General features: G+C 37.1%; 7 protein-coding genes across 13 annotated transcripts; 3 read left to right on the top strand and 4 right to left on the bottom strand.

Moving 5' to 3' along the window:
- Positions 1-4,047: 4,047 nt before the first annotated feature.
- dtr (defective transmitter release) lies at positions 4,048-14,548 on the bottom strand. Its single transcript, XM_017616218.1, has 7 exons — positions 14,288-14,548; positions 13,849-14,219; positions 13,670-13,768; positions 13,532-13,596; positions 13,385-13,470; positions 6,473-8,767; positions 4,048-6,385 (listed from the first exon to the last, which is right to left on the bottom strand). Exons 1-7 carry the CDS (start codon positions 14,475-14,477, stop codon positions 4,134-4,136), a joined length of 5,358 nt encoding a protein of 1,785 aa, XP_017471707.1. The 5' UTR covers positions 14,478-14,548; the 3' UTR covers positions 4,048-4,133.
- Positions 14,549-27,699: 13,151 nt separating this feature from the next.
- Positions 27,700-36,696, top strand: LOC108363016 (uncharacterized). Of its 5 annotated transcripts, none has more exons than XM_017616210.1 (13): positions 27,700-27,972; positions 28,102-28,201; positions 28,274-28,560; positions 29,774-31,129; positions 31,184-31,681; positions 32,030-32,147; positions 32,211-32,346; positions 32,569-32,698; positions 32,759-32,974; positions 33,410-33,478; positions 34,484-35,251; positions 35,324-35,788; positions 35,881-36,696. In XM_017616210.1, exons 3-13 carry the CDS (start codon positions 28,470-28,472, stop codon positions 36,336-36,338), a joined length of 4,305 nt encoding a protein of 1,434 aa, XP_017471699.1. In that variant the 5' UTR covers positions 27,700-27,972; positions 28,102-28,201; positions 28,274-28,469; the 3' UTR covers positions 36,339-36,696. The 5 variants fall into 5 exon arrangements, with proteins under 5 accessions (XP_017471699.1, XP_017471698.1, XP_017471700.1 ...); XM_017616209.1 differs by having other exon boundaries at positions 28,041-28,201; XM_017616211.1 differs by having other exon boundaries at positions 27,700-28,201; positions 28,274-28,354; positions 28,436-28,560.
- Positions 36,697-36,938: 242 nt separating this feature from the next.
- On the bottom strand, positions 36,939-58,746 carry thoc5 (THO complex subunit 5). Its single transcript, XM_017616213.1, has 3 exons — positions 58,742-58,746; positions 54,884-54,889; positions 36,939-39,460 (listed from the first exon to the last, which is right to left on the bottom strand). The coding sequence occupies exon 3, from the start codon at positions 39,458-39,460 to the stop codon at positions 37,526-37,528; it is 1,935 nt and encodes a 644-aa protein (XP_017471702.1). The 5' UTR covers positions 54,884-54,889; positions 58,742-58,746; the 3' UTR covers positions 36,939-37,525.
- On the bottom strand, positions 45,277-46,212 carry LOC108363019 (transmembrane protein 138). The gene is made up of 4 exons (XM_017616215.1): positions 45,929-46,212; positions 45,783-45,855; positions 45,545-45,716; positions 45,277-45,474 (listed from the first exon to the last, which is right to left on the bottom strand). Exons 1-4 carry the CDS (start codon positions 46,060-46,062, stop codon positions 45,365-45,367), a joined length of 489 nt encoding a protein of 162 aa, XP_017471704.1. The 5' UTR covers positions 46,063-46,212; the 3' UTR covers positions 45,277-45,364.
- Positions 46,296-47,456, top strand: RpL24 (ribosomal protein L24). Its single transcript, XM_017616217.1, has 3 exons — positions 46,296-46,610; positions 46,770-46,845; positions 46,914-47,456. The coding sequence occupies exons 1-3, from the start codon at positions 46,606-46,608 to the stop codon at positions 47,301-47,303; spliced, it is 471 nt and encodes a 156-aa protein (XP_017471706.1). The 5' UTR covers positions 46,296-46,605; the 3' UTR covers positions 47,304-47,456.
- Positions 47,332-50,176, bottom strand: LOC108363018 (protein disulfide-isomerase A5). Its single transcript, XM_017616214.1, has 4 exons — positions 49,926-50,176; positions 49,225-49,870; positions 48,557-49,165; positions 47,332-48,500 (listed from the first exon to the last, which is right to left on the bottom strand). The coding sequence occupies exons 1-4, from the start codon at positions 49,959-49,961 to the stop codon at positions 48,214-48,216; spliced, it is 1,578 nt and encodes a 525-aa protein (XP_017471703.1). The 5' UTR covers positions 49,962-50,176; the 3' UTR covers positions 47,332-48,213.
- Positions 58,747-61,668: 2,922 nt separating the features above from the next.
- Positions 61,669-66,591, top strand: barr (non-SMC condensin I complex subunit H). Of its 3 annotated transcripts, none has more exons than XM_017616205.1 (5): positions 61,669-61,900; positions 62,194-62,757; positions 62,829-63,648; positions 63,735-64,495; positions 64,617-66,591. In XM_017616205.1, exons 1-5 carry the CDS (start codon positions 61,871-61,873, stop codon positions 64,959-64,961), a joined length of 2,520 nt encoding a protein of 839 aa, XP_017471694.1. In that variant the 5' UTR covers positions 61,669-61,870; the 3' UTR covers positions 64,962-66,591. The 3 variants fall into 3 exon arrangements, with proteins under 3 accessions (XP_017471694.1, XP_017471695.1, XP_017471693.1); XM_017616206.1 differs by lacking the exon at positions 61,669-61,900 and adding an exon at positions 61,940-61,985; XM_017616204.1 differs by lacking the exon at positions 61,669-61,900 and having other exon boundaries at positions 62,161-62,757.
- Positions 66,592-70,594: the final 4,003 nt, after the last annotated feature.

The raw sequence follows: 70,594 nt of genomic DNA, 5'->3' as shown, positions 1-70,594 counted from the left end.
TCGAGTGGCTTATCTAAGGTATCTTACGTGTGAGGAGTATATATATATTTTTTTTTTTGTTTTATATTTAAGTAAAAAATCTCTTTTAATTAGTTATGAGAGAAAAAAACATTCGCGAATGTCTAAACAAATTTAAACGCTTTCTGAAAACAAATTTCAAACGAAAGGGGACTTAAACAATCGAAGTACGTATTAAAAACATCTCGAAATTTCTTATCATTAAAATCACTACGGAAACAGTGTGTATGTACGTATATTAGGGTGCATCACCACAAAACGTTGACATTTTTTCCACCAGAATTATTAAATTTATAATACGTATTTTTTCGTATTCGCCAAAATATTTCACTGGAAAAGTCTACAGTAGGTGTCCAAATTTTCCAAAAAAAATCCGGGCAGCCATTCTTGAAGTTTGCGAACAAAAAACAAATACTTTCAAAATATATGTATGTATATTAGTATAGATCATTCTCCTAGCAACGAAATATTTGAATATGTACCAAAATATTCATAAGTAAGTATATAGATTTTAATAATTATTTAGTCATCTTTCAGCCAAATCAAATATTTCGTTGTTTACTTCCATTTTTTACCAAATGTAAGATTCTTTGCTTTCGCCGCGTTCTGTTTTTGTTTACAAATGCAACCTTGCACATTGTTTGATACTTTTCATGAATTTGCAGGAAGAAAAACTCCGGACTAAATCCTTCAACTTCAGATTTTGAAGAATTGCTTACTTACTCTCTCAGAAGTGTTCAGAGTTCAGGTTTTTTGTCTATAGGAACGACTTCCTGTAAGTTCTGACTAAATCCTGTAAACCGAACTCGTATTGCAACAGACTAATAGCTCAGTTATGCATACTTGGCGTTGAATGAGAGTTGTCACATCAAGGAATCTGTTGAATGAGTTTTGCATGTAAGCGGTTACCCAACGCGTAGCATTTCACATGTAGAATCCTGTTGGGTATTGATTTTTACGTAAAAATGGTATAGCAGTGCAAAGTATGTATAACTGGGCTGTAATACAGAAAACTCTATTGTAAAATCGTGACGTCTCAGCTTTCTTCAGCAACAACAAAAAGTATAGAATTTGTTTAGCGAAAAACTTTTCACACAGAAATTTCAAAAAAGGACTTGTCAAAGAATCGAAATCGGTTCAGCTGTTTAGTCAGGCATGGCGGTCATACGAAAGACACTAATTTCTATTTTTACCTATACATATTCATGACAGATGAGAGAACCAAGATTTCAACAAAACTTTTTTAAATTTTTCATTATGTTTTTATTAGGAAATGATGAAAAGTAATAACAATCAACCAAAATACAAATGTAAAGTGCATGTTAAAATAATATCACCATTGATTTGTGTCCATTTAATTAGACTGTGCATAAGTACTAAATTAATTTTGTGTTTTTTGTAAAAGAATAGGACAGTCTCTAGCGAAACTCATAAAAACCAAAATTCTAAACTTTGTGGAAAATTTAAAAAAAACTTCTCAAAATTTGCATTACATTTTGAAACCTTTAGAACGAACAAATAATAATAACAATTTTCAATGCATTTAGATATCTAGAAGAAAATGGTTCCCAATCGAATGATGATTACCCCCTTTAAAATAACTACCAATTTTCGCTTTAAGTACGTTATTGACAAAATATGTAGATGTCGAAAAATTTAAGACTTTATTATAAGCGGTTCCAGAGATAAGCGATGAGAAGTTGAGTTTGTAACGGAGGTCCTACACGCCCTTTTCCAATACCTGGCACTTTTTTTACCACAAGTACGCTCCTGATGACATATTCAGCTGTTTCAGATTTCAAGCTGTTAGCATAAGCGGTTCCAGAGATAGGCGATATGAGAAGTTCAGTCTGTATGGGAGGTGCCACGTACCCTTTTCAAATGCCTACGTACCAATTTTCGCCATAAGTAGGGTATTTACAATTTATGCAGCCGTGCCAAGTTTCAGTTCCCAGCGTAGTTGGTTTAGAAGATACATTGATGCACTTAAAAAAAGCGTTTCAACTTTTTATTGTGACGTATGTATACGTAAAGAGTAATGTGGCTACTCTGAACTTTTCACAAAAGCTCTGGCAACCTTTCAAGCTAGCAAACTCCTTGTCATCTATTTTCATCTATCTCCATTTTTGACATTCTTAATTGCTCTGCGTTTTTCCCTTCTTTTCTGGAGGGCATCCTAAGCGATAACACGTAATTTTTGTAAAAGTGTAAAATATAGCTGATTTTAAATCAGTAAATATTCAAACAATCAGCTAAGATTAGTACTATTTATTTCTGTGAAATAAATATGCTAAATACATACCTATGTGTAGTTATCCACCATTCTCCCACTGTATAAGAATGTTAGGAATAACTTCGGCTACAATGCCACCTATCTAGTAAGCTTTAACGCCCAAATATTTATTTTTAATTGGTTAACATATGTTCTAAATATGAGCCAAATCGGTAACTAAAATGCAGTTTTTTGGAATATCCAGACCCCAGCGCCACCTAGCGATTAAGTTTTTAATCAGAATATTTCTCATTTGATACCAAATTTTTTTTAAATTTTATTTGGAAAGGACTTTTATTTCGGCCTTGAAAAAATATTTGGCCAAATTTAACTGTTAAAAAAATTACTGTTATTTTCGGTCCCTGATTTTGTATGGTTACAGGATGTTTAAAACTTTGTGCAATATTTAAAAAAATTCAACAAACTCTCGTAAAAATTTCGAACTTTTTAATTAGATTTTCTAGAACCATTTTGAGTATGCAGCTTTGTAGCCCACTCAATTGTAGTATGAAAAAGTGCAAGTTTTAAGTGCCTAAAAATTTTCATTTTAGATTTTCTTTTTGCCGAAGGTGTTGCAATTTTCTTCCGTATAAAATAAATGTTGTACATTCGTTATATAAAAGCAAATGCGACAAAAAAAAATTCTAAAAAATCAAAGGTAATTTTTAGCCATTTGAAACTTTATTATATTAGAATTGACAGAGCTACAAAACTGCATACAGCGCATTCCACGGTGACGGGTGTGACACTTTCACTTACAATTTTTTTACACCGAATTCCTCACAAAAACCAGTTGATACCCCGCTTCCTTATGTAAAATGTAAAAAATGTAAAAAAACGGTCCATTCCCCGATTCCCCACACAAGCTGAAATTCCCCGCAAATCGGGGAATTCCCCACGAGTTGGCTTCCCTGCGTGGGATCAACCTTGCAAGCAACGGCTATAAAGACTTATTGAGCCATATTATGTGAAAGGCTAAATCACACAGCCAAAAAACTGATTAGGCCTTATTAGTACAACTTTTGGCCTGGCATTCTCTTACAGTAGTTATTAGTAGCATTACATTTCATCAGCCGTTAGCTGACGTGCTTTTCATTTAAGTCTGTAGTACGGACTCTGTACTCACTGAATACTAAGGAGCTGGTTTAGACGACGCCGTTTTTGTGCTTAGCTCAGTTCGAATATGCATTGCATCTGCCATTTAAATTACAGATAACCTCAAGACCCTTTGTTTAGTGCACTAAACGACACGATTCGCTTGTAAAGAGTGCACAAGTGTTTCAACTCAACTGGTTTGCGCCGGTTTCGCGTTGATCGTATACGACAATTGGTTATTTTCATTTATTAACTGATAAGAAACACTCAATTATATTGACTTACATGAGCTGTTTGCTAGCTTTCTATTATTCAATTTATTGATAATTGCATTAATCCAGAGTATACTTTGTCATATTTGACTGGCACTGATACGAGTGTGACAAACTGGTTTGAGCCGGTGTGCTTATAATTTCAAACCGGTTTTCTTGAAGATTGTCGTTATTGGAACAAAAGTTCAAAGGATTAAATTAAGCAATTGATAATTTATTTTATTTTCCTAAGTAGGTAGGATTTAGTTTTAAATTTTTGATGCCAAGTAGTCAAAACAACAGCGATTAAAAAATGTTGTGAAACTAACTGAAAAAATAATAATAATCTGAGATTCTGCAAAGTCATTCAATATTTTTCATTTATTTTTATTTATTTGTCGGTGCTTTCAACACACGATGAAAAAGATAAGATTAACATGCGCGATTATAAAAGATATAATAAATACACAAATTTTGTGCGGAATACGCAAATTGTTTTATGGATTATAGGTAATCTCCGCGCTGACGGAAATCTCATTGACCACTTCATCGTCATCGCCAATAACTTCCAGACTACACTCAATCAAATCAAAATCATCTTCCTTGGCCGCTTGAATGTGTGCATTCAAACTCGCGCTAGTATCCTCATTGAACTGCTTTAAGATTGGAGACTTGAGTAAGCTTTCAAATGTGCTTGCCTTGCCTGCGTGGGTGTGCGAATTTTTAAAGCTGGAATTCGAATTTGGAGATTCATTTTGGCGGGATGAAAGTTTTGAAAAGGTCTCGCGCAAGCTTGCAGCTTCAGTCACCTTCAGCACTTCAGCTTTGTATGAACTGTGAGCAGCACTGGCTGCTGGGAAATCTGTATACTCGTCTGAAGGATTTGTCAACGCTGGCGTAGCATTATGAGAACCATCAACTTCTACCCCAACCTTATCGCTATCAGCAACTTCTAAAGCTGCAACAGCTTTACTGCCTACTGCTGGAAAATCCTTATACTCCTCTGACACATCTTGAAATTTCACGTCATCCATTGTTTCCTTCTCATCGGCGTTAGTTTGTATTTGTAGATCGAATTGATCTAAATAATTCGTGATTTCCTTTTCAAGGTTTTCGAGTTGCTTAACGTTTTCTTTGCTCATATCCGCGAAATCTGGCTCGTCAATGTTATCTTGCTCCGTCTCGGCGATATCCTCCCATTTGTTTTCCAATTCCGGTGCTTTAGCTTTTGTGTACTCACTGTGCTTGCGTTCAGGCTTAAACTCCTTAGCAACCGTCTTGCCTGCTGCTTCGCACTCTTTTTCTTCGACCGCTTGCAATCTCTTCTTTTGAAATACGTCACCCACCTGTAGCCGAAACTTGTCACAACTACTTTCGACGTCTCCAACACCGCCAACCCCAACCCCTTTTTTCTCCTTCAATTCATCCTTTTTTAGCGCTTCCGTTACAATTTTTACCAGCTCTTCTTCTCGCATTGGCGCATCGACAAACTCCTCCTCGTCTTCTTTGCCAAAGTTTAGCATCTTTTCATATTCCACAACTCCACGCGCTGTTTCCTCAGTAATGCCATATTCCTCGTAATTACTACCATCGAATTTGAGCACACTTACTGCCACATCTCTGAGACTCTCACACTTCTGAAGTAGCTTTTCAGCAGTATCTTTCTTGTGCTTTTCCTTTTCTTGTTCTTGTACCAGTTTATCATCACCTAACTCATTATACTCTTCGCTGTGCTCCTGCCACAACTCTTCGCTCTCATCTTCTGTCACCTGTGCAACTAGTTCATCAGTTGCCGGCAATACATCATCGTAGCTGGTATCTATTTCTTTGAATTCATCCTCGTCGCCTTCCTGTGTGTATGCTATACCTCCTCTGCCCAATTCGAGTGGATCCCTAAAAAGTCCACATTCATGCGGTTCATCCGCCTTCAGCTCCATGCGTTCTTTCGTTTGCTTGGTAAACAAAACAGTCAACTCAGGTTCAGCGTCGTCGACGCGCATTTTCGGTGTCTTTGCTCCAAGATCGTAATCGTCTAGCATATCCCTGAAAATGCCTGGTATTGGGTACTCTGCATCCAGCTGCTTGATATTCATGAAATTGCCGCGGTTTTCCCCATCAACTCCACTGCTCTGACTGTTTTCATCACTGGTCAGCTCGATAATTTTAATTTTCTGCTTCGAAAGCGTCGGCTTCGCATTCTGCTCACATGTCTTTGCATCCGCATGTCTACCTCCCGGTTTTTCCTTTTCCTTCTCCTTTGTGCGCTGCACCATCTTTTGCAGTAGCTCATTCTCTTCAACGGTCAATGGATCCTTCGTTTGTTTAGCCTCCGTCTCTTTTTGCTCAGCAAGTCCCAACATTTTCTGCAGCAGAAAATTTTCATCATCTGTCAAATTCAGCTCCTCCTTATTCCCCTTCATAATCTGTTTCAGTTCCGTATAGCTGCGCGCACATTCAACCAACTCGCTCTCATTTGCTTGCTGAAGTTCCGCCTTCTCAAAGTCCATTTTGTCAATAAAATCCTCATCTAAATCACGAAAAACTGTCGGTTTCGCTGCCTCCAGTGAATAGAATTGTTCGTTTTCCTCTTCATCCGCCGCATCACATGCGGCATCCTCTTTCTCCTTCCACTCGTTTGCTTTCTGTATCAATTGCATAGCTGGTATGCGTTCTGTTGGCCTGTAAGGCAACCTGAATGTACCAGCACTCTCCGCTTGGCGCACTCTCGCATCCCACAATTGCATCATTTTTGTACCCAATTCACCATCTGCAACGATTTCTCTTGGTTTGTAATGCAACTTGGCTGCAACGCCGATCTCTACGCGGCCCGCTTTTCCAGTGTCTTGCTCATCATCCGACTGTGCCGACTCGTATTGGTCTGTGTCCTCACTATCGCTGTAATTAAATTTGCTTGCCGGTAAATCCTCTATCTTGCCGGTATCCTTCTTCACCACCACCAACTTGCCATCCACTACCTCCAGAGTATCGTTGTACTTATCTTTTTGCGCATACACGCGATCCACAAGCTTCCTAACACGCTTACTTTCACGCTTCTTCTCCTCTGCGATTTTCTGATCTAACAACTCACTGGTGTCGCCATTAAAATTGCGCAAGTTTGGTGATTTCAAAAGATTTTCTAGACTCTCAGCCTTTTGTGCGTCGGTGGATGCGTATTTTTGGTGAATCGCCTCTTTATACTCGTGCTCTTTACGTTCTTCCTCGGCCTTGTTCTTGCGTGATATTTCCTGGAGTAATTCATTGAATGAGCTCAGTACATCACGTATGCTGCGCACTGGAGGCTCTGGCGGTTTGGGTGGATCTGAGTAACAGTATTCTTCATCAGATTCAATTTCACCAAACTGGTAGCTTTTAGGCTTCGCCCATTGGTCATCGGCTCTTTGATCCACTAAAATCAACTCATCCAGCAGGTCCGTAATTATTTCCTCACAAACTTTGTGCACTTGCTCGCTTTTCTCATTTTCACGATATTTAATTTCCTCGTTTATGTCTTCTGCAAGCGCGCATCGGTAGGCGCTATTGATATTATACAGCTGCTCATTTTCATTCTCAAGCCTTTGTAATAGCTGACGCAATTCTCGTTCCTCACTTTCGAAAGTAGCCAAAGCCTTCTCCTGGGGTTTGCTGAAATTTAGGGTATCTGCGGGTACAATCTTCTCAATTTTCATATCGACTCCATTACCACAATCATCGAATAACGTCTCAATTACCGGAGCTGACAAATCAGCGTGATCACCAGGCACGTCGTTGCGCAATGCATCTGCATTAGGGCCGATACTTGTCAGCACATTCACTTTCTCAAGACTGCTGGCCGCGGTTGGCACATCGGCGCCACTGCTATTACCTTCTTCTTGCTGCTTTTCACATTTTTCCATATCCGATATCGTTGTCATCTTGGTTGCCACATCGCTATCCACTCGTGCCACATGTTCCAATACGGCAGCCACATATAACTCCGGTGTGGGTTCTCCGTGTAGCACATCCAGCCTTGCACCATATTCTTCCAATTCTGTATAAGTAGTTTCAGTACTCTCAGTTTCAAATGTGTTATCCAAAATGCTTTCGTTTTTCTCTCTTTGAACACCCAGCGCTTCCTGGTCTTTCTGCATTTCTTCAATAAAGTTGTCCATTTGCGAAGAGAGTTCTTCAAAATCAGCCACCACTTTCTCGTTCACCTCCGCGCATTCTAGCTCGTATTTCATTTGCTCAACGGTTTTTGGTTTAAACAACACAATATCATCAGATTCCTCACAAGTTTCTTCAACAACCTTTTCACGCGTTTCCGTTTCTATAATGTCGTAGTTACGCGCCAATCGGTCCTGCTCCGTTTCCATTACGTCCAAACTCTCTTCGTCTACCTCAATTTGTAACTTGATGCGTTTCTTAGGCGAGGGTTTGGAAAGATCATGCATAGTGATCTGACCAATCGCATCGACGGTTGCATTATACTCATCTTTCGCAGCGTCATCTGAATCGGAAAGATTGGTTACGGACAAACGCTTATCAAGTTCGGTCGATTTTTGAGCAAAAGTCGGTAAAGTCGCTTTGTCTAGCAGACGCTCGATTACGCCACTTGTGATTTCAGCAGCATTCTCTTCATTCGCCACCTCAATCTCTGGCCACTCTTCAATAAGTACCCTCTTCTGCCCAACAGTGACATCACTTCGCTTTCTCTCGGCTACCTTGTTAGCGTTTGTCTCAAACCCTTCCTTTGCACTCACATCAACCAGCTTCAAAATGCTTCCAAAATTACCATCTGTTGCTATAGCTAAGGCTTGAGACTTTGTAACTGGCGAATCGTTCACAACTTTCGCTTCATTGTCCAAATTGTGTTGCAACCCAATGGATTTCGAGTCAGCGGAAATATTTGCATTCGAATCGGTGGTACTGAGCCCCGATGTTGATGAGCTAACGTTCATGTCTAAAGAGGTCTGCGATTTGCTGTCCTCATTCACGACCTCCTCCCAGATGCCCAGTTCCATATTTATGCCAGCGTCTACTTCCGCTTGACGTGCGCGTTTCACTTCGGCGCAATCTTCCTCTGAATCGGAGGAGTTGAATAGTGGATCTTGCTGATCTGCTGGCCGATGCTTGTTTCGCATGCGAATTGTGGCTGAGAAAGAGAGAAGATATATAATACTTTTAAAGCTTCGCTGTTTTGAGCAAAAAATTATTTTATGTATCTCATAAAAAACACAAATGGATAAGTCTGTGTGCAGAGATGAATCTTGAGCGAAAACATTGCAGCTTAAGGACACGGCGAAAAGCCCTTAGCTTCAATAAAATATAGGACTCATTAGTTTCCGAGTGCATAGAGAAAATAACCGCCTCGAAAAGACAAGGAAGTAAATGAGGCTCGGCAGCCGTCCTGCAGCAACTACATACACCGACAGAACCGACGGCCTTTTTTCAATCAAAGAAAAAAGAACAGAAAAGAACAGAGCTACTGGGCCGTATGAATAAAAAAAGGCAATTGCTTTTCCTTAAAATTTCAAACCTTTTACTCGATTTATTCAAACAAAATTAAGTAAAAGGTATGCAATTTTAACAAAAAGCAGTTGCTGAGTTCTTATTCATACGGCCCATTGTCGTCAACCGCTCTAAGAATAAAATAATAAATTTAACGGATACTTTACCAGATCATTGCAAATAAAGAAGTCATCTGATCAAATTCGGAAGCCAATTAAATGGTTTGTGCCGCTTTGCTACACTGCTTTTGAGAGTTTTGGGCAAGCCCGGGACCTAGGCACATACCAAAGCTATCAATGTATTTATATCTATCATCCTAGAGATTTTATGTTCCCTCCACTCTTCAAAGCTTAGTACCACAGAAAACTTAAAAGGGTTTTGGGGGCAGGAGCAGGCAAAAGCTTAAACTCTCCTCAAATTTCTTCACACTACAATGCTGCCGACTCTCTTAACGGTACTTAATTCGTGCACAGATTGATTGCTGTAAAAATGCTGAGAGAATTTGCATTGACAACTTTAATCTCTGGAATTTTTTCGAGCTGCCCGCATAGAGCACCCTCCTGGAGGTGTCTATGTAAGATAAAGTTACTCCATTCTATTTAGATTTTTCTACCGAATACTACGATATTGCTTATGTAGTAGGTGTAATGGGAGCTAAGATCCTAGCTTCTGTATGTTCGTAGATCATTTGACCTTTTTTTTGCCAAACCCTTCTTTAGGAAATCTCATTAGTGTTCGATTAACTATGGGCTCCAGGAATGGATAAAGTGGCTCCAGCTCTAGACGTACTCCAGCGCCATGGAGGCATTGCTTCTGCATTACATATCGCACACGATCTTCAAAAATGATGCAACTCAAAATTACAAGTTCGTCAAAAAATGCGAAAAACTATTTCGTAGCACATGCTAATCATATGGGAAAGTTTTGAACGAGCGAGTACCTAAATGTGGGTAGGGGGCTTCCGATTATAATGTGCAATGCACTCTGTTTCTTTGGACTACAACCCACCCTTCACAAAAGGCGTTTTCACGCTTTCAAAGCTCTCGTTACGGCCGAGGCTACACGACTCTTCCATAAAAGTTTAGCAACCAGTACCAGTCTCAGATACTCCACCTCTCTGGAAATTTGAATCGCACACTTGAGCGGGCTCTTGTTATAAAAAAAAATATGAAGTCCGCATCAGATGAGATGAGCGACACATCCCTTTGTCAAGTTCAATCCTTTTTGTATTAGGTTCGATGTACGCAAGCTTTTTTTAAGAAACGTTAACATTGCAGGGGGTAGTTACTGTTTGACAGGTGACGTGTTGCCCAAGGCTGTCGCTAATTCGAGGAACGCTTCAAGTCCCGTGGAGTGACTAGGATACATGATGAACAATCTTCTTCATTGCCTTCGGTATAAAAAAGCTTGGAAAAATCGGGCTCAAAGATTTTTAGTTCTTGTTGTTTTTTTTTTTGTTCTTTTTCCAAATTTTCGAATGAACACCATTCGTGCCCTTCTTCACACTTTGGAGCACAACCACGAGAGTAACTGTATCTCATGTACGTCTCGCTGTCGTGACTACAATTCTCAACTGACTTCTGAAATATTTCATTGATTTATTTTGGTCATTCGCATTTTAAAACAACTATTCCTTCTGTACTGTAACTCTTTTCGAAGTTAGCTCTAAGTTAGCGTGGGGCTAGGAGAGCATCGGAGAAACCGAAAAGGGAAAATAAACATACATTTATATGTATATAGATACATATATTTTCCTTTTTTATACAATAACAATTAAAAATTAAAAGAAAGTTAAATTAAAAAGCGTAAGAAGTTAAATCGGAAATAAAAATCTTATGGTGAATTCTTTTCTTCCAAAAAATGTCCTTCCCCGGTGGAAAATGTGTTTGATGTTACACTCAACCCTGTAAAAGGTATGTTTTTCCTTCTTGTCGTTGTCTTGCTCACGCATTTCAAGCAACCATCTGATGTTCAGGGCAACCATCTCCCTTGACAAAGCTTCACAAGGCAGAGAATGTGCCTTTTTTGCCTTACAAGAGTGTGACATTTTAAGAAACGAACACACAATTTTCTCACTCTTTGCTTTTAATTTAGAATCGAACACGAAAAGAGAAAGGGGCAATAAAGAAAACTCTTTAAACCTATTTTATTTTTTATGATAAAAGCTTAAAATCCAGCTCTCAAGAAAAATCATAAGAAATATTTTTAATTGTGGTTTTTCACACTTGCCTGGTTATCAGATAATCTGGTTATGTGGTTATATTTTTTATTCAGATTACAACAATTAAATGCACTTCAGAATAATAATTTTTTACAAGATAACCTGATTACCAGGCAAGTGTGAACAACCACAATGTTGCTCGAAAAAACACTTTGCTTTTGCCCTAAATTTTCTTGAAGAAACAAATATGAGAGCATTTTTTTCTTAAAAGCTGCAAACTGATTTAAGAAGTTTTAATAGAAGAAGATTTCTTTTCCATTTCTTGTGAGTGATTTTATATGAATTTTTTGTTTTTCTTGAGAGTTGGAAACAGCGCTTAGGGCCATAAAAATTTCAAGAAATTTCAAATTAAAAAAGGAAAAAATCTAATTAAGAAAAATTAAAAATACCTAACATACATAAGTTTCTAAAAATCATAATATTTAAAAGCATAAACAACAAAATCTTAAAATTAAAATAAAAAATGGCGGAGTGTACAAAGCATATTAGTGCCCATCGAGAAATCCAAGGTCGAGTTCTCGGAGCGGGATTTTTTATTTAGTTTTTTTCTATTTTTATTTAATTTTCTTATAATTTTTTAATTTGTGTTTTAAAAAGAAAAATAAATATTTTGTAATGTCCTTTAATTTTCACCAACTTGTTTTCTGTATTTTGTTTTCTTTTTCAACTGAATTTATTTTCTTTCTTAATTTAGTTTTTAGATGTTATTCTTTTAATTAGAATATTTGTTTTAATTTCATTTGATTATTACGAACTTAGGTATTCTTTTCTATTTCAAATTAAGCTTTTATCTCTTTTTAACCGACTTCAAAAAAAGGAGGAGTTTGTGAATTCGTCGGAATATATTTTTTTATCATGTATGTTACCGTATAACTTTGGACCACGTTAACCGATTTTGATGATTCTTTTTTATCGGAAATGTGTTACCTCAAGGGTGGTCCCATAATAATATGGTTTAGATCCGATCATTGAGTCATGAAGAAATTAACGATACTATTAAATTTTTATATGGGAATTGAAGTCAGTTTTCTTGCCTGCTTGCCTTACTTGCTTAATTTAATTTCTTTTTTTAGTTTTTAGATGTTATTGTTTAAAATACAGAAATATTTTTGTTTTTTTTTCATTTCATATTTAGAAACTTATTTTGTGTATCTTTTCTTTTGAATTTAATTTTGTTTTGATTCTTAGATGTTATTCTTTAAAAAAATATCTCTTTATTTCATTTTATTCTTTAGAAACTTGTATTATTTTTTCCCTTTAAAATAAATTTTTTTTTTCTTTATTTTAATTTTCTTGAAATTTTTAGATTTTATTGTTAACAAAGAGAAACGAAATTTTTTACTTTGATTCATTTTGATGATCTTATTTTTTTTTTTAATTTAATTTCCTTCCAGTTTTGAAATTATTTGTTAAAAAGCAAAATATTTTTTTTTTGTTTTACAGTACTATTTTTTTATTGAAAATTTTTCTTCTTTTAATTTTGTTTATTTTTTAATTTTTTTCTTTCATTAATTAGTTTTTATTGTTTTAGTTTTTATTGTACCTTTTTTTAAATTGAATTTATCTTTTAAAAAACTTATGTCTAAAAGGCGAACAGCATAACGCTACGAACAACTCGATCGCAGATCTTTCAATTAGTCATTCGAAAGACAGTATAGAGCTTTCAAAACTTTTGTCTTTTGAAAGACTGTGGTGAGTTTAAAAACATTTGCCAGAATTGAGCTATATATATCTTTCCTACTGTCTTTCTTCTTACAAGAGACTTAAAATTTTCTATGCCAAAATTGCCCTGTTATATGAAGTTCAGAAAAGCAAAGCACGGGGAATTTCTGGCGCCCAGGAAAGGAGACTTCGAAAACTGGGGGAACATTTTTAGTTTTACCAATTTTAATTCGTCACAAAATCGCCCTAATATGATAAGGTATTCGGCTCAAACCAACTTTGTAATCAGTTTAGGGTACGAGCAAGAGAGTCCTCAACAGTTTTTTTTTTATAAAATATTGCTTTTTATGTGCCCTGAAAATAGCTGCATATACCTACCATTAACACTATCGCGTATCTTCTTACGTTCCATGCGTTTCCAGCGTTCGTTTTCCTTACGCTCGCCTTCGTAACCATCACGTTTCCTGGAAAATTTCGAGAACAATATATTTTTACTCGGCAGTGCCAAGCATGCAGGCGACTTACCAAGCCTCTGCACAAGCGCGGTCCTTGGGAAATACAGGGCGACTGTCGAGGTAGGTTAATTCTTGCTAAAACGAAAAACAAGCGTGAACATTCGCAAAAAATTAATTACATACTCAATAAGGCTCATGTAATACTAACGCATTCCAATATCAGTGTCTTTCGATACTGCGGTACTTTAGACACCACCGGATTGCCTTGCAGCACTAACACGCGCAATTGTGGCATTTTAGCAAAAATCTGGAGATTAAAAAAAGCTTATTTTTTAAGTCGATTTCAGCACAGTATATTTAACTCTTTCACTCTGTTTCGCTACTCACCTTCACCACCAATATATCATCGATACGATTATTCGACAAATCCAATACTGAAAGTGACTTACAATTCTCCAAATCTTTGAGACCGTCAAAGTCTTTCAAATAGTTAGAGGATAAATTCAATGTACTCAAAACTGGCAGCACATCCACGCCGCAATTTTCGATTTTTCGGATATGATTCGATGCTAGATTGAGCGTATCCAATTGCGGACAATGCTCCAAATTTTCGATACGTTTTATTAAATTGCTCTGCAAGAAGAGACACTTGAGTTCTTTTTGATGCTCGAGTCCCTGTATCTCAGAGATCGCGTTACACTCCAGCCAAAGACATTTAAGGCCGGTGTACTCCTCCAAGCACTCAATGCAATGGATGCCTATGTAAGTAAATAAAGAATAATTAAAGCGGGGAGTCGACGCCAAACCCAGCCCTTTTGCCACTGACCTTGATAGTGTAGATAAAGCACATCATTAAGCGCAGGCGTCTGATAGAGCTTATCTTTTTTGCAGAGCTCCTTTAGACGCTTCTTAGTGATGCGCGTTAAACCGGTGACTTCCTTTAGTTCATTATTGTTGTTTTTATTGCTGTGACATGATTCTGTGCTATGGTCACCACCGACGTGGTAGCGTTCCATTCCGGTTGTCCTAAAGCGATTTTTCGCTTTGAAGTGCAACTAGTTGAACGCTTTAGCTATTTGAATAATGTCTTTTTATTGGTTAGGTTTATTACTCGTCTTTTTTTAATATTCTCTTTTTTCTTTTATGTAAGAACCAATATTAGTTTTTAAATTTTTTTCTTTTTTTAAATTTTGACGTTAATAAAAATTCACTTTGAGTTTTCGTTCAAATTATATACATATATAAAAGCGTGATTATTGATCACACAAAGTTGTTGTTGGCAACAGTTGCTCGGCACTGGTATAATCTGAAGTGTGGTAGAAAACTCCCAGCTCCATTTTGGCCATAAAAAAGCGTAAGTAAGTTTGTGCTGTTTGGGGGCGGTATACCTACGATGACCATCCGTACTTTATTTCAATTGATAGTACAGTCCTTTTAATTTGTCATTTCTTTCAAAACTTGTCCTTTGAATTTACTTGTTTTCGATACGATATTAGCATTAATGCAGTTCATTTAAAACAGCAGATGCAAATTTTGAAGAAAGAGCAGAGAATAAAAAAAAGTTGTAGAGCTTATCCGTGCCGTTTACCTTGTCGCGGCGAATGCATTTACCATTCTAATTGAATATGGTAAAAAATATGCAGTGAAAAATTTGCTAAGCTCATTTTGTTCTACGAGCAAACCTTAGCGGTATGAATTCACCATAGCTAAGGTTAAGTTTTGTTGACCGCCACTCAGTATAGGGAATGCGTAGAGCGTCACACTTCAGGCAAAAGCCCTATTGTGTTATACTAGCATGACCGGATGTGTACCCCATCTAAATAGTACCTCGCATACTACACATTAGTGATAGAAGTTGCGTTCGACAAGTCAAAAATTTGTAATAGTTTTTCCAAATTTTTTGTAAACAAACAAAATCGGATTTTTCGAGTTTTGGTATTTACATATATGCTTTCTGGCTGCCTGCTATGTGAATTTATGATAGCGCCAACTAGTTTTTACTTCTAGAAATGTTCCTGGCGAACATTGAACGATCACTTTCCTTTTTTCTTCCATGGAGCCAACATGAATTTCAGTTTGTTTACAAATAAAACATAAACAAAGTCAGCTGGTGTGTCTTCTTCTTCCGGTTTTTGCAAGTGATGGCTAATTTCCTGTTCGTTTACTTTTTTGCTTTTTCTTCTCTTTGGGAGAGAATTTTCGCTTACTCTCTTCATTTTGATTGTTGGCTGGTGTTGGCTAATTTTGTTATCGAACGCAACTATAGTTAATAAACCAATTTTCGCGTGTTTTGCCAACTATTCTATAATGCTGGATCATACCCAAAATATATTTAACTAAGTGTGATTGAATGTGACATTGCGCTCATAATAACCATCCTATAAAGTCAAATGCAAGGCAAATTAATATAAGGTGATAGCAGGAGTACAAAAATAAAAATTTACATGTATTTTGTTTTTGCTTTGGCGGCATAAACTGTCAAAATCTGTAAGAGTGTGTGTAGAAATTCAAACAAAATTTTTCAATTTGATATCAGTAGCCCGTTTCTGTAACTTTTCTCTACCGATTATTTCTCTACTGGTAGAGAAAATACGTCACTCTCACCTGCTAATTAGCAGTAGAGAACAGGGCGGCGAATTCATATCTCAATTCGCCTTGGTAGAGAATTGTTACAGAAACGAGCTACAGAAGCCGTGCGGCGAAACACATACACAAAATCAGCTGAACTAGTAACACCACCTTATATAAATTCGCCTTGGTTAAATGGAAAAAAAATTTTATGAATTTTGAATCGTTTGTTTATATTTTTTGGCATCATAGTGCCTTAAAAAAGAGCCACACTGAGTTGCCAATCACACCTTGTTTAATACGCCTCGATCCTACTTTCCTTAAGAAAAATTCTTTGTAAAAATAGACAAATAGTTGTTTTATTATAAACTTTGTTGAGCGAATAAATGCGACCTATGTATACAGATCTATTGTGCTGACCATATAAAAGTTCACTCCAACTCTAGAGCACTTGTAAAATTAAACGTTTTAGAGGGTGGCATGTCTCAGATTCTGGACGGGGGTGATAATCGCTCTCCGACGTACATATAAGAGTCTTAGACCTACATATGATACGTGAGAAATCGCATAATATATTCCAGTCACAGACTGTGAAAGTGCTCAGGCCTTCCGGACTAAAATTCATAAGTCGTTCCTGAGGAGGAGTTATGGGTTTCTAGAGTGCCTTATCTCTCCGCCATTCGGTGGCAGCATGTGATCCTCCCAATAGCCTAGTAGCTCTGCTGTGTAGGTTCCGTTGCATCCCACGCTTTGCGTGAACGTCAACTCATTCATTGCCAACAAAGCCCTCATGTCCCGGTATCAACCAAAGGTCCACCCTTACCCTTAATTGAATAATCAGTAGACTCTTTCACACAAGACTTAATGCTTCCTGACTGTCAGAAGTGATATATATGCTGGCCCCATTTCTCTTTCTACGAATACTTTCATTATTTCTGTTGAACCTTTTATTAAATTAAATTTAAATTTACTTTAGATACCTCCCCTCTTGCGATAACTAAATCTTCGAGATTTCCACTTGGGTTTAAGCCACGTTGACTTTTCTTCTTTTGTTGAAGTTGACGATGGTGGACTTAAGTGCAATTATTGGTAGACCCTCTTCAGAGCATCATTTCTCAATCAGTTTTAAGGCTGTTTACAATCTAGAGGCAATGTTGCAGCCACCACATAGATGAACAGCTTATCTGCATAGCGAAAAGCGTTGCCTATTAAATTTTCCAGGAGCTCTTGCCTACTGTCTCCTAATTCCTGCTGCCTTATTATAGTAATTACATGAAAAATATGCTTTCTTGCCATGTCCTTGGATTTGGCTTCGTATGATGTCAAGGACCGCTCAAATGGCTATTTGGTTATACTGCAATGCTTTTCAATTACCTGTGTGAGATTAATAAATAGGTATATGATGTCAGTAACAATTATATCGTTTCGCCAGATTTCAAAAATGTGCCAAATCTGAAATTTATGTATCAAACTAAAAAAAAACTTGCCAAAAATTGTACATTCGGCCAAAATGGCAACTGTGCTTGCCATGTAGAGGATCAGAAACCGGCTTTGAGTACTAATAAAATTGGTGTACTTATTCATGATCCATAACAATTGGTGCCAATGAGTACTGATACCAATACCAAAAAGTGCTATGAGTAATTCCAACCAAAACAAAAAGATGCCAGTCGTCGGGCGTGACCATATTATGTATAAGAGTTGATGCATGCACCTTATCAACTCCTCGCCGCCGTACTTGAATAGCTCCGCTGGCAAGCTGTCAGCTTCAGCAGATTTATTGCTTTTCAAGCGTGCTATTGTTATTCGTACCTCGTCATAGTCAGGTGACTCCGTCAACATCTACTGCTACCATTCAGAAGGGTGGAAAAGTGTTCCCTCCATAATTTGAGTACGCTCGGGGCATCAGTCACAAGGTCGCCATTGTTGTTCTTACAAGAGTTCGCCCTGGTCTTAAAACATTCCTTAAGTCGACTAACTCTCAGGTAAAATTTTCGGGCGTCTTTCTTGTCGGCCAGCTCCCTATAACTGCCAACATGGCTTGCGTTGTGCCCCATCGCAGCATGGCCCTGTAGACGGCATCTTTTTTCTCTGCAGCTTCGTGACACTCCTCATCGTACCAGTTGTTCTTTCGGGCTTGCTGAAATTCGACTACTTCTTCGGCGGCGGTACTTAATGAACGGGAAATGTGGTTCCACTGCTCGCATATGTCGGTTTGTTGAAGAGTGCTCTCTAATAGCAGGTGTGAGAGTCGAGTAGCGAATTCTTTGACCGTCTGTGGTGACGGCAACTTTTCGACGTTAAGCTTTCCTTGCATTATTGCGCGCACAGTTTTTGCTGCACAGAGGCGGATGCTATATTGGCTGCAACAGGAAAGCGGTCCGAGTCGATGTTTGGCCCTGGGAGGGTACGTACGCCTAAAACACTGGAAGCATGCCTTTTGTCTATCGCAACATGATCGATTTGGAGTAATGAAAAGAAGTACTGGCTACGTCTAGTAATAATGCCTTATCTAGATTCACTAACGGCCTCTTTACAACTACGCTTTTCCAATAAAAATACTCCATCTCCAGCAATGAAGAGGTACAAAAGAACGCGAAACATTTTGAACAAATCTATAATCTCAATGTTCAAGTTGTAGATGTATTTAAAGAAGCAAATGAATTTCTACCAGCGACAGATAATTGTGTTTGCATTTTGAGTGTTTTTTTTTTTTCATGCACAACAGCGACTGTGGAGCGATCGTTTAATACACTTCGTAGAGCAAACAAAGGCTTTCTGGATCATGGCTCATGTGCGTCCATAGAAAACTCATTACCGAAAACCGCGAGGTGATTCAGGAGGAAATAATCGAAAAGTTTGCTGAAAATCCGAGACGTTTGTTATTAGCGTAAAAATTATTAAATATAAAATAAACATTTTTTAAGATACAAGCATATTTACTTTGCGTTGCAGCTAGGATAGCAACCTTCGGCGAAATATAAATCTGGGTCATTCTGGTACGTAGACCTCATAGTGTATACTATGTATGAACATGAGCGAACATTAAAAATCTGTAGACTCGTAGTTCGGACTTATTCGCTGAAGGGAGCAGCGTTAATAGCTCTCGAACCGACTGAATTTTGTAGACAGGGTCATGATACTTGGTCTGGTTGGATAAGAGACTTAGGGCCAGTTTTTCAGTGCACGGCTGTGGTTTAAACTAGGATTAGCCAATCAAATGCCAGACAGCAGTTCAAGATAAACTCAGTTCACGTGTTCTAAGTTTAAACTTACTTTGAAAGTTGAGGTCGTTAGTAAGGCAGTTCGCGATAATAAAGTTGGCCAGTTTGCACATAAAGATAAGTATGTACAGGCAGTCCAATCATTGGCGCATTTTTTCGATAACGTTTATTAAAACACCACAAGCCACTGGGCATACATTTGGGTAGGGCTCACGGCAGCCGGGTTGTTGTTTTTGTTTTAGCGGCATTACTTAACCCCTCCTATTTCGGTTCATACATCAATCTTTGTCATCAAGCTCAACTAACGGTAGGCCCAAGAAACGGGCAGTTTCAACAGGGTCAAACCAAAAGGAGATGAGTGTGAGCTGGCATGTAAGGAAGTGGATTGTGTCGTGCGAGTAGTCTCCACCCCGTCCCTGTAAACGAATAGGTGCCTCCTGATGTGTCTGGACGGAGGCTCCTCCTCTATCAAGGGTCTGTTAGGGTGTTCGAGTCTGTGAAACTCCACCAGAAACTGATTTCCGAGCATTTTATTGTGCTCCCTTACGGGAACCATTTGGGCTCGCTGTGTAGGTGACATCAGAATGAACCCTGTCGCTGTCCGGAGTGTGGCGTTCTGACAAATCTATAGCTTTGTCCACTGTGTCCAACTAGTCACCGGCGACTAAAAAAGCGCAGCATAGTTTAGAACTGGCCGGCCAATTGCCTTGTATATTGCCAGCAAGCGTTCTTTGTCTTTTCCCCAGTTGCTGTCGGCGAGAGACTTGAGGACCTTGTTGCGGATCTGTACTTAGTTGACAACGGCGGTTGTGTACGCAGAGAAGGAGAAGAGGCTATCAAAAGTGGCCCCTAAAATGTTCGGGTTGTTCGCTGTCGGAATTGGTGTGCCATTGACGTGAATGCCTAATTGAAGCCTGGCCTCCTTCGTTCGGGTTGTGATTGAAATGTACATCGATTTTTTTCGATGCATCGAAGGGCATACATTTTTTCGTCAAAGTCACTTCTCTTTTTTGTAGAATTAAAAACTGGAATGACGGTTCAATGAACTACAGATGTCAGTTTTAATAAAACATCGATGCATTGATGCTGCCTATAGCATTAGACCATCTGCCCATAATCATCCCGATTGATAAACCAGCCGAATTTGCTTCCGCGGATCACCGAACCTATGTCAATTTTTCTAAAGCTGATTGGAAAGGCTTCGCGGATGTTACTGAAAGCGCCTTCACTGCACTACCCACACCAACCGACGTTCACGTAGGTGGGCGTAAATTCCGCAGGGTTGTCACTTCTGCTGCAGCCCGTTTCATCCCAGCGGGACATATGTCGGACCCCCTCCCACCAAATTTTCCTGCTGAAGCGGCTGTCCTAGCCGATGAGCGCGGCAACCTTCGTCAGGCCGAACTGGAAATCCCCGTATCAGGGATATCAACTCAGAGACTCGGCAACTTGTGAACGTACATAAGCGGAAGAAATGGAAAAAGCATAAAGCTAAACGTCGAGTGACCAGAAGGCTACACAAACTGCCAAAATCTAGTGCGCCTCTTGCTTTCACTAGCGGTGAGGTACGGGTAGGTACGAGTAGCGTACCTAATGGAGGTCCTCAGTCTGTCAATGGCCACTCTCGTCATTCCAGACATCTGGAAGATGAGGAGAGTGGTCCCACTGCTCAAACTATGGAAACCAACCAACAAAAGAGAGTTTTATCGTCCGGTGGTCGGCGAATTATCTGAGTGGTCGTCACTCGTCAGTAACTTTTAGAGACAAATCGAGCAAACTTGGGAAAATAAAAAGTTTTTAGTTGGGAGCCACAAACGTGGACGAGGGAGAACTTCGTCTGCCTCGGGAGACTCGGACCACAATAGCCCAACTGTGGTCTGGTTATTGCAGCAGGTTGAACTCATATCTGAGCAGATTAAACGAGGATGTTCTAAACGAATGCCCAGCATACGGAGAGTCGCTCCATGACTCACAGCATCTTTTCGTATGCCCTCTGAGTCCCACCCTACTAACGCCCCTGTCCCTATGGCCTGCCCCATCGAGGCTGCACGCTTCCTGGCTAGTAGAGCTTGACAACGATTGAGAGACTAACCGATCTGGGCGAGGTTGTTGTAGCCGCTACAACAACCACCTTGTGGAAACACTTTAATTATTCTAGTTTTCGAGCCGGGTCTTCGTAACCGGAACGACCCAGATATATATCTAGCCAAGAGCTGTCACTTCAGCAGCGTTCCCGAAAATAGTTTAGGATAATTTTTATGCGGTTACAACAACAACAACAACATACATTTGAGTAGGTCCGGTTATGTTTTTTTAACTGCCATTGGATCGAAGTCCCGCATCTTCGACCTGGTATATAAGGGCCAGTTTTTTAGTGCACTGCCGTGGTTTAAATTAAGTTTAAACGCCTGATCTGACCGGCTAAAACTCAGCCAATCAAATGTCAGTCAGCTGTTCAATTTAAACTCAGTTTACTTAATCTAAGTTTAAACTGCCTCTAAAAACCTGCGCCAAAGTCTGATCAGAGAACTACTGGCACATATCCCAAAGCAAATATAAACGGCTGAAAAGTCGGTGTAAATTTGTAGCGAATATTTTTTTTTTTTTTTTTGGTGTGTGACAAGGCGTATTCATGATACAAATATTTAAAAGTAAAACCGCGCGCTCAATTCGTCCGCCATTGGGTTTTTTGTCGTTTGCTAGCATTTTGAATTTACTCTCTCGAAATAATTCTAATGTCAAAGAAAGTCAAAATAAACAAATGAAAATTTATGATTTGAAATATTTATTTATTCAGAAGTGGAAAAAACTAAAAAATTGTAAACAAAAAAATAGTTGCTGCTTTAACGGCTGCTGAAATTCCGTTGTACTCTGCAAGCAAAGCAATATCAAGTTTTTTAATTTCCCGCAATTACCGTATAAAGGCAAAAATGGATCGAGGTTTGTGGTGGTATGAAAACGGATTTGCCAAAGTGCCCCTATGTACGCTCGGCTCATTTTTTGCCACACCACTTAACCCAATGTAAGCACAAGATCGTTCTTTGCAAAAGTGCAGTGCCTTTAAGGTAAAATATCTTTAGATGCAGGCCAAAATCTTCGCCTTAACATGCGGGCAGAAGTTCGTACTACGTTCAAATTGGCGAGCTAAACATGTTAAATGGGCTTGAACCAGTTAAATGAACAAAACATGTTCATAAACAAGTTAAATCGCATGCAACTGTTGGAAAATTGAACCAGTTAAATCATTTAACTCGTTTGAAAACCAGTTCAGCGCAGAGTTGTATCAGAAAGCTTTCTGCTCCGACCAATCAGATCCAAGCTTTCATTTGGCACGCCCACGTTCAAAAAATTTATATTCTGAAAAATATTAAAAATTAAAAATTATCAAAAAATGTCAAAATTGTATGCTTGTCTGCCCGACAAAAAAGGGGACAAGGCGGTAATTACTTATTTTCCATGAGGTCTCATCGTACGCAAAGATAAATAGTGCATACAAACTAACGATTTTGAAGTCTCTAAGTAATCCGTATGCATAAATATCATGAAGCAGACATTCGCACCAAACAAATAGAAACACATTGATTTTTTCTTGTAAAGAATTAAGAAGTAACTTTAAATTACAAAAAAAAAAACTTGGTTTTGAATATTTTTTTCGAATTTTTATTGGTAATAAAACAACCGTCAAAGTTAACTACAAATGTTCGATGTGGACGATTGTGTTTTCCAAAAAGCTCTTTTTCATTTAACAAGTTAAATTGGGCCAATTTGAACGTAATATAAAACAATCGCTTTCATTTATTTATTTACAAACATATGTATGAATGTATGTGCATTCAAATGTTGTTGTTTCGACAGAAATATATTCTTTGGTTTGAGTGAAAATAAAAATCAACAAATGAAATGCCGGCAAGAGAAATTTTTAAAATGCTAGCAAACGTCAAAATTTCTAAAAGTGGCTCTCAGCGATTGTACCTTATAAATAGTGGCGATCCCGTACGAGTCAGAATCAGTCAGATTTTACTGGAAATCGATCCCGCACTCGGTTTTCTGACTATTGAGAGGACAAAAAAAATTTACATCCAAAATTGGAGGTTATGTTGAATTTGACAGAAGTTACTATTTTTTACTAGAAAGCGATCCCGTACTTTTCAATGTTACTCTCACGCTCTGAGCGAATTTTTATTTTTTGACAGTTTTACCAGTTTTAGTCCGAGGAATACGGGATTGCACCTAATAGTAGTTGCGTTCCCTAACTCGCAAGAAGCTGCAAGCATTAACAGGAATTTGCCAGAAAGCGTTCCCGTACTCGGTTCTCTGGCTTATTTTGCCTTTTGACAGTTTTACAGGTTTTAACCCAGAAAAGTTGGGGAACGCAACTATTTTTATCATGGGCGTATTCAATAAGGTGGTATCGGTACGACAATAACAAAATATACATGTATTTTGTTTTTGCTTTTGCGCGAGGACTGTCAAAAGTTTCATACGAAGGATGTGAAAGAGAACAGAAAACAATAAACAATCAACAGCTCCAACCAAACAACAGCAGCCATTTGACATATAAATCCGTGAGGCAAAGAAAAATAAAAGGGGTACTGCTATCACCTATTAAGTACACCTTGCTGTGTGATATGCCTGTTGGAGCTCCGAATCTCGAGCTACATATATCTCGGCCGCCGTCCCTTGACAGACATCGAATATGCTTGAACAGGAATGATAGAATACAAGATTGCACCGTCCTGGTGGCAGATTCTGTAACCATTTAGCGACAATTTTCGAATCGGTATCGGTCTTGCTGACGTATGATATGATATATCTTTACGTCAACAAGTGCGATATCGATCCGAAACTTGTCGCTAGCTGGTTACAGAATCTTCCCCCAGGTGGCGATGACAATTGTGTACCACAAGAAAACAAAGTCGAATTGGATGCTTAAAGAAAATGTAGAAAAGAAAATTTTCTTAATATTCAATTTTTCGAGAGTAAACCTGTTTTAATTGCGCGAAATTGTAAAATTGCGGTAGTCGGACGGCGCCACCTTTGTTCGCTGCATTGTGATAGGTAGTGATGGAAAACTATCGATAGGGCTAGCGATAGTTTCGGTGCAACGGTGGTTTCATTTTGCCTCCACTATCGAATTTCTCTAAACACTATCGATAGTTGTATGTTGTTTACATTGTTGGAATTGGACTATAACTGCCCGTCTCCACAGGATAAAGTTTATATCTTGATACATATGTTAAACTATGTTCACATATCAATATTATCTCAATCAAAGCTCGTTTTTTAATCACCCCGTTTACACAGGCAAATCTCAGATTATTAGCCCTCAAATTTGTTGTGCTTGTTATTCTCACATCTCAAGGAAAAGTTATGTTGCTTCTCTGTGCCACCGTGATCACGTTTTTCTGCTATAATAAGCAATATAAATATATTTTAACTTAAAATTTTATTAAAAATACCTTTGCAAACCTATTTTACTTGCTAGCGTACATTTTTGTTTACTTTTACATTTGGTATTTCTCCTCTTTTTCGCAAAAACAATCGATAAAACTAGGATGGGCACCGAAAAGTTATCGGTTAAATCTGAGATTATTTTATAATTACAGATTAACAAGGGACGAATTTTATATGGCTAATCTCTTGTTATAATTACAGATTAGGATGTTAAGCTCGAAAATGAGGATAATCTACTTATATGTGAACCTAGTATTAGAATACAAATAGCCAATGGAGACCGCTCATTGCTCTTCAAGAGCAATATATATCAGAGCTTATATCTTGCCATCTATTGCCGGCAATTTGGTAGTTTTACAGCTACATTTTCATTTGCGCGAAAACTTCGTGGCTGCAACAACATTATTATTTTAAAATAAAAGCAAAAATTGAGCTGTTTCCCGTTAAAATATTTGTAATTATGTACTTGGATGTAAAATAGCCTATTTTCTAAATTTTTTAAGCGATTAAATCCGGCAAAAATTTATTTTCAAAGCTATCTTACAAATGCTTATATCAAGATATAAAAAGCCCACACAAATATTGCCACTGATATAACTTATATCTAGCGACAAAAATGACAGCTAGGCAACAATAAATTTTATCCTGTGGAGACGGCCAGTAAAAGATTCACATGCCCTCATATATATGTATGTTGTGAACTCCTTTGTTTGTAAACATGTTCTACATGGTTTTTGTTATAAAATGTCGTATTGAAATACATACACGATCTCACTTTGTTTTACACAAGTTATTTTTGTGTAAACAAATACTCTTTATGGCTTTTGTAGTTACGAAATGGGTTATTTAAGAATAAGATTTCTTCCTTGCTGTTGTTGTCTTATATATTAAAAGAAGAAACGAAGATGGAATCTGTCATATCACTTGCCAAATTATTCTAGGACCATTAAAAATGGATTCAAATTTGCATATTTACAAAATGTTGTGCCCAGTTTTACCAATCAATTTTAAATTTTGTCGGGCCGTTAAAATTTAAAATGGTACAGTTTGTTAGGAGATTGTGCTATTTTAAATTTTAAGTTTGATACATTTTGAAATTGGTTGGTAAAACCGGGCAGTAGTGTTATATCTCAACATATGTAATGGCCTGTTTTTGCTTACGCGTAGAATCACATTTAGCGCATTCAGCTCTAAATGCTACTCTAAATGTACATTTAGCCATACAAAATTCGTCACCTAAATGCAACTAAATGCAACTCCATTTTTGCATTAAGAATCTAAATGCTAAAAACAACCCTGTGATATTCCAAAATTTCCACGATTCGAACATAGTTTAATGATAAAAAGTGGCAAAATTGCTTTTTCGAGTATACAGTCGCTAGCTGCGTTTCAGTGATCGCTGATCGAGATTTCATTTATTATTTTACATTATTTGGATAAAGAAAAGTTACGCAAATTTAACATCGATATGATGCTGATAGAAATCTGGATTAATTTGTGATCAACTCTGTTTGTTTTGTTTCCTAATTAAGTGAGGAAATTATAATTGACAGCACCGACAAATGAATATATACACAGACAAATGTTCGGTTATGGTTAAAACAATTCAAGTTTTTGTATTGAATTTTCGGTTTAGAATTTATTTTTTCCTTTTCAGTAGGTGTTTTTGCACATTATCTTCTCCGTGAGAATTTATCGTAATAGATACGGATCTGAATAAGCGACTGGAACACGGCTGTTTGTCAAAAGCATACGATTTCGAACTTGCGTAAATGTACATTTGCTAAATGCGGTAGCATGAACGCTCTTCGAAAACATATGTTCGAAAGTGCTAAATGTTGCATTTTAAATGCAGCAAAAACGCTGCATAAGAAAGCTTTCGATAGTACCGAATATTTTGCACTATCACTATCGAAACAACCGAATGTATACACTATCGATATCCAAGGCAAATTTATACAACGTAGTGTTACTGGCGAATTTAGTTTTTCGCCACGGTACTGCTGAATGTCAAAAGGATGTGTTTGTAGTAAACAAGGCGAACTCATATTACAACAAACACATCATTCTGACATTAAGAAGTACCGCGGCGAAAATCTATATTCGCCAGTAAACCACCTTATACAAATTCGCCTTGACTACATCAAATTTGTACGAATACTTATAACCATGCAAGGCGAATTTATACAAGGTGGTGTTTTAAAATCAGCTGATTTCTTCGCCTTACCTGTATTTTGTTTTTGCTTTTACTGATGACAGCACACCCATCAAAAGCAAAAACAAAATACATGTAAAGACCCTCCACATGAACCAAAAATACAAGATCACGTAAGAACGTGACGTTGTATTTGTAACTGGTTTTGAGAAAAAAGTTTGCGAAAGCGGGTTCGTCAGCTGAGCGTTTGTTTACATCACAAGCACCACTATTTTACACTTTTATTTAAGTAAAGAAAAGTTAATTCAACATGACAACACATTTTTAAGCATTTTATTGCATCATTTTACCTAAATTGTGCGCTTACAGTGGCTGACAATAATTTTGGCTAATTTAGGTTTTCGTTGTTTTCTTTGCTTTGTTTACTTTTCGCTCGTTTTCCAGTGAAACAAGATGGCGTAGAACCCGCTAAAAAAAAAATCTACTTTTTTCACTCTCTTGTTCTTACGTGATCTTGTGTCTTTCGTTCATGGAACCTCCATACAAAATACACATGATTGTCGTTGTTGTAAGTCCCCTTTCAGACACGTCAAGTCTTGAAAGCAATTTTTATCGCATTCTCTTTTGTGTTTTCTCTTTCCACACGCATCAAGATTTATTGAATTCAACTACTTGGTTCTTTAAACGGGAAGCAACGAAAGATAACAAGAAAACTTGAAACGAATTGACGGTACGGAGGTATCTGTACTCTTCCCCTCTCTTCGCTAAAAAAAATCGACTTGTTTCACTCTCTTGTTCTTACGTGATCTTGTGTCTTTCGTTCATGCCTTTCGCATATAAAATTATTTTTGATTACAACATGCAACCCAGTACTCCACACAACCCTGCGAGGACACAGCTGTTTTATTTTTGACAGAAGTCAACGAAACAGCACGTAAAGAATACAGGAAAATTAAGAATGAAAAGAACATAAACATTGCAAAAAATTTTTGAACATAGACGTGAAAGTGCTAAATTAGCGAAAAATAGTGATTTCTTTGCCACTAAAAATATTGAAATACGCGAATTATTAGTTACGAAATATGCAACCACTTGTATATATAAACGCAAGTTAGTAAGCTGAAAATTCGGCTGAAATATGAAAAAGAAAATGTTAAAATGTTGAAATGTTTATGTAGTCATCGTAAAAATTTTTCTTTTGTTATTGTATACGTAATTCTTCCATGGGCAATCAACTAGCCATCTACGTTTTAGCTTTTCTATAATTGATGTGACTTTTATTTGATGAGAAAGAAAGTGGTGCGGTTGTGGCAGTAGAAGTATAACATATTGTTAATAGGTAATTTGTATGAATGTACATTGCAAATGTTTTTGTCCAGAATATAACGTAGTGCAAATATTAAAATTTCAGGGAGACATAGGAAACTCATGTTGAGGACTGCTCGGAAAAATGCTGGACTTTTAATTTATTGTTACATGTCATTACTTGTTTGTATGTACTGAATTTTTGTATTGAATCGCCTGTTGATAGCCCATTAATTTCACCTTAATAAAACGAACTCCGCCCTGGAAGAGAGAAGCATTAGTTATGCTACAAAAGTGCAAGAATGGATCCACAAAAAATTACTGAATTAGCAACTTTATTAAGAAAAAATGGTGATAAAATATTGAGCTCGGAATTCTCGTTGACCTTATCAGGTAATCAGAAATTTTTATTTGTACTAACGAAAAATCTGTATGTCACATTTATAAGACAAAGGCTAAATTATTTAGTGTATAAGTACATATATAAAAAATATGTATGTCCTTTGCCATTAAAGCGCTACTCATTTATGCCAGTTTTCTTTGTTTTCATTGCTTTCGCTTTGCTGAACTGTTTTGATTTATTTTTAGAAATATTTGGTATTTATTTTCAATCAAACATACATACAAAACTACTATCCCTGCAAACAAAAGTTCCCAAAATCTTAACGAAATCTTTAGGAGTATTTCATTTCTGTAACGATTTTTTTACGAATCTTCAAAGAAAATTATATGAAGTGGTTGAAACGAGTTTGTAATGAAATTTCTGTATGAAAAATAAAGAAAATTCTGAAAAAATTCTGCAAGAAATTCTTCATATAACAGCATTATTTTTCGAAAATTCGTACAGGAGTCGGAAGTGTGCACAGTTTATTTAATTTTAGAAAATTCAGCACAAAATCTGATGCGATCCTTACGAATACTTTAAAATGTATCTTCAATTCAGACTACTCTGAAAAAATGGTTTGCAGGGATGTTCATATCCTACAATATATGCGCACTTCTTTGTAGATGTGGAAAAAAAATTCCTTTTAATTAGATTACCCACTTGTTGCGAATAATATCTTTTAATAAAGTTTTTTTTTCTACTCTATAAGCTTTAGAAAATATATTTAGGTTAATGTAACTGTATTGTAAACCGCAATATGCATTCTGGTCTTATCGTTGTGTGACTCATTTGCCTTACATACCCAAGTCACTATCTCATAAATGTTTTTAATTAGATCAAAATAGATTTTTATAAAGTATGTCCTTCTATTTATAAATTATTCAATCAAAGCGTTTATCGTGTTGCCCGTTTTGTTTTGATTGTACTGTTGGCTTTGCCATTACATTAGGTAGAAAATGAGCTCGATCACATCACACAAGCCTTATCAGTTATAATTGATTTTTGAACCTACCATGCAAACGTACAACAGTACGTTCAAATGTAACTATAGGGGGCCTAACGTTGAGTACCGTTTTACGTGTAAAGTTGCTACGTAGCAATCTACCACATGTTTTGCTGCTCCTTCAACAACAAAATGCGTGCTAGATTGTTACGGGTAGCAACTTTACATCTAAAATGCTACGGAAAGTGAGTTCCGTTAATATGTGTAATTTCTTACAGGCACCTTGCTGCGCGCCCTCAACGACTCATTCACACTAATCATAGATGGCGCTGCTGAAATTGGTGCTTCCTCGCAGACCTTTCAGGTCGCCAAGCCGGTCAACTCGAGATCGCCCGTCTTTACCGACTTGCAGTTAATCTATGATTTCGTACAAAAGACACCGTTGCTGTGTATAGTCCACTACCCTACTGATGAATATTTTGATGGTAAAATTGATATCAGTAAGTTTCGTGCTTTACGTCGACTAGAAGTGCAAAAGACTAGTGTGCGGCAGGTGATCGGCATACAGCGGTTGCGTGCACAACTACAGCAGCTCATTTGTGTCAAGAGCCTTACCAACGTGGAGGACATTATAACGCGATGCGGTGGTGACAACTCAAATGGATTTGTATGGAATGAATTGAAAATTGCCGATTTTAGTTATAATAGTTTGCAGCGCATTGATGGCGCACTAGAATTTGCACAGTTTTTACAACACCTGAATCTACGCCACAATCAGCTGCGCAGCGTAGAGGCTATCAAGTGGTTACCCCATTTAAAGACGTTAGATTTGAGCTATAATTGTCTACAATGTGTACCACAATTCCATATGGAAGCCTATAAGCGTTTGCAATCGCTAAATATGAGCAATAATTTTGTTGAGGATCTCATGGGCATTGCTAAATTAGATGCGCTCACAGATTTGGATCTCTCCGATAATTGCCTACTAGATCATTCGTGCTTGCTACCACTCAGTACGCTGATAACGTTAAACTATCTTAACCTGTACGGCAATCCGTTGTGTTGCCATCCCAAACATCGACTGGCAACTGCACAATTCCTACACAAGAATACCGCCACCGTGAAGTTCATACTAGATTTTGAACCGCTTTCGAAGAGTGAAAAAGCGGTAACCGGCAGCCAACAGTTGCGTCATGTTGGCGCGCTAAATAGATACGCGCAACGGTCGTCCTCGACTTCCATCAATAGCAGCCGTGTGCCATCCTCAACACAAACACCTGCCTCCAGTGTGGGTTCATTGCGTTCCTTTAAATTTAACGAAAGCTCATCGGAGTTACCAGATGCCGTTAAAACCGCCGATAGTGGTGTGGGCACACGAAAACAAGCTTCTAAAACACGCACGGTGGATATACTGGAGGAAGAAGGCGTGCATTCACTGACGCCAGATGAGAGTGATGAGCTGGTGGTAGCTGAAAAACTGAAGCCGGTGAAGGTAGCTTTGAAAGCATCAAACATATCAATTGAAGACGACACACAACATCTGGAGGCAAAGAAGCAAATTGAAACCTTACGTGAGAAGTATGGTGCTAACTGGTTGCAGTCTGGCAATGCAGAAATGATGCAGAGTGTTTTAGGTTCGGCATATAAAGAAAATAAATATTTTGTATTAATATATCGAATTTTTGCAGGCATTGAAACCACAAATGGCGCACCTACAGGAGTAATAACAACGACGAACACTTCTAGGCAACTTTTTGACGATTTTTTGGGTGAACTTTCTGAGTCAGCGCTTGCGGCAACAGCTAAACCCACAACGCAGAGAGAGACCAATGATATGCTTGAAAACACATTGCATTCGTCCACCCCAATGAATAATAGCTATTTAAGTGGAGATGTGCCTAAACTTGAAGTTTTCGCTTCACCCATTAAAGCGAATGAGCCACTTGGCAATACAGACACAACTTTGTATCAAAGTATGGACAGCACCAACTCTAATGTTAATCAAAATCATACGCTTTATCAATCGGTAAATGATGCTGATAGCACATTGATGCAATCGACGGCAGATTCTTTGAATTCTTCTTTAGAACAACGGAGTATAAGTGATTTGACAGTGGCAGAGGACGATGATGAACATCCGCATTTGAAGGATGTTTATTCAAATGTAGCTGACGAAGAGCCTGAAGGTATGCATAAAAGTGCTTGAAAGATAGTTTATCTATCTATTTTTACCGACTTCAAAAAAGGAGGAGGTTATCAGTTCGTCGGAATATTATATATTTTTTTCGTTCTGTATATGTTACCGCATAACTTTGGACCACGTTAACCGATTTCGATAATTCTTTCTTCATCGGAAAGGTGGTAACTCAAGGGTCCGATAATTGGATAGTGAAGAAATTAACGATAATCTTAAATTTGTATATGAAAATTTACATCTCTTTGGTTTTTTGCTTAAAAATTACTTATTTTATTGTGTATTTGCACTGATCTAATAATTAAACTTTCACTTACTTTTTGTTATAAAATTCGTATAGTCTCAGAACCCGAAGACGATGAAGTGACTTATATAGTCTACACAACGCCACGTAATGAAGCCGTATTTTTAACCATATCAGAAAATTACTTGCGTGTGCGCGATACATTAACACAAAAGTATGTAGTTAAAAAATATGTGTACTATATAATTTGTATTGCAATTAATATGTGCTATTTCAGAACCATTACCAAGTGGAGCCTGAAAATTTTAGAATCTTGTGATCGCATAAAATCAAATACGATACGTATAAATTTCGATACAATCAAGGCGGATAAGAAAGAGCGCATCTATACTGTTGAAGATGGGCTTTGTCAGGTATTCAAGTTCATACAAATTTTTAAGTGACGGCTTACTTCTTCTTAAAAGTTTGCCAAAATAAAACGCTCACGATGGTAAAAGCTTTTAATGCTTTCGTCAAGTTTCTATAATCCTTTTGAGGCAAAGAATTTCAATAAATTATAAATTGCCAATTTTTGCAAATAATTATATTGAATTTTGCTTTGTAAGCAGAATCTAATTAATATTATACCCTTGTAGGAGCTCGAGCGCAAATTACGTGATATACTCTCACAACGTGATCTTGCTGACATGAATCAAACCGTTTATCGCTGTGTTAATTGTGCCTGCCAGTTCACAGCAGAGAATAAAAAGATGCCGCGGCAACAGGGTAAGCGTTTTACAAAAAAAGTTTGAATTGCGTATATATATTTTTCCCCATGCCATTTAGATGTACATTGTCCTTATTGCAAGAGCACCTTTGTCGCCGAGGTGCATGACATACCAAAACTACAACCGGAGGCAACTAGCGAAAAGCTCTCACCGGCGGCAATAGTCGATGAGGAAACACCAATTAGCTCTGGTACACCACCGAAATGTCAGCAATCACACAACAACGTAGCGTCTAATATTGAAGTTGTTAGTGTTAATGATACGAATAGTATTGGTAAGTTAAAAAAACACCCCCCATCATAAGCAAAGAATTAATTTCTTTAATTTTTCCCGCTAATTTGATTCACTTTGAAATTCATTTTTGATGCGTGTAAATTTATTTTTAATTATATTATTGTTAGAACAAACAAAAAAAGAAACCTCTTAAACTAAAAAAAAACTGTGATTTATAAGTTTACTAAAAAATTTATTAAATATATGTATGTAGTATATTCATGTATGTACATAACTTTTTAATTTCTGTTCCATTTATTTATTACAATTTAATGCAATATTTTTATTTCTTTTCTTCATTTGCATGCAACAACTACGATGCAAACAAATCAAAAACAAAATCCACTCAACTAACTTTCAATTATATTGTGTACTGTTTTTGCTTAAAATTTTTGTCAAATTAAAACCGCTGTAAACAAAATGTACATTGCCAAAGTTAAAGGACCGACCAGGCTTACCGCAATTAAAACACCCAAATATAGGAATCCACTACAGGGGCTGAAAAGTTAATATCTCTCTTTTAAAATGCTTTTAATTTTTTCAGCAAAAGTAGCATTGATTTTAACAAAATTTTGGGGAAAAAAATTTAGACAAAGAAGTTCAAAATTTAAATTGGCCTAATCAATGCTCCTTCTTTATTTACAATACTTTACTTTTTATGCTTAATATTAAAGCCCTGTGCCCAACTCTGTAGTTAAATGGTTTTAGCAAGCAATTTTTCTCATGACAAAAAATTATACGGATAATATCTTAAATAATGTCTCGAAATTAAACAGGCGAGATTCGTATACTTACAGGCTTCGAGTTTCCCAATTTTTTGTGTTAAAAAGATTCCCCTGATTTTTCCCCCCTAAACTTTATCGAAGCTCTTTTAATATTCAGCGACGGTTTAATGTAACTCCCAGAATTAATCCCTTAAAAGTCATTATTTCTTAAAAAAAAAATAGAGAATTTCAGCAACCCACTTTAGCCTACTGTAAAGGTCGATCCCCGGAAATTGATCTTATTCTTTTGTTTCAAAAATTGTGAAGCCTCTTAAGAAGTACTCCCTAATGGCATTTCTAGATATAGCAGGGCTTTTAACAACATATGTATTTCTGAACGCAATAACCTCCGCCATGGCATTACAGTCCTCCGAATAAACAGGTCTCTAGTTGAACTCATCTACCCACTCCCAGTGCTCACCCTTAATTTTTTTAATTTTAGAAGAATTATATCAATAAAATGTAAATGTAATAAAAGCTTAATAAAGTCTTGTCATTGCACATTAAAATGAAAATAATACATATAAAAACGGGCACCTGGATTGGCGTTTTATCGTATACATCAATAATATAAGCCTTAACAATTAGCCTATAACAACAGCTTGGGTGCAGGATAGAACATAAGTATGTTTTATAGAATTTTTATCATAAATTATCCTCTATTAAAATTTAATATTTCAATACCTTTTTGTTTTCACTGCCTCTCCCTCTTATCTAATAAACCATCCAACATAAAAAACGTAAAGGCTCTGCTAATTCACTTAACGAATCCTCTTCCTGCTCGAAAATTACCAACTCACAAAACTCCTTCGATTCTAATCAATCGGTTGTGGGTAGCTCCAACACCGAACGTCTACAGGAGTTTAATGGCGACGAAAGTAGCGATGTCGATATCATTTCCAATCCCAGTCAATCAAGTATTGAGGTATTAGATCATAATGCTAGCCGTAAGGCATCTGAGGAGCGACGCTTAGCCCATATGACACCGCTGGAGCCAATCTATGGCTTCAGCTATACGCAAAGCTTTATTGAACGTGAATTCGGCAATACTGCTGCTGCGGCTATGCTTGAAAATCAAGCAAAAGTGGGGAAAAACACAACTGAGAATGCTGCATCATCATCAACAACAACAACAGTAGCGGCTGAGCCTGCAACAATGACATCTAGCTCTGCTGTGGCACCTGTCACCAACGCCGCCTCCATTGGTGTTCTGACACATTTGCAGCTTATCGAAAGCAGCTCTTCCGGATCGGTAACGGATAGCGTTTGCACCGCTTATGAGCAACAACAGCATCAGCAACTATTGAAAAAAACACCCTCCGCCGATGAGTTGCTGTCAAAGAGCGCTGAGAAAATGATTTTAAAAAACCTGCTAGCAGCCGAGAGTGTAGCAACGCTGGCGGAGCGCAGCCTCACGTCAGAGCAAACGTTACCGAAGGAGAATGAAGCAAATGGTGTCACTAATGGGCATGCAACGAAAAAAGAAGACAGCAAGGTATCATCCATATTTGGTGGTAAGCTATTGCTAGATAGTACAATTAATTAAACGAAATTTAAATTCTACTTTACTTCTACTACTCCTACAGCTCTTATGCAGACCACAAACAACCTCATGTCCAGCTCGAAAAAAGCAAACGCACTAGCAAATCAACAATTTTCTACGTGTCAGCCATACAAATACAATTACGCAGATTTCAATGATGTTGACCATCGCTTGAAATTGTACTTTTATCAAACAAAATTCGATGAGAATGAACAATTGAAATGGTTGGCGCGTGGACGCATATACAATGGTACTACTAAAACACTTTGTCCTGGTATAGTGGTCTTGTCCACCTGCAAGTGTTACCTTATGGAGGCATTCGCTCCTGAAAATGAAGATGTCACCAAGTGGCTACGTTTGTTGGGGAGCGTCACCGCAGATCGACTAGAATGCATACATCTGCTGCCGTGGAAAATGGGGCTAGAATTTACGCTGCGCGATTGGGGCAGCTTTTTGCTGCTGTTGCAGGATATTCTGCGCACCGATAGTTTGTTGTTATACTTTGCGAGTGAGTAAAGGAAAAATTTCTTTAAATAATAGAAGCAAAACATTTTCCAAATATGCAATAATTTATTGTATAAATATTAATACTTCCATTAGATAACTCGCTTCCTTCGCAGTGCGAGCTCAAATATCAACCATCTACAGAGTTGCTGAAACGCCTCAACAACGCCGTCCGTGACGAGCAATTAAAAATGTGCGCACTGCTCAATGGTTGTACTGTTACTTGTGGCCAAGCAAAGCGTAGTTTAAACAATTGTACTCTACTGACTACCGACACACACCTATGCATCAGCTCTAGTAAATTCGATTGGCTAACTACCGCTGCGGCAGATGCGGAAATTGAAATTTGCTTGACTCAATTGATGTCAAATCTCGTTGAAGTGGAACAAGTGGATGCTAATACCTTTACAATAAATTATCTAGATGAAACTCAGGATCAGACTGAAATATGGCAGTGTACATTTGAGACGAAGGAGAATGCCAACAGCTGCTTAAATGCTATTGCACAATCTTGGGAGAAGCTTTTCGGCGTACCACTCCTAACTACGACGTGAGAATTGCATATTTTCAAAGCAATTATAATATATGTATGTATCTATGTATAGACAAATAGTTTTTTACCAATTCGGATAATGAGTGTATTTGGTGCAGCGAAAGCAAGCTAAGTTGACGCCATATATAATGTAGAAAAATAGCAAAAAAAAAAATCTTCACAAATTTGCAATTATTTATACTGTATGCAATACAAATAATTTTTTACATGTTTAACATAGCGTTAGTTCTTCGTACATAATACATGCATATTTACTTTGTGTCTGACCTTACATACTTGCATATATATAGCAAGTCTTTGATTAAAATAATTAAAAGATACTATTGAACGTGAACTTACTAGAAGTGAATGTATGTATACTTTACAATTGTTTTATTTTTATTCTTTTCGATTACGCAAATTAAAAAAAAATATATATACATATATATTTAAACCAAAAATTGTCATCATTGCAGCAGGCACTAAGTGCAATTGTTCAGGATTTTTTGACTTTTCATTGAAGCGGTATTTTAGAATAGAAATCATAAGTTCACCAGCTTCGATCAAACGTGATATCTTTATCCAACCCAACGAAGCGTAATGGCAGGGTAAATATCACATTCTTTGATGCTTCGTTGGAGGCGAAGAAAAGCGCGAGTTATTTAGCCAGGTGAAACCCTAAAAAGCCATTAGCTTGAAAAGGAGACATTTATCTGACTGAGATCCTCGATTTGTCATTGGCCACTCGTAACCATTCTTAAACCCAGGCCCTGCCAAAACTTGGGAGCATTACCACTCATGGAAACTTGGTAGAAGTACCAACTCCTTGGAGCTTGCGTTGTGCACACAGTCCATAAACGGAATGCTGGCATCAACTTTGCTAACCCATCGCACTGGATACTGTAGTAGGCTTAGCTTCTACTTATCCAGACTCGACCCCGGCACATGTCCGGCTCGGGAAGGCTCCAGACAGGACCCCAACGGCCTATTAACTTAAACAAAAATACATATAGAAACCCAACCCCAAAAAAATAATAAGTACATGTATTTTGCTATAGTTAATTTTGAAGCATGTATGTATTTTCCCTTAATAAAACTTTTCAACACTAAACAGTAAACGCAAAATTCACTATTAATAGAAATTATGCACTATTAATTTATTTAATACGTCTAAGCTAATTTCAGAAAATAGAAAACATTTCCTAAAACCTACTGCTTAAATGTATTGACAGTGCCGCCTTCAATATAACGGTATGGTCTAGCGCGTATACGCTTTGCAAATGCCTTTATGTAGTGTTTCTCCCGATGATACTCCACTGGATTGTAGAGTGGACCCTCCGTCTCCAAGAATATATCAAAACTGTACATTGTACGCACTAGTTGAGTGGCCAATAACGCCAATGGATGTTGGAGCATCGCTTGTGTCAATGAATTTGTCCAAAACTCCATTGATTTTACTGCTGCACTGTTTGCGGCATTATGCTGGCCATTCCAGTAAATGCATATAAACCAGATTGGACTTTCGGCAGGAAATTTATTACTTATACTAACTAGACATTCCATTTTGGCTGAGCCGCGCACGACTACAGCGCGATAGAAGAGTTGATTGCCATTGATGAGTTCGCAATCGGTGTAAGGCGCCGATGACAAGTACTCTTCGTAAGTGAGTGCTGTCCACTGCACGAGGCTACATGCAGGTCGTGTTGTAGGCAAACGTTCTTCTTTCAGATACAAATCGATTTGCTTTTGCACCAAGGCGCGTATTTGTTTGATCAAATTCAAGCGCGAAGTCCAAAGGTGCTGTATGGATTTAATTAAATCTGGGATCAATTTCTGCAACTTTGGTGGTTCTGGTACGACGACGGATTCTGATGCATCACTGATTTCGTTGAACACTTCAATACAGCACATGGTCTGCAGCCAACGGTAGGGGCGTCCGTAATCTTTAGAGTTCAAATATTCGACACATTCTTTTGTAGTCATATTTATGTTTTTCAGCTCATATTCTGCACCTGGTACGGGTATGGTTTCGCCCATATCGTCATCATTCAAATACTTAAGCACGTCTTGAGTTAGCGTTGCATCTGCAAAGCTCTGATCTGCATCACTCAAGCTGACCACCGTTGCAGCAGTAATAAAGCCCAGTCGCTTAAAGTAACGAAGTTTTACTGCTATGGACTCATCCATACTTTTCGCACCATTGCCAATTGTGAAGCGTACTTCAAGCGGGTGGGGTTGTAAAATACGCTTGCGCTGTTCCTGCATTAAATCTACTAGTAATTCGCTATTACCGCCGTGAGTTTTACGTTTCTTTGCAACACTGCTTACGTCTATCTCATCTGTGTCCGAACTAGCTCCACTCTTAATTGTTTCTGTTTGCGCAGCCAATTCCAGTTGACGCACATCATCTTCACAACCCAAAACTACTACACAAACATCGCATTCTTTTGCTAACTCTATTGCGTGTATATTCATGTAAGCTAAATAAAGTGGTCGAGGTAATAGCTGCACTAACTGTTGCAATTTCCATTCACGATCCATTGGTACTTGAAGAGCTTCTTGCAACGGCCGTGTGGCTTTCATCAAAGTACGCAATGATGGCGCAAACGATGTAAGTTTCTCTGTTTTCAAAACGATATCCCTGAAAACTTGCTGCTTTGTATTCAGTAGTTCTTTGCATTGTGCTGCCAGCTGCTTACGCAAATTCAACTCACGCTCCAGGCGAGCCAAATGCTTGGCATGTCCTGTCAATGGCGACACGTTCGTGGGCATGAGCTCTTTATCATTCTCAGTTGGTTCTTCATTTTCTGGCACCAATTCAATGTCTTCATCTTGACTCTTGAATTTGTGGCAATATCGTATTTCACGCTTCAAGTGATTGACCTCGTATAGCAAATTCTGTAGGTGCAATCGATTGCTGTCTACGCGCACTTTTTCGCGATGCAAATCTTCACGTCCAGAGCGAAGGCTGTACTTCACCATCCGATTTACTTTCTTGATCAACACGAACAGCAGTGAAGCATACTTGCGTTTCTCGGTAAATTCCTCAGAACGATCGCGTTCTCCAGTACTATTTTTCATCCTGAGCACTTCGTCAAAGATGCTACGTAGCGTCTCGAAATTCTTATGCAAGGAATCGGCCATNAAAAGCAACCCTGCGTGCTTGGAAGGAGTGTGTACCAATAATTTCATCCCTAGCATATTCATCCCCGAGGAAGGCAGTCGCCAAATTCACCGAAGGTTGTTTACTGGTTATATTGTGATAAATACACAGAAATGAATGGCGAACGGCGATAAAGAATCCGACAACATGGAAACTAAACTGACATATCTTTGACAGCTCGTGTTTCGGCAAGGTTTAGTGATGGCACGATTAATCGAATAACCGATTTTAATCGGTTATTTTCATTCGGTTAACGATTTAATTGTATCGATATTTTCCTTTTTATGCAAAAATTTAATGGGCTTACATAATAATAATAATAATAGATTGGCGCTTACACATATGTTAGTGTTTGGCCGAGCTTGTCGTCCGATTTGTGGCGTGCGCCTTGATGTTGTCACACAGAGCGGAGGGACCTACAGTTTTACGTCGACTCCGAAGGGCGATTGTATTTTTGTGAGAAGCTGTTTTTCATGGCAGAAATACACTCGGAGGTTTGCCATTGCCTGCCGAGGGACGACCGCTGTTAAGAAAAACCCTTTTTTCTATATTTTTGCGATTTTGCTTTGACCAGGGCTTGAGCCCAGGCGTTACGGAGTGGAAGCGCGCACTGCTTACCACTACACCACAGCGGCAGCAATGGGCTTACGCATACTGAAAATCTTTCTAAGAAATCAAATTAAAAAGCTCGAATTTTTTTAATAACAAAAAGAATTCTTGTGATGCGCTTATATTTTTGACACGGGGTGTATAACGGATGGTATACTACTTTACATCTTTTTATTTATTGATTCCCTTAGTTTTTTGTTTTCTTTATTGTTTGCGCACTGAATTCATGGTCAATTTTTATAACTTAGTAAATGGTTTTTATTATTTTCGATTTTAATCGAACCGACCGATTAATCGGTTAATTTCTTACGATTAACTGCAATTATTAATCGAATGCTTTCGATTAATCAATTAACCGATTAATCGATTATTAAAGTTTTTTTGCCATTACTAGCAAGGTTGCATTGATTTAGTGTTATCAGTCAACAGCAGTTAAAGTATATAACCTTTACGTGATCTATGATTCACACACACACACTTCTACGACGACAACACTTTGATAAACCTTGCTTCTCTCTTTCAATTAGCTTGGCCTCCATCACTACTCCTTTACTCAATATAATCGCTTAGAAATTATGCAGTCGATTGAACCTGTTTAATAAATTTCCCCAAGTCGAGTACTTAGGGCTAAAGCTCAAACAGTCAACGACGTAACGTAGACGTAGGTTGACGCAGACACGATCTACCTTATGGGATTCGCGTGTTAACCAAAACTCATCACCGCATAGCGNGAGTGGAAGCGCGCACTGCTTACCACTACACCACAGCGGCAGCAATGGGCTTACGCATACTGAAAATCTTTCTAAGAAATCAAATTAAAAAGCTCGAATTTTTTTAATAACAAAAAGAATTCTTGTGATGCGCTTATATTTTTGACACGGGGTGTATAACGGATGGTATACTACTTTACATCTTTTTATTTATTGATTCCCTTAGTTTTTTGTTTTCTTTATTGTTTGCGCACTGAATTCATGGTCAATTTTTATAACTTAGTAAATGGTTTTTATTATTTTCGATTTTAATCGAAACGACCGACTAATCGGTTAACTTCTTACGATTAATTGCAATTATTAATCGAATGCTTTCGATTAATCAATTAACCGATTAATCGATTATTAAAGTTTTTTTGCCATTACTAGCAAGGTTGCATTGATTTAGTGTTATCAGTCAACAGCAGTTAAAGTATATAACCTTTACGTGATCTATGATTCACACACACACACTTCTACGACGACAACACTTTGATAAACCTTGCTTCTCTCTTTCAATTAGCTTGGCCTCCATCACTACTCCTTTACTCAATATAATCGCTTAGAAATTATGCAGTCGATTGAACCTGTTTAATAAATTTCCCCAAGTCGAGTACTTAGGGCTAAAGCTCAAACAGTCAACGACGTAACGTAGACGTAGGTTGACGCAGACACGATCTACCTTATGGGATTCGCGTGTTAACCAAAACTCATCACCGCATAGCGGTGACGTTTCCGTTGCTGCTCTCTCTCTCTATCAACAGTAAATTTGATATGCTGCTACGTACGTCAACTTAAGTTTACGCTACGTCGTTGACTAACTGAGCTTTAAGTGTTAGGAAAGGTCTTTGGCATATTAGGGCTATGCGGCTAAATAAAATGATTGAGTTCTTTCTATTTTCATATTGATACAAATGATAAGATCAGTATTTGTCGCTTTATACCGTATTCGAAAAATTACATGTTTCAATGAACCCATAGATTTGAATGTCATCTAGATTTAGCAATTTATTTGTGAACAAGTAAAAAAGTCTCAGTTCGGGTAGAGCCGAAAATTAAATACCAGGCGCAATTATTAAATGTAGATTTTCACCTTTCCGAAAACTATCGTTACATAGTAAGAATAGTGGTTTTGCCTCTATCTCTAACAGTTTCGATAGTATATTCAGTTATACTTAATGAGATAAACTTATATGGTAAGATGTGTGCGATATCACACATACGTGCCAAAATTCTATAATGATATTACTTGCGATGTGGGCGTGGTTATTATCCGATTCTAAAAATGTTCAGCCGTTTGCTACGTTGTACCAAGGCTAAAACAATTTGGGAGACATTGGTGTAGCGGTTGCCAAAATATACACTTGTAATCATAACTGGCCGTGGCTATGCCCATTTTTCCAAAAATTAATAATATTCTTATTTTACGTCTAAAAATCATTGAAAATATCAATTTTCAGCGCATAAGCTTCAGTAGTTACTAAAATATCGCAGTTTTCGTATTTTCTGAAAACTACCGTTATATGGGAAGTGGCGTGGTTACAGTCCGATTTTGCCCATTTTCAATACTAATACATACCCAATTTCGTTGAGATATCTCGAGTTTTGCTGGAGTTATCGTATACGCGGCGGACAGACAGACATGGCTTAATCGACTTCTCTTTCCATACTGATCATTTATGTACATATATGTCTATATCTATCTCGATTCGTTTTGGCCGTTACAAACAACCGTTATGTGAACAAAGTTATAATACCCTTGTGCACAAATGCGACCGACGGTATCACGTAATTTTCTTTCGTAGGGTTTTCGATCCGTGAACGGATGTTACGATTCGAGCTCAGATTTTTAGACAATATCGAAATTTCGGCTTTCAGTCTTAAAAGCTAAATTTATTTACTTTTACTTACTAGAAATAATACATTCAAATTCTTAAGTTTATTTTCGATCCATTCGGTATCTACTACCGTGGAATTAGCCAGATGTATTGTGATTCGCACTTTAAAATAAAAATGTTGAGCAGCCCTGATGTGGAGAGGCAGAATTTCGATGTCTATGTAGAATGTTGGTCCTGTAATAGAGGATCCTTTTGTGCTGGGCCTTGGTTGACGTATGGCTTTCTGAACTCCCTTTAAGAAGACTTTCAAGTGGTCACTTTTTCGCCATGACACCTTACCTCCCCAGTTATACCAGAAATCTCCCGATTTGTCATCAGACTCTTGTACATTAGCTTACATGGCCAAAAATGGACGAAAAATTTCGAGAGTGGTATCAATCGAAGCGTTTTAGCGCCAATAATAATAATCCGACAGCGGAAATTAACCTTTAATTAATTAAAGAGTTACTTGCAAAAAACACTTGCACTTTTCGCACTTTCTTTTGATGCTTTTCACGCAAACAAAAGTAGTAAATTAAAACAGCTTAACACGTATTTATTTGTTTTTGTACATTTGGGATGTATTAGAGCCCGATTTCAGATGGCCCACTTAAGTCTTAAGTAGAGATTGTTGCTTAACTTCCACTATTCATTTTCAGATCACACATTTAATGGCCGCTCGTAAATATACAGGCCAATTCTTGATACTCCCGGGGAGTTTGTTCTCCGGGAATTTGTTTCTCCCGAGAAAGAAATCCCCCAATAATTAACTCCTAGTAGTAGCATTTTTCCCGAAAACTTGGGAGGATTAAATTCGAACTTCGAAAAAGCTGTTTGACACTTTTTTGAGAGCTCAACTCCGCCATTTAGTATAAAAATCCTCAAGGAATTTTTATTCATGATAGGAGGAAAGGGAGAAGAGAGAAAATTCCCGGGGAGTTTCTGTTCAGAATCGGCCTGATAAGTTTTTCCCATTTAGTGAGTTAGTTTCTAAAATTTCTTTATCCTCGTGCTAGTAGTATAAAGTTAGTGATACTGAGCTCTATAGCCAAAGAAAGCACGACTATTGTCGCATGTGTAAACGAAAAGNACAGCGGAAATTAACCTTTAATTAATTAAAGAGTTACTTGCAAAAAACACTTGCACTTTTCGCACTTTCTTTTGATGCTTTTCACGCAAACAAAAGTAGTAAATTAAAACAGCTTAACACGTATTTATTTGTTTTTGTACATTTGGGATGTATTAGAGCCCGATTTCAGATGGCCCACTTAAGTCTTAAGTAGAGATTGTTGCTTAACTTCCACTATTCATTTTCAGATCACACATTTAATGGCCGCTCGTAAATATACAGGCCAATTCTTAATACTCCCGGAGAGTTTGTTCTCCGGGAATTTGTTTCTCCCGAGAAAGAAATCCCCCAATAATTAACTCCTAGTAGTAGCATTTTTCCCGAAAACTTGGGAGGATTAAATTCGAACTTCGAAAAAGCTGTTTGACACTTTTTTGAGAGCTCAACTCCGCCATTTAGTATAAAAATCCTCAAGGAATTTTTATTCATGATAGGAGGAAAGGGAGAAGAGAGAAAATTCCCGGGGAGTTTCTGTTCAGAATCGGCCTGATAAGTTTTTCCCATTTAGTGAGTTAGTTTCTAAAATTTCTTTATCCTCGTGCTAGTAGTATAAAGTTAGTGATACTGATAATAGTGTGAGTCGTTCCTGTAACAGAGTGCGTAAACTTATAAGGTTATCTGCTGATAAAGTTATCGGTTTAGATGAATACCACTTTTGTTTGTCCATTTTGACAGCTCATAGTTTCTGCTAGTATAAATTTTAATAGCAGAAATTAGCAGGAGAGCCAAAACAAATATGAGCGTAGGAACGAGAGAGATTGCTAGTTTTTTGGGTTAAGAAACGCTTTCCAGCAGAAATTAGTGATGACTTTTGTTAACTACCTGTTAAAAAACAAAGCTTTTAATTACTGAATCATGGTCCGACACCATAATCCAACTACACAAGGTCTGACTGACGTTTGTAATTTCGGCGCCATGTTATTTTCTTTGAAAAGTAAACAAAGAACATGAAGACGAAGCATAAAGAAAACAATTAAAGCAATTTTGAAGCACATGTTTCTGCTAACCAATTTATTATTTTTGTTCGTGTTTTTGCAACCAATCACCGTACACTTCATTTTAATTACATTTGCACAAAAAAATGATTGAAAATCGCTTAAAAATCACTGAAATAAACCACCGACAAAATACACTTAAAGAAAGAAGCAAAACAGCAATAGCAAACTTCAAAATTACGAACGTCGCACACTTTTTTCTCAATTGCTATTACAAATGGCTGCTTCTCAACCGGTCAGATCTGTTCTAATTGGTTCATAGTCCGACACCTCATTTTATTGCATCATGGTGTTAATGCAATTGCGCCGCGCAGCGCAGTGTCACAAAGGTCATTGAGAAGTGTTTCTTCTGTAAGTTTAGAAGGCTCTGGCCTTAAACATTATAAAAGTCGCCAAATTTGTTTTCCTATTTGTGTTTCTTGAATACTCAAATTAAAGTATTTCTTTATACAACTTTAATATTGAGCATTTTAACGGTACATTTTAAATAAATGTCAATTATTACAATTTACGTAATCAATTAGCTTTACTTATCACTTAATTGTTCGGCAATCCAGTCAATATTTTCCTCGTAATATCTGGGATCTGATACAACTAAAGCGGTATGTTTACAAGTATAGTAATAAACGAAGGATACTGCAATAAATAGATTATTTCAACGATAAACTTTAAATATGTTTAATATAAATTATAATAATTTGAATACCAAGGCGCTGTACAAATGCTAAGGCGGTAAGAGTACTTGACCAATCAGCAGTTGGCGCCCACATCGTATTGTAAACTATCCAGAAATGTTGCGAAGCCGAAAGTAGGAAGTAGGTTAGAATTGTGAGTAAAAAGAATTTGCAATTACGCAAAATTACAGAGGCACCGCCGACCTAGAAGCCAAAGTATTTCAATTAATTCAAATATTTATTGGTCACTCTCAAAACTTGTTCACCCACCTCGTAAACACAGGTTGAATGCACAGCAAAGGTGAAAAACACATATTCACAGATTATAAAAACATCTTGAGTGCTATAAAATAGTATGCATTAAAAAAATAAACAAGACTATTACGGAGTTGTATCCCTTTTTAAGTTGTACTTACACAAACATCAATATTGTGAACTGGAGCTTTTCACGTAGAAATATATGGGCAAAAGTATTGAAAAACAAATCAGCTAATAAAAGCGTAAATTGTAGACACAGCAATAACGAATAGCGACGCAAAGTCAATTTCATTGTGGAAATTTTAATAAACACTAAAATACTAATTTTATTTTCTCCCGCAAACTTTTAAAGGAATTTCAGTAGCTCACGCTAAATCCAGCTCTCTGACGTCAAAACATTTCTTTTTTTTTAATTTCCTGACATTTTTTTTGTATTTATGTTTGTACTTCAGTATGTGTTTGCTCATTGTTGAAAAAGGATACAAGTGTCCTTAACAGGCGCATGCGTGGTTTGAAAGGACTTTATTGACATAATCGCAGAAACGTAACCCGCAAAGTAAATCCGACGCAAAATTCTAGTACCGTTGCAATAAGTGTATATTTCTTCTCTAATCCAATAGCTTAACGGATCTTTGCTAAATTTTTGAACATAATCGTTAGCCCTAGTCTGAATACAGTTCACTAAAATTCTCCCAGAATATCAATTTATTACCAATATTTTTGCGCTAATCCCTACCAGCTGTCGCAAGCATCGTATAGTCAAAATTTGGCAGTTCACTGACAGCTGTCAATTTTATGTCCATTTCCGTTTCTTTCTACTGACAACAACAGCAAGATGAAGTACGTCTATTCGACAATTGTAATTTTAAATTTATTTATTTTACACACATCTTATAAGAAAAATGCAAATTGAAAGCATATTTTTTATATTAGTAACAGTGATTGGCTGCACGTAATGAAATTTCCTGCAAATTAACAGTGTTTTCTTCGTATTTGCAGAATCGGATTGTGTTCATTCAGTGGGTACAAAATCTACCCAGGACATGGCAAGACCATGGTCAAGGTTGACGGTAAGGTATGTAAACGTGCTTGTATCAGCACTAGTACATAATTAACATTTGCGTTTTTCTTCCACCATCACAGACTTTCACTTTCCTCGACAAGAAATGCGAACGCTCCTACCTGATGAAGCGCAATCCGCGTAAGGTCACTTGGACCGTTCTGTACCGTCGCAAGCACCGTAAGGGTATAGAAGAAGAAACCACTAAGAAGCGTACCCGGCGCACACAAAAGTTCCAGCGTGCCATTGTCGGTGCTTCGCTTGCCGAAATCATGGCCAAGCGCAACATGAAACCCGAAGTGCGTAAGGCCCAACGCGATCAGGCTATCAAAGCCGCAAAGGAACAAAAGCGCGCTGCTAAGACTGCAAAGAAGGCTACACAGCCTGCTGCGCCTAAGGCAAAGGCTGCACCCAAGCAGAAGGCCGCTAAGGTGACACAGAAATCTGCGCCACGCGTTGGAGGCAAGCGGTAAATTTCGATTGCATTCAATTGGCATTGTCGGTAGCAGTATGTTGTGGCTTGTAAACGCATTTGGGGCAGGAATTATAAGATAATATACTACTGTGGAAGGAAGTGAAAAAAAATAAACGGACGAATGAAAATTTGTGCGAATAAACAAAAGTGATGTGATTGTATCTTTCTAAACACTCAGTAGGCCTTTTTTTAATGAAGTTACTAAAATAATCAAAAAAAAGAATTAGATATACATATCGCACATGTTCTTTAAATTTGACACAACTCAAAATTACACGTTAGTCAGAAAATGTAAAAACCAATTCTTAGCACATGCTAATTATTTGGGCTAATTATTTACCCTAGGTTTTTTCCAACAAATTTATAAAAATTTCCCCCAGCTTTTCTCAAATTTTGAATTGTGTAACTTTTGAATTGCCTTGAATTGAATATTGTGCCTTCTACTCTTCACAGTACTACTTAAAATAGATCTCAGAAAGTTCCACAGCGCTTTCGGGAAAAAAGAATTGCAAAAATGTCATTGCTGAACGTGTAGGTCTGCTGCTAATTACTGGCCGTTTAATAATATCGGCCGCTACAATCCATTTTAGGCAACCTTATGTTTAATGGGTCGGCCATCTGAATTTGGATGTCTCCAAAAAGTGAAGCCTTCCATTTCAGTAAGGAAACTACACAAAGGATTTATACCAAAATTGCACTGGTTGGTAGGTTTATTTATTAAAATACATTTTATTAAATTTCGAGAGCACAGTAGAATGAATCACATGATTAGATACTTACATTAAAAAATACTTTTTAATAACCTAGAAGTTAAGTTAGAATATCTGCAGGTTTTGTTCGTTGGGTAGTAATAGACAGAGGTGTTTCCCTGACGGCATGAAAAAAGTAAATGCATAAATTCCTTGACATCACAGCTCATCTGCTTTGTGCTTAATCTGTACGGTCTCACTGGCAGAAAGATTTGGATTAGTCAAGAATGCAACAAAGTCTTTGCTATTGCGTCCACTATTGTAATCCGCTTTCGTTTTGAGGTATGAAAAGTATATAATAGTTGGATAACCGTTAACACCATGAGACTGGCATAGACTTTGATGTTTGGTGCAATCCACAGCAGCCAATACTACTCGTGGATCATCTTTTAGTTCATCGGCAGCAGCGTTAAATTCTGGTTTTGCTTTCTTGCAGTGGCCACACCCTGTAAAATAAGACTTACTAAGAACCAGTCAATAAAACTAATTTATGTGTACTTACATGGTGCATAGAACATTACGAGCGCATGTTTTTTACGTTTTAAAATCGTGCTAAAATTCTCCTCGTTTAAAAAGAGCACTTCCGTGTTTTCTTCATCTTCCCAAGATTTTTCAGGCGGAGGTGGGGGTGGTGGCTCTTTGGGATCAGCCATGAAGTCGACAATTTTCGATGCATCGCGCACATTTACATCAAATTTGAAAGCGCCATTTACGAAATATTTGAGAGTTGGGTAACCGCGAACGCTGAATTTTTCTGCAATTGTCTTTTCCTTGGTTGCATCTAAAGCGGCTAATATGCCACGTATTTTACGATCCTTCATAATTACAGCGGCCTTCTCATATTCTGGCTTCATACGCTTGCAATGGCCACACCAAGGTGCGTAGAACATAACTAAAACTGATTTTTCGTCTTTGAGTGCAGGCTCGAAGCCCTGTTTTGTCAAATGTACAATTTCAGAGTTTGGATCAGACGACCAATCTGCCTCTTTCTCTTTTTGGACAGGCGCCGCTTCCGGGTCTTTCATAAAAGCAACAATACCATCTTTATTATTATCACCTTCATAAGAACGTTTCAGTTCACCGCCCTCAAAATACAATATTGTGGGGAATCCTTGAGATAAAAAAAAAATGTTAAATTTGTAACCATAATGAAATATGAATTTTCCTTACCTGTAATGTTATATGCACGTCTTGCCGGTGCATTCTCCGTGCGCTCTACATCCATTGCCGCAATGACATAGTTTTTACCTTTTAATTCTGTTGCTGCTTTAGAATAGTCTGGTTTAAAGCGTTTACAAAAACCACACCAAGGTACATAGAACATGACTAACATTGGACGCATATCCTTGCGCAAATGGCGCTGGAATGATGAATAATCGGCGAAATGTAACACATCCGCTCCCACCGGATCCTCTTCCCATGGTAAATCGCCGGCAGGGTCACGCATGAAATTAACCATAGACGAAAGAGTAACTTGGCGCTCGTAATCTTTATGAAAATCTCCGTCCTTGTAATGTTTGAATATGTAAGGATTTGGCGAGACTTTTAACTTTTTACACAATTTTTTGCGTTCACTTTGTGTGCAGTCAATCAGTACCATAGTACCTGTACCACGAACTGCATTGGCTGCTTCACGGAATACCTTCAACTCAACAGGTGCTTCCTTCACTCCTGAGACAAACAAAACCAGTACATTCGTTTTGGTCCGTAATAATTTCTTGAAATCTTTGAAGTCAGCTACATCCTCCATCACAGCGTTTTTAGAGTTTGTCTTGGCGCCACCCTCTTTGCTCAGGAGAGCAAGTAATATAAATGACTATAATGATTATTTTCATTAATAATTAAACAAAATATTTTCAACAAACACTTACGTTGATGACAAGTTTACACCACGTCGTTACGGTCATGCTTAGTTGATTTCGAAATGCCAAGTGCACCGCATGTAATATTTATAACTCAATATCAGCGTCTGAGTTTATTTAACAAAATGTACTCGCAGGAATATTAAAATTTTAGTACATAATTTCGGCGCTAAATATGAAAAGTAATTTATTCAAGTCAACCATCGAACGCCCACCCAGATGACATCGAAATTGATGACGTTTGTCTTCAGGGCTGTCAACTGTCCTTAGCCATGAACGAAAGACACAAGATCACGCCTTAAGGAAAGAAAGAAAAAAGTTATTTTCTAGCTGTTGAAATCTCGACGCCATCTTTGTTGTAAGAAGTAAACAACGAAGAGAACAAAAAAAAAACGCGTAATTGTTGAACGCATGAATAATCATTTTTATTATGCAAATTCTCCTATAAATCATGTCGTTGTGTTAAATTATTCTTTACCTTATGTGTGCACACGTTGTCACAAGCGAAAATTAAGAAAATTGCAGTAAAAAGCCACCACCAAATTGTAAACAACGAGCAAATGTAAACAAAGGGCTTATGTCAAAATCGCCCTACTTTTTTCATAAGTGCGATTATAACGGGCCACTCTTCTGCTGTCGTGATCTTGTCTTTTTGGTTCATGGTCCTTAGCTGTAAGTAGGGATGAGCGATATATTACTACCGGGGATTTTATCACTGTCACCCATGATCCAACTACACAAAATCTGACAAGAAGAAGCAAAAGGAAAAAGTAATTTTCTGGTTGACGTTTGTAATTTCGGCGCCAAGTTATTTTCTTTGAAAAGTAAACAAAGAATATGAAGACGAAACATAAGGAAAAAAATGCAAGCAATTTTGTAGCACATATTTGTGCTAACAAATTTATTATTTTTGTACCTGTTTTTGCAAAAAGTCACAGCGCATTTATTTTTATTTACATTTGTACAAACAAATTTATTGAAAATCGCTTAAAAATCAATGAAATAAACCACCGACAAAACACACATAAAGAGAGAAGCAAAACAGAAATAGCAAACTTCAAATTTACGAACGTCACACACAAGGCGTATTTATCAGCTGATTTCTTCGCCTTACATGTATTTTGTTTTTCCTTTTACTGATTTGACAGCACACCCATCAAAAGCAAAAACAAAGCACGATTGAGAGAATACAAAGGTTGCGCCGATTTCGGACCGCTATTCCTCTCTTAACGAATTTGACAGAATCGTTGTTTGCATGACGTCACACTGGTACAACTTGTTTACGTTTTCCTTGCAACATTTTTTCTTCTTCTTCCATTCTTGCTGACGTTTTGGCATTTCTCTCTCGCAATTGCACCAGGGTGACGTCACACAAAAGTTATTCTCAAAAATCCTCTCTGATCGGCGCAATCTTGTATTCTATCATTCTTGAAAACAAAGTACATTGATGCGCCTTGGCGAATACCTTCCACTTTTGCATCGTAAAAGTCTTCTTCGACGTGCCCGAAACAGCCCGCACGGGCAGAAATGTGCAAGAAGTAAATTTCAAATGTTGTTTGTTCACATCCGTTAGGAAATTTTGTAAAATACAAACATGGAAATAGCACTAAAGGTTCATAAATGTATGTATTTGCTAATTTTATTAGCCATATAAGAAAAATATCCATCAAATCATTGTTTAGAGCGGATTTGTTGATTCCAGGCACAAAATGTGGTTATTGCGTTCCTCACGCTCTGGGCACTTTGGCACGGGTTGACACATTTTTGACACTTGTTAGAGAGTAACTGGAGTAACTGATTTCATGCAGGTGTACCCCTATCAAAGACTTATAACAGACGATGTCTTGCAGCGGTCACTTGTAAGATACTGTGGCTTGAATGTCATCAATGTTCACTGTATGACAAAGTTATGCAGACATCAACGACGAAATTACCATTTATATTAAAAAGTCATGAACGACTCCATATAAACGGAGCCCAAAGTCATTTAGATGTAACTTTTCCGTAGAAGACACTTATACCATGTCCCCACCAAAAAGTTAACAATCTCAAATCGAACTTAGCCACATCACTAACTATTGCTGTCCACACTGCGGTTTGAGGTTTATAAAACAGTACAAATGTAAAGAACAGTGTTCGGAACTCCAAAAATCGATTCAGGACTAAATTACTGCAAAAATCGGAGCAAAAACAAATTTTCCGTACTAGATTGAATTTTTTATTTTTGTTTCTGACATTAATTGTTTGACTAAAATATTTTCTATTCATGCAAAATAAGAACGCGGGGCAATGTAAGGATAATATGTTACATATTTAGGTAATTTTTAGCATTTTCTATATAGTAGAACGTATCTAACACTTAATTTTTTAAAAAGCAAACCTTTTCTACTTTATATAAATTTCATTCTACATATATTTTTTAACAAGTTAAGTAAAGTTCTGCATCCGCCAATTTGTACAGCCATACATCAAAAAATAACGAAGTTACTTTATTGACGCATTGCTATGAAAGAGTTACTTTTTAACAGTGAGATTTGGCTGACTTTCAATTTTTTTACTGAAACCGGTGGTTAACACTCAAAAAACGGCCCCAAAAGGGACATAACATGAATGAAAAAAACGGAATAGCTTGGAAGTCAAGCGGAGTAGAGGAGTAGATTTCATTTTTTTTCAAAAACCGGATCTAATCTGATCTTAGTTGAGTCCAAACACTAGTAGGGAACGAATTCTTTACATTTCAACGCCAATGACCCACAGATGGCGGGAAAACACAGGGTTGTATCAGACTTTCGACGTGGTTTCGAGTTGGTTAGCTTTTAACCATCTCAGTGAAATGGTTAAGTGCTGTCATTTTTATATGGCGAAAATACGCTAAATCAAGTGGGTTATCGGGATAACCAACTCAGTAGCCATAACTACGTGGTTAGCTCCGGTGGGGACATGGTATTAAGAAGAGTTTACAACAGACAATATTGTCAAGAAAATCATGTCAAAATGATGTGTTTGTTGTAAACACGGCGAATTCATATTACAACAAACACATCATTTTGACATAATTGTCTTGACAATTGTAAATTGACTGCTGTAAACCCCAACTTATACCATGTTCTGAGCTACATCGAAAACATGTTTTCGTCGGTAAAACTGGTTTTCGACCTAAAACTAGTGTTTTCGTAAAATCTGTCAAACGAAAACTAGTTTTCGCTGAAAACCTCTTGAAAACTCACGATTATTTATCGAAGTGGATGTAATATTTTATCATCCTTAATACGTCAATTCGGATTTATTGTCATGAACCAAAAATATAAGATCACGTAAGAACGCGACGTTGTATTTGTAACTGGTTTTGAGAAAAAAGTTTGCGAAAGCGGGTTCGTCAGCTGAGCGTTTGTTTACATCACAAGCACCACTATTTTACAATTTTATTCAAGTAAAGAAGAGTTAATTCAACATGACAACACATTTTATAGCATTTTGTTGCATCATTTTACCTAAATTGTGCGTTTAAAGTGGCTGACAATAATTTCGGCTCATTTTGGTTTTCGTTGTTTTCTTTGCTTTGTTTACTTTTCGCTCGTTTTCCAGTGAAACAAGATGGCGTAGAAACCGCTCAAAAAATCGACTTTTTTCACTCTCTTGTTCTTACGTGATCTTGTGTCTTTCGTTCATGATTTATTGTTAATTGGCTGGCAAAAATAAAGTAATAGGGAATTTACATGATTCAACTTTCACAGGCGATTAGTTGAACAAAAAGTTGAACGAAACCAGGCAGCCGACCAACTTCATTGAAAGCGATTAGTTGAAAGGCCGTTTACACCAGGCGATTGTTGCATTCAACTAAAAATCGCCTCATGTAAATTCCCTATAAGCATGGAAGTAAAAGGTGGTTAAAGGCCTGCTCAAACAGGCGCGGTGCGGTACAGCGCGGTATAATCCCGTATATACGCGGTTACGATATACGCAAAGGCACTCAAACAGGCGCGGTGCGGTATAGCAAGAAACATTGTTGCCATGTGACGGCACTCTACGCATTCCTCCTTCTAAATTTATACATATATTATAAATCTGATTTTTGCGATGGACACCTCAAGCTCTGAGGACAAATTATTGCTATTAGCAGCACTTCTCGATGAAGAAAACAGAAGGTATGAATATGCCTACATCTTTGTTTTATCCTGCAAATTTCTTAATTTATGTATATGTTTAAGAAAAAGAAGATGGGTTCACGATATAAATTTGAGAAGACAAGAAGGTGATGAATTTTCCAGCCTGATGCCCCAACTGCGTAACCACGAAGAAAGATTTTATAAATATTTCCATATCTGCGCTCCATTGTGTACCTTTTGCGAAAGAATTTTACATTCTAATAAATTTACCGTTCATATTTCTGAGCAACATTGTAAGATTTGAAAATTATTTATCAAACAAACGAAAAAGTTCAACTTTATTTTATTTACTTTGTGAGAAATAAAACCAAAGAATATCACATTTATGCCAACAAATGTATTACGAGCACTTTTAAACTCACGTTTTTTATAATGAAAAAGGTAGAATTTATAATCTGTACCACTTTTGTAGATAAAATATGTTGTAGAACTCTAGCTCTAAATTGCAACTCTGATTACGATATATCTTCTTATACCGCGCGGTGAACGCTGCATGCTGCGGTAGAGTTCTGTATCGCGGTGTACCGCACTTCCAATACCGCGCCATGGTATTTGATACCGCATATCGTACGGGATTATACCGCACCGTGCCGCACCGCGCCAGTTTGACCAGGCCTTAATGAAAAGAAATTGAAGGCAAAGTATTTTGATTTTGTTTTCGTGTAGCAAAACTGTAAACAAAGGATAAAAGAAATGTCAACGAAAACACCAACAGTCGGTGTGAACAGCCTTCAGCCCACAATCCCAAAACTCGTTTTGAAGGGGGTTTCGTTAGCGGTCAGAGACTTGCGACAATAGTCGTGTTTTCTTTGGTTATCGAGCTCAGTATCACTAACTTTATATTACTAGCACGAGGATAAAGCAATTATAGAAACTAACTCATTAAATGGGGGAAAATTATATTTACGAGATAATCAGGTTTCATTTTCCCCGAACCGGTTCACTTTTCACTTTTGGTTCTCATGTTTTGGGAAAATTTTCCAATACGGAACCCCGGTTAAAAAAAAAAAAAACAAAAATGAGGGGGTTTGGAGCGGCTTTTTGTGATTGTAAATCTGAAAACCCCACCCTCCGGAGGCTTATGGTTTTTATGAAAATTGAATTTTTAGTTGCAAAAAATGTCAACTTCAACCTCACTTTTAGCTTTGTAAACCAGTAGTGCGATTCTGAATCTTATTTTAACAACATTTCACGTTGTTATCTCTAGTTAACAACTTTTTTTGGGGTTAAGTGATTGTGTATCAACTTTAACCATATTTGTCATTGTTTAGTGTTAACAAACGCAGTCAGCTGTTTGGTGACAATTATTTTTGTGGTTAAGCTAACAGCATCTAGTTNAATTTATCTGCCATCTCTGCCCACTTCTTGGTGTTCTCCAACTTGCCATGGAGCTTCTGGAACTTGCCGCTCGCCACATTCGGGTTTTCACCCAGAAAGTCAAGCATCGCGCTTAACTGCTCCCCCGATGCACGGCTCCTTTTCGTCGGCTGGATAGACATCCTGAAATAAAAGAAGTTCTAGTAAATTCCAATTAATAACTAAAATAACTAAATACTACCTTTTAAAATTGCAATACGTTGCTGGCGCTAAAAATTCCGTTTCCGCGGGAAGGAAATAAGTTTTTTTTCTTATTCCTCTTTGTACTTTTCGCATATTTGACATTTATCTCGACTGAGATGCCACATTTCATCATTTTAAATAAAAAGGAATAATCAGCTGTTTTTCGCTGTTAAGCAAGAGTTAGAGAATCACACAATTGTTAGTGCAAACGGCAAAAGTTGTTATGTAACCTAACAATTTTTTTATTGCTAAGAGTTACAGAATCGCACTACAGTTGTACTACAATATCGGTGCTGCCACACAACAAAAAATGCCAAAAAAAAACACTGAAAACGAGAAACAATAAAAACGGGCATTGTAATTAACTTTTTTTTTTTAATTAAATATCGATGTATTGATAAAAAAAAGTGATTCAGTCTAAAATAGAGAGATTTTGTAATAAAAATGTTAACTTAGTTATTTATCGAAGTATTGCTTTTTATGGGAAATTATGGGAAAAATTTTCATTATTTATCAAATTATCGATGTACGTTTTCTACATTTGTGTATTTTGAACTAAATAAATATTACTTTCCCCCGAAAAAAATTATACAGGAGTAAGACCCCTATCGAGCCTAATATTATTATTTTTAATAAGAGCAATGTACGTATTGTACACTTATACCCCTAATTATACGCACTTATTTGTGGTGTATTTTTTTTACGTATGGTAGCATACATTTTGTGATAAGAGCGTGTCAGACGTGGCAATATATTTCGATGCAATAAATTTCGGAAAGGCTGTCAAATTGAGAAATCAGTTGCATGAGCAGTCACACCTTGCATGGAAAGTGTCTTACTGTCAGCCATTGTTATTTCGGCTTGTTTGTGAAATGTGCAAACGTTTGTGAAGACATTTATAAACGCGTTTTACTTAACTAATTAATTAATAATTGTATATTAAGGTATTACAAACGCATGCGAACCTTTTAGCAACAACATTGTGAAAGTGGTAAATATATTTAAAGGAGACCTCCATTAGTATCCCCACCGAGTTTCACAAAAAAATTCACTATACTTTGCACGGAATAGCAATTGGTTCCGTAATGGAAATCTCAGCCTATCTATTTAAATAAATGCACATATAACATAAAGGCGATTTATTTGAAGCAATTTTAAAGAAACAATGATAGAATATTTGTTTGTGTATGAATTCATTTGTCACTGCTTCCAAACTGTGCGGCCAAATTATCAGTGAAACAAAACAAACAGAACGATTAATAATTGAACCAGATATCTTTCAGGATCATATCGTTGTTGTTGAATTTGCGTGCAAAATTTTTATGCGGATCCCGATTATTGCACAAGAAAACATAGCTAGTGTTGCGACAGAGTTGCATTGGCTTCAGTTTATCAAGTTTATTCAGTGAAATCGCTGGAGAAATTTATCAGAAATGTGTAAACGAGTTTCCATACGAGATTTGACAGTTTATTTACAAGGCTTACACAATTATAAGTTTATACGGTTTACAATGCATTTATAAGGTTTGATGAATACCCTTATTGAGAGGCAGTCTGACATTTGCCATCAACAGTGTTGCCGTTGCGAATTTTCAGAAAGTCTCAAAAAGGGTCATTGACGAAAAAAAGGGTCACCATATTAAATTTGCTTCTCTTTACTAGTAAAAGAATAAATTTGTTGATTTTAAAAAGAAAATGCACATAAATCTAGTTGCTGCAAGGAGAAGAGTTGCATTTCCCTTAAAAGTTTAAGTGATGCATTTTTTTGTACTTACAGGAGAAACTAATTTTTAGTAGAATGATTCTGCTAACATTTCCTAAAAACATCTTTGAAAAGGGCCAAAAGTCCCAAATAATTTTGGAAAAGGGTAAAAAATCAAAATTTTCAAAAAGTCGGGTCAAAGGGTACCGCCGCTTAAAAAGGGTCAAATTGGCCCTTTAGTCACACAACGGCAACACTGGCCATCAATATACTTTTAAAATTCGAACTTAAGCTCACACACACATTCTCCCTTTTTAATCTCAAACAAGAACAATTGTGAACAATTTAATTTTTTATTTTCAATTTTATTCGATTTTAAAATGTTTGCAAACGTCAGAAAAAATCATGGCCGACGAATTGAGAGAATGATTTTACCTTCTAATGTTTTTATCATGCTTGTATGTGTATGCCAGTATTATGAAAGTGCGCATAAATTTTGTTTAATCGTTCCTCGCTTTGATCAAGTTCTTGTTTGTCAACAAAAGTACGCGAACATTTCCTTCTCTCTCTTTTTTTATTTATTTATTTGTGCGCAATTTTCTCACCCACTGCCATTCTTCTTCATTCGCGTCTAGGGTTCGGACGCTACTATCGATATTGAGTAAGCATCGATACTGAAAGTATAGAAATGAGTACTTTACTTTAATACTCGATACCTTATTTGGTGATTTTACTCGATACTTTGCAAAGTACTCGTAGTATCAAAAACTCTTTAAAAAACACACTTTTATTATTTATTTTCTTCCATTTGCAACCCAATTTGCTTTGAATTAATATCATGATAAAAATATTTATAAGGTACAATCGCTGAGAGCCAGCTTTAGGAATTTTGACGTTTGCTAGCATTGTGTGTAAGCATGATTCAATAATACAAGGTTAGATAATTATTGACAGCTGCGGTTTGACACTCACTTACAAAAGGTTGCATTTTCGAAGGACGGAGAAAAGGGGAGGAATGAAACCTCTTGGTGCGAAAATGGTAGTAGAAAAGTCCGCAAAGTAGGCAATTAGTAGTGAAATTCCACTGCTAAGGGAGCGGTGCGACAGAGACAACTCTCAGTTTATCGAACCTTGTGTTATTGAATCATGTAGTGTAAGGAACATATGCCCGCATTTTAAAGCGAAGATTTTGGCATACATTTAGAAATATTGGCGCATATTCGTAGTCATATTTAGTACTCAACTAAGTCGAAACTATTCTAAGTCACAACTAAAGCTATTCATAGTCGCCTTAGTTTCGACATTTCTGGCTAAGTACCAACTTAAATTTTAGTTTCGGCTGCAGCTGCAACTAAGTCGTAACGAGGAAGAAGTATTTTATCAAATTAAGGGAAAACAGACGAAATATGTAAAAATTAAGTTGGTAGAGGGTGATTTTGATAATATTGAATAAACTCCAATTAAAATTTACAAAGATCGATCCATTTTAATCGGAAGATGACATTAAATGCGTATTACAACTCGAATAAAGGTACATCGTTTTGCTATATCGTAAACTAAGTCGAAACTACTTAGTAGAAGTCTGAAATGCGACTATACTAGATATACGATTGAAGAATAAAATAATTTAGGTATCCCAAACAGGGATGCCGTTTGGATCTGAATAGATCCAATTGGATACATTTTTAGACGAATTTTTGCGGGATACTTATTTTTTCCTATTAGTATAAATGTGGATACTTTTTTAAATAGGCCAAAATCTTATATTTTCTATAAAGTTTTTTCGTTCAAAAATAGATTTTCAATAATGACGTTTTCTAAATGTTATAAAAATCGTTATTTAAGCGTGAAATTAGAGCATTCTATTTTTTGTGAATGAAGCAATGAACATATGAAGAGATCTCACCAGAGCAGTGTAATAAGAGCTATAACAGACGGCAGCGTTGATCCGGATCAACTCGTGAATTAACTGCATTCATTTGTTAATATAAAAAGAAAGAAGATCTCAATGTAGTTTTAAATACACTGTTTAAAAACTAAATTTGATTTATTTAAGGAGATTTTTATGAATTTTACTGAAAAGACACTCTAATTTTTTTTTTGTTTATTTGCGCATATTAAGAAAGGTAACCATTTTCCTCTTAATGTGTGCAAATTTGCACACCATGTAATAAAATTAAACACTGCCTGTTTACTTTAACATACCAAATTTGTCGCAGAGCGCAAAATAACACATAAAATGTTTAAAATAGAGTAAATGTACGCCCCTAATGTTTATTATTTCTAGGAAATGTATTTTTAGTTTAAAAATTTTTGCAACTTTAAACTATTCATGTGTATATTTTAAAGATCTCAAGTTCAAAATCGAATCCTGAACATCTTATACGTATGTATATTTATACAGATTCCTGTTGAAAAATAAATATTTTTCAGAAGTAGTTTTACACACACTTTTCATATTGTACAGGTACAAGTGTAACATATTAATTAGTATTTTTTATACTTACATTGCAAAATACTTATGTATAAAAGATGTAATTTATAAGTTGAAATTACAAATGTTTGATTTTATGATCTTACAAATTATGAGGTGGATACGTAAAAAAAGAAAATTGGATACATTTGGATACATTTTTGGCTTGGTTGGTGATACATTTTCTTGGGACGGCGTGGCAACACTGATCCCAAACAACATATTTCGATGAGTGAGTAGTATACTTTTAAAGTATCGATACCATAAGCTCGATGCTAGAATGAGTACACAGTATCGATACCGAAGTCTGAAATTTCGAAACCTATTCGCATCATGGCGCAATAAACAGGTGAAGTAATAAAACAGCTTTCTCGGTTTATTTTCTGACATTCGGCTGCCTTATAGTCAAGTTTTAAAGACAATGGCCCGTAGTCATAGTCAAAATAAAGTCGACTTTAAAGTTAGTTGCAGCTTTTTGACATAATTTTCAATGGGATATCTGTCAAAAAAGCTGCAACTAACTTTAAAGTCGACTTTATTTTGACTATGACTACGGGCCAATTTTTCAAATAAGGCAGTGTCAAAATCTTTCTTCTCGCTCTAATTACTTTACCTGATATAATTCCGCCATGTATTCGCATCAGCAATTTTTATTTACAATTCTCCAGGGTGCTGTGTGGATAGTTCTTGAAAGCTTGTTTACTACACTTACGAACTAACCTAATACCGACAACGAAAACACCTTGAAAACGAGTTTTGAGATTGTGGGCTGAAGGCTGTTCACACCGATTGTTGGTGTTTTCGTTGACATTTCTTACATCCTTTGTTTACAGTTTTGCTACACCATAACAAAACCAAAATACTTTTCCTTCAATTTATTTTCATTAACAACCTTTTACTTCAATGCTTACTTCATTTTGGCCAGCCAATTAACAATAAATAAACAATTACGTATTAAAGATGATAAAATATGACTTCCACTTCGATAAATAATAAAAAAAAACTAGTGCAGATACCGATTGGAATGAGTGCAACGTGAGTTTTCAAGTGGTTTTCAGCGAAAACTAANTTTTCCTTCAATTTATTTTCATTAACAACCTTTTACTTCAATGCTTACTTCATTTTGGCCAGCCAATTAACAATAAATAAACAATTACGTATTAAAGATGATAAAATATGACTTCCACTTCGATAAATAATAAAAAAAAACTAGTGCAGATACCGATTGGAATGAGTGCAACGTGAGTTTTCAAGTGGTTTTCAGCGAAAACTAATTTTCGTTTGACAGTTTTTACATGGACGAAAACACAAGTTTTAGGTCGAAAACCAGTTTTACCAATGAAAACATGTTTTCGATGTCGGTCAGAACATGGTATTAGGTGCCTAAATTATATTACTATCTGACTTTTACGTAATATGCTAACACACAATCACATGCATATAAAAATTGTAACTACCTGGATTTTCACGTATTGTTGTTTAGATCAGGACTTTTAGTTGTGAAGAGGAAAAATATTTTAAAATTTTCCACACGACATACATCACTGCTTTAGTTTATGTGCGATGTTTTGATTTCAAAGTAAGATTGCGCTGATAGCGGTGATGGTTGATAACCAAAATTACCTGATCGGTTAGTGATCGGTTAGTGCAATCTTTTTGATTTTTGAATCTAATTTTTTCTATGCAGTTATCTTTAATCAATTTCTCAATTTGAATTTAAATATATCGGTGCAAAAGTGAACATAAGATGACGCTACTTTTTAGTTGAACACACTCCTACGACGTTTACGGCGTGACTTTGACAGCTTGACAGCCGTCGGCAGCGACACACTTTCGTGGCGTCAAATTCATTTTATTTGAAAACAACTGAATTTTCGTCCTACAACCAATGCAAACCGGAGATAACTCGAAGCAAGCTAATTACGTAGAAATTTTACTGAAATTCGTAAAACGCAAATCGTATGAAAGTTTGGTAAAGTGCATAAATATATTTGCTAAAAGTTTTGGTGAAAGAAATTAATAAGAGCTGAAGATAATTTTTATAAAATAGTGAATGAGAAAATTACCAGTTGGGCTGAAAAAAGTGAGTATAATTGTTGTATTTGCAATGAGTGACTACTGTTTGCAAAAGCAATCGTAATGACGCTCAGCGAAAGCGACAACAAAAGGTGAGCGCACAAAATGCTGTAGAAGATGAATGCGATGGATAGCAAATCAAAAAGACAGTGAAAAATGAACAAAATTAATGGAATATATATGAGTCGTTGTTAGCTCATTATCCATAAACCAGAAATTTTAATATTTCCACTATAATATTTTTTTCATTCTAATTTGTGGCGCTCAATGACCGTGTCCGCTTTCTGTATGAATTCGCAGTACGTAAAACTAACAACGACGCCTGGGCGCAGGTCAGCAGCAGTGACCGCGGGACATTGGAAGCAGCAGCAGCAGCAACAGGCTCAGCAGCAGCAACAACTGTCGGACCATAGTATCTTTGTTCAGCCAGTAACAGTAAGAGTAGCAACCGTGGTGCAGCCCCAGAAGGTCAGAGCGCAGGAAGCCACTACTAGTGGCTTCGGTGGCTCCGATAATCCTAACAATACAAATATCACCGCAGCACCTATGACGCCCACTAACGCGGATACGCCGTTGCGTCGCTCCGAAGTGGGAATATTCCGTGACGGAGCACGCAATGTCAATGCAAATATCGGAACTCCTTTCAACGATGATGATGAGGAACGACGTCAGGCGCGTCGGCGCACAATGTTACAAGGTAGCAGTGGTCGCGAGTCAATGTTTGAGGAGAATGAGACTCTGAAAAAGTGTTTGGAAATATATAACGGCAATAAGCTTAGTAGGGAAAACGCGTGGTCATTATCACTAATTGACACGCTTTCGACTCTTTTGGACCGTCATCACAAATCGCTAAATAACTTTAAGGTAAGCGTGCTGATCTAATTTATTTCATTTACGAAAAACAGTCAAAATTTTTGCTTCCCTTTGCTCTATAGGTCGCTGGGTCCTCACTGGAAGCTTCTTCAAAAGTTTATGGACTTCGTGTCGATTCTGTGCACACGGACGTGCTTCGCATGTCTGCAGGTTTGAATGCACAAAAATTTGTTGATCGTCAGGGTCAAAGTGATGATGATGATGACGTGGCAACCGGTGGTGAGGGCAATGCGGATCCAAATGCGTCAGCGGCTGGCGTCAATGAAAATGGTGAGAAGGTCGCAGAGAAAGCTAAGCCCAAACCGAAACGTACGCGACGCGTTGTGTCGACAATCACGAAGAATAAGGATACTTTAAATTCGCGTTTAGATACAGTGCCATTGCAGGATCCTGTTTTTGGCAAATTAAATACTATAGTGGGATCTATAAACTCGTCCAATCGACTGATGAATAATATATTGTTGACAACTGAATCTGAGCTACGCCTGCGGACAACATTTCAGTTTTGGGATGCTCAACCAGTAGCGTCAGGGTGCGACTATACCCTAGCACCCGATCCTAAGGAAACAAACGAAAATGTCGTCCCTGAATCAATGGATTGGGCGCCATGCGATCGGTTAATGCAAATAAGGCGCATCGATGATTTGCATTTACGACCGTTGCATACGGGTTATGTGATCTCTGATACGCCTGAGCCGATTGCAGACATCAATGAAGAGCCGGACAGTCTGCGAAACAGTATTGATTATTGTGGTGATGGTGGTGGGGACCACATATCAATGGCATTTGATATAAACGCCGAATGTGAACCACTGCCGGCATTAAACGATCAACCCGCCTTGCTTGATGTGGATTACAATGATTTTGAAGAATTAACTACAGGTGAAGTGGATAACTTTTTTTTTAATTTGTATTGTTTAAACTATTAAATTATTATATAAATATATTTTTTGTCTGTTCTTTTTCAGAGGAGCGCACTGCCATCAATAACTGTCGTGGCCTTCGTAAAGTACCAGTGCTCATAGAAGATCTGCGTCCAGTAGATGCCACCTCAAAGCTCGAATATTCATATCGGCCGCTGGATAAAATTTCGCAATTTTGGGCCGGTCCATCACATTGGAAATTCAAACGCGCCCGACCACGTCCTTCAACTCAGCCCACATTACAGGGGGTAAATAATCAGCGTGGAAACGCACGTCGCACCAATGCGCTTAGCAAGAAACGTTCGAAGCAATTGCAATTTGAACAGGAAACCGACGACATTTTTGTCAAAATAGATAAGTACAAAGCGCGTAAAGCAAATTTTCATAAGAAATGGGATCAACGTAAGCTAAAGTTACCAACCGATTTACAATTAGACCCAGAAATGTTTAATAAATTCAAGTGCGCGCCGAGCGCTGTTGTGAGATCAGATCTTGACGACGATGACGTTGAATCGGCGTTGTTGGGCGCTGGAGATGGTATGCATGACGGAACTATGGATGGTAATGAAGGAGGAGATCATTTTGCTGATCACAATGATGGAGTTGGTGGTGTAGAAGATCCAGGTGGATTAAGTGGCATTGGAGGAATTGCAAGCTTGGGTGGTGAAAACTTTATGAACGTTTCTTCATCGGCTTTGGGCGAAGGTGGTATACTGACACAATCACAGTTGGATGACGGTTGCGACAATGCGGCGAACAATACTGTGTTGGAGATAGCAACAAGTTTCGATGGTGCGCCGAGTCAGGTGAGTAACGTGATCGAAAAGCTTTATTAGTAAATCCTCAGTTAAATAGTGTAAAAAATCCAAATGACTCAAATATTTTTTACCCGTAGCACTGTTACTAACCGCTTCCATCTCTCTGCAGGTCACAAAAATTATAGTGCCTTTTGCCAAGCGTGCGAAAGTGATAGATATGAAGAGTTTGAAGCGTTGCTGTACACAGTTAATTAACAAGCAAATTAAAGTCCCAATGCCACCGGAGCAGATACCACAACATCCAATAATACGGGAAGAGCACTACGCCGCAGGTATGGCCAGCTTTAAAGAGGTTTACGATCATCTGCCCGAAATATTATCACAAAATATGGCAGACGCGCTTTCGCCCTCCATTGCTTTCTATTCGGTGTTGCATTTAGCGAATGATTTCAATTTGCGGCTAATACCCCAAACAGATTTAAATGATTTCAAAATACGACAATTGACAGATTGATAATTGATGATCCATTATCGATGTCGATGACGATGGCGATGGCGATAAATTAATAGTGCAACGTGCGACCAGTGTACATTAAAGCAAATCTGACCTCCCGGACATAACCCAAAATACAAATAAATTTTACACACTTGTTATAAAGGTATCGTTAAAAATTAAGAAATTATAAGATGTACGCATAGTTAACAGCAACAACAACAGCAAAATGATTAGTTTAAGGAATTCTATATCTAACCATTTTCTTAGGCAATTTCGTTAAGTACATTTTCTGCTGACTTTTTTATTTTTTTCGCTTTCTCTTTATAATACACGAACAATTAAAATGCATTTCATTTCATTTTATGACAAAAAAAAAAACAAATAACTCGTTTTGCTATCCTTTAGCAATTTTTATGGCCTGGACGATGTATTTTGGGCGTGTTGTTAAATTTCATACTAAAATTAAAAACAAATTTTTGAAACTGTTATGTAGCTGTGCTTGTTTCATGAAGGAAAATAGTAAAATTTTTTCTCAACATTCTGTGCAGAAGAACACATACTATATGTACATATATGATTTTAGATATTGTGACCACGTTATTAAGTGAAAGCGTTTTTATGAATCTGAGTTAAGTTTCTAATTGGTAATAAAAAGAAATTCGGTCATAATTTTTTTATAACGTAAATACATATGTACAACATAACACAATAATGCGATAAGGTGCATTAACTAAGCTTTGCATATCCTTTTTAGTTTCAATACATATTGGTTCAATTTTGCATCATGTACGGTATATTTCCAAATAATTTTATTTTCAAATAGCTAGAACGTATATATGTACATACATATATGTATACTAAATGTTCGTATATTATGAGCAGTTTAAACGCCTTCGAAGAAATCGCAGTGGCGTGACAAACCAAAACCAAGTATATACTCCATGCTCGAAATTGCACCAATGCAAAGCATCAGTCTATTTTATTTTTAAACGATGATTGATGGAAGTGCCAAATATGTCCAACAACGTTTAAATGCAAAATAGGTATCTAGTTGCGGAAATTGCTAATTTCCATGAATTCTAGCTAAGAAATAAAGTTGCTGATGCTTTTCATTAACGTACATATTTCTGAACAGGAGGAAATTTAGGCCGCTCTGATAGTTGCCCCTGATAAAAGGATGCGATTAGTTTTTTGGTGGTTCCAAATTCTGTTTTCTATCTAAAATTTATTTGCAATTATTATAATTTTTTAATTTACACACATACATACATATCAGCGATCGTTATAGATAGTTCGTGGCATAGGCATGACCTTTTGCAAATGAAATTAAAAAAGCAAAACGTAAAAAATCAGATAGGTTCTGCAATTCATAGGAATCGGCTAAACGGACCAACGGCATTTGATTAAGCTGGCCAAACACTGAAAAAGCACCAAAGGATTTGAAAAAGTTGGTTACCATCTCTTTTTTTTCTCAATTTGCAGTTGGAGAAATAAGATCCCACTTTTTCCAAAGTTAACGGCGCGGGAAGGGGAGGGGATGGGAGAAGTTTTTGGCACAGATCAATGTTCAACTGAAACAATTTTTATTATATATATACATATGTACATATGTATATGTATGTAGGTATGAAATTTGTGAGCGAATCGAAAAAAAAGAAGAAAAAAAAACAATTATAGAAATTGGTTACCGTGGTCCAAAGTTATGCGGTAACATACATACAAAAAAAAAAAAAAAATATTCCGACGAGTTGATAAGCTTCTCCTTTTTGTGAAGTCGGTTAAAAATCATTTTACTTGTTTATTTTTGAACCTTAAATTCACAACTTCAAATCCATACACAAAGGAAATGGGAATCAACTTTTACAAATGCTTCGGTATTTACTCATATTTTGATCTCTTTTAATGAATGCTATTGGTCTCATTCCCACCACGTTTTAAGTATTGCAACATTAGAACATTTAAAAGAAAAACAACACGGGAGATTTAAAAACTATAGTACATTTGGTCGAAGCCGCACTGCTGTCCATACAAATCTTTCCTTGCATTAGTCATGGAAAAATACATACATTTTTCAAGTAAGCACTGTGTAGAAAAAGGCAAAATGCACTTGTTTAGCAAAATTGTTATCATACAAATGTAAATTCATGCATACATACATATATATTTACACATCATATACACATACATACATAGTGTATATAAGCTATTAAGCATTCATACAGTCTGTATATCATATGACATACAGGCCTATTCATACGTACATACATATGTACATATACAGTGACTCAAACAAGAGTTTATTTCTTATTTTTTTTTTTTTGGTATTCACAATAGCGTTATTCAAATAAAGTCTCAAAATGCCGATAAAAGAGATAAGGTTATAAATTCCATACCAATTTACACACGTTTATCGGCAGATTATCCCGTTATATGAATACCTTTTAATGTATCTCCTCCGATTTGTGGTCTGCGCTTTGATGTTGTCACACAAAGAAGAAGCTGTTTTTGATGGCAGAAATACACTCGGGAAAACACTAGAAAAAACCTTAATGCTAATGCTTTCGCCAAAACCGTATAAATCGAAGTTTCAAACCTTATACAAAATTAAGAAAAAATCAAAAAACTTTCATCAAAATTTTGAGCTTCTTTAGACGATTCTTTAAAACATATTTGGGTATGTAGTTTAATAGCTCATAAAATTTTAGTCTAATACATAAAGTTCGGCTGATTTTAGTGAAGCCAAATTGGAATCGAGTTGACGATATTGCTTAAACGATCAAACAATTTATGTTTTCATGACGCAAGACAATCTCAACACGATATCGTACAAACGCTTATCGTCATACGTGATTCATGCCATGGGTTTGGTAAAAAAATAAATTCAAAAATTTTAACTTGAAATCCATATTATTATGGAATCTAAACAGTCAAAATGTGAATACTTGTTTTGGTCACTGTATATATTATCTAACATTGAAATTATATTAGTTAATTTCATATTATTTGCAAATAAATTTTTTTAATTTTAAGTGGAATTTTTGTCTTGTGTTCTTAATTTGATATTTTGGATTATTTTTTATGTTACTTAAGTTACGAGTATATTTGAAAAAAAAAACAAAAAAAAAGCGGTATTATCAAGGCATATTAAACAGGCAGAAAGAAGCATTAAAGCAAAGACATTTACAGCAGGCGGTTCTACGTACTGGCATGACTCGGGCTTTACCCGACCAAGGGCTGTTGTTTCGGCGATCTAACCCGGTTTAGGTTGGTGAAATCTCTTAAACGTTATTCGTCCATGGTGCCGCATCCGGTCCGCATTCTTTTGCTCAGGGCTGGCATCGAGTTAAAACCTTGACCAGAAACCAACACCTGCTGCGTAGGTCAGAGACGAATACGCCCGAACTCCACCTCAGTCAGGTGCAATACCTTGCCTTAGAACTTGCCGGCAGGGGACCATGTTATTTGTGGCCCCATGTTGCTCAAACCGAACTGCCACCACGACACACAAGAGATCACCTGAGCAACACAACCACCCTCCAACATAACACAGACATAGACATAGAAAGCACAGGCACAACTACACCCCCACCTCCACCTACACGCCGCCGCCAACAGCTCGTAGTTCCTCACAAAATCTGCTCGGTGCGTCAGTCCAGGATATACCGTAACGTGACATCAGTCAAGTGCAATTCCTGGCTTGGCTGGTGCCACTTTAGGGCATGTTACGCACGTCGTGAGCAAATTTGTGGGCCCTTGGGTACTCACAACAGCAGCACACACAATAAATGGTCGACAGGCAACTCCACAAATCACACCCTGTATTACGACCAGTCTGCCAAGGCACACAAAGACACTACAGTTCAACTGTAACGGACTCCAGTGCAAGATTGAGAAGATATTGATAGCTACGCTCCAAAAGACCAACGTGAACAGCAACTCAACATTTTGAACTGGGCCGAATACAATGTGAACCGTAGAGATCGCGAGCGAGATAATAGTGGTGGTTTATGGGTCGATTATGGATGGCAACGCAACCGCAGCTGGGTTTCCGATGGGCAACGCCCCTGAAAGGAAAATCTATAGTACGAATAACAACTATAGTTAAGTTCTATAAAATTGAAGGCATTAAAATTTTGAAGAACCAGCAATTAAGACTTGAGTGTAAATAAGTTGAAAGAAACAGTTGAAAAAAGAAAGAAATTTCCGCGGCAACCACAAAAATGCAGTTGCCAATATAGCAACTCAGTTGCCAGTTGCCATCTGTAATACCATTTCAGCCACTGTCCACCCAACTGAAGTTCGGTTTCAATCCCGACCTATTAGCTATCATCAATCACCACACCGTGCATTGTAGTCTTATCGCAGCAGACAGCGACCTCAAGGAAACCATCATAAAGTTTCAGTATTTTTCTCTCCGGTCCGGTGAAAATTTGTAACGAATGATAGAAGGGGTACACACTTCGATGTACTATTCGGCATTCTGCACAATGAACGACGACGCACCCATTAGGATTATGGGTAGCTGCAGCAGCTCGTCTGGTGTAACAACAGTAAGAGCTGGCCTGATAAACAGTAGAACGTGGCGACCTACGCTGACGCTTGCATTGGACCATCTGCAAATAATCATCTCGATCGATAAACCTGCTGATTGGAGCGGCTTCGCCGAAATTGCTGAGCTATTTAGACGACATCCTTTGTGATGTCTAATTTAACGCGTAAAAAGGGTACCAACTGGCAACGCTAAGGGCATACCGGTCTATGTGCGCCTCAATGCCGGCCAGATTAATACCGTACCTTATCACTGTAGTCAACATGTTTTGCCGCCTCAAAGTGTTTCTGCAAATAACCTTCCATAAGGAAAAGCACTTCTATTAAAAAAATGATGTATTTTTAACAAAAATAGCGGATTTTTATAAGATAATTTTTTTAGAAACCTGGGAACTCCAAGAATTGAGCCGACTAAATGTCGACCGATCTCCTGGATCAGCGTGCAATGGATACAAGGGACGTGATTTAATTATTAAATAGTTCATAGACCATATACCCCAAAATTTCTTCTACACCAAAATTTTCTTTAACTAGAAAAATACTATTAAAGACTTTTTGGTTTGCTTGCGCTGCATCAACCGTTTTTTACCTCTCCTGAATATTTGGAATTTTTTGAGTTGACTATTTTTGATTGCGGTATGCAAATACAGTGACATTGGCTAATTTGGATATCTCATCTTTATCTTCAATATCAACGGAAAAACTGCTACTACATATCGCTTCCGGTGAGCAAATCTTATTTATGACGTAAATGACAGTTACGTGGTTTGCACTTTAAACGACGATATAAGTCTCCTTCGGGACGTTGAGTCGCGATACTCCATCCATCATTCATATTTTATATACCAAAGTAGAGGTTGTAGTAGTAGTATGTATTTATGTTGCCGAATCTAAATACATTTATTAAAAAGTAACACTGTAGGAAAAATACCAAGTTTTGAAATTATACAAAAAGCGCACGGTAGTAGGTTATGGGCCTGTTGATAGCTATCAAAAACTATCAGATTTTCCTGTTCGCGTACACAAAAATCCAGCAAAGTAGCGGAAAATGAGAGACCAAATTGACATTTCATTCTGATGAAATGCTGCTAGTTTCTGCTGGA

The sequence above is a fragment of the Rhagoletis zephyria genome, unplaced genomic scaffold (genome assembly GCF_001687245.7).
Source record: "Rhagoletis zephyria isolate East Lansing unplaced genomic scaffold, Rhagoletis_zephyria_1.1 Rzeph_scaffold_01169, whole genome shotgun sequence".
NCBI lineage: Eukaryota > Metazoa > Arthropoda > Insecta > Diptera > Tephritidae > Rhagoletis > Rhagoletis zephyria.
This window is presented reverse-complemented; position numbering and strand designations above follow the sequence as displayed.

Excerpts from the sequence above, each read along its gene's own strand:
- dtr (XM_017616218.1), bottom strand. The coding sequence starts at position 14,477 with ATGGAACGCTACCACGTCGGTGGTGACCATAGCACAGAATCATGTCAC. Across the intron at positions 13,471-13,531 it reads CGCGCTTGTGCAGAGGCTTG|GAAACGTGATGGTTACGAAG; the intron begins GTAAGTCGCCTG and ends GAAATTTTCCAG. Across the intron at positions 6,386-6,472 it reads GGATGATGAGCAAGACACTG|AAATGATGCAATTGTGGGAT; the intron begins GAAAAGCGGGCC and ends AATTGGGTACAA.
- LOC108363016 (XM_017616210.1), top strand. The coding sequence starts at position 28,470 with ATGGATCCACAAAAAATTACTGAATTAGCAACTTTATTAAGAAAAAAT. Across the intron at positions 32,975-33,409 it reads TAATGATACGAATAGTATTG|TTAAAGGACCGACCAGGCTT; the intron begins GTAAGTTAAAAA and ends ACATTGCCAAAG. Across the intron at positions 35,789-35,880 it reads TTTGTTGTTATACTTTGCGA|ATAACTCGCTTCCTTCGCAG; the intron begins GTGAGTAAAGGA and ends TACTTCCATTAG.
- thoc5 (XM_017616213.1), bottom strand. The coding sequence starts at position 39,460 with ATGGCCGATTCCTTGCATAAGAATTTCGAGACGCTACGTAGCATCTTT.
- LOC108363019 (XM_017616215.1), bottom strand. The coding sequence starts at position 46,062 with ATGAAATTGACTTTGCGTCGCTATTCGTTATTGCTGTGTCTACAATTT. Across the intron at positions 45,856-45,928 it reads TTCACAATATTGATGTTTGT|CACTCAAGATGTTTTTATAA; the intron begins GTAAGTACAACT and ends ACTATTTTATAG. Across the intron at positions 45,475-45,544 it reads AGCATTTGTACAGCGCCTTG|TATCCTTCGTTTATTACTAT; the intron begins GTATTCAAATTA and ends TATTTATTGCAG.
- RpL24 (XM_017616217.1), top strand. Across the intron at positions 46,846-46,913 it reads TGGTCAAGGTTGACGGTAAG|ACTTTCACTTTCCTCGACAA; the intron begins GTATGTAAACGT and ends CCACCATCACAG.
- LOC108363018 (XM_017616214.1), bottom strand. The coding sequence starts at position 49,961 with ATGACCGTAACGACGTGGTGTAAACTTGTCATCAAC. Across the intron at positions 49,166-49,224 it reads ACGTGCATATAACATTACAG|GATTCCCCACAATATTGTAT; the intron begins GTAAGGAAAATT and ends TTTTATCTCAAG. Across the intron at positions 48,501-48,556 it reads CGTAATGTTCTATGCACCAT|GGTGTGGCCACTGCAAGAAA; the intron begins GTAAGTACACAT and ends CTTATTTTACAG.
- barr (XM_017616204.1), top strand. The coding sequence starts at position 62,161 with ATGACCGTGTCCGCTTTCTGTATGAATTCGCAGTACGTAAAACTAACA. Across the intron at positions 62,758-62,828 it reads AATCGCTAAATAACTTTAAG|GTCGCTGGGTCCTCACTGGA; the intron begins GTAAGCGTGCTG and ends TTTGCTCTATAG. Across the intron at positions 63,649-63,734 it reads TTTTGAAGAATTAACTACAG|AGGAGCGCACTGCCATCAAT; the intron begins GTGAAGTGGATA and ends GTTCTTTTTCAG.